This window comes from Apium graveolens, chromosome 4, assembly GCF_009905375.1.
Source record: "Apium graveolens cultivar Ventura chromosome 4, ASM990537v1, whole genome shotgun sequence".
NCBI classification, from domain to species: Eukaryota; Viridiplantae; Streptophyta; class Magnoliopsida; order Apiales; family Apiaceae; genus Apium; species Apium graveolens.
Window position 1 is genome coordinate 74,392,245 of NC_133650.1, and position 72,089 is coordinate 74,464,333.

The 72,089-nt window shown below is 34.7% G+C and overlaps 2 protein-coding genes and 2 non-coding genes across 4 annotated transcripts; 3 read left to right on the forward strand and 1 right to left on the reverse strand.

Annotated features, from left to right (window-relative positions):
• Positions 1 to 173: 173 nt before the first annotated feature.
• LOC141721975 (small nucleolar RNA R71) lies at positions 174 to 278 on the forward strand. Its single transcript, XR_012575015.1, has one exon. It is a non-coding gene; the product is annotated as a small nucleolar RNA R71 (small nucleolar RNA).
• A 16,140-nt stretch (positions 279 to 16,418) lies between these two features.
• On the forward strand, positions 16,419 to 16,523 carry LOC141722028 (small nucleolar RNA R71). The gene has a single exon (XR_012575064.1). It is a non-coding gene; the product is annotated as a small nucleolar RNA R71 (small nucleolar RNA).
• A 10,182-nt stretch (positions 16,524 to 26,705) lies between these two features.
• Positions 26,706 to 27,179, forward strand: LOC141718633 (mavicyanin-like). Its single transcript, XM_074521011.1, has 2 exons — positions 26,706 to 26,901; positions 26,980 to 27,179. Exons 1-2 carry the CDS (start codon positions 26,706 to 26,708, stop codon positions 27,177 to 27,179), a joined length of 396 nt encoding a protein of 131 aa, XP_074377112.1.
• A 4,317-nt stretch (positions 27,180 to 31,496) lies between these two features.
• LOC141718062 (DNA repair protein UVH3) lies at positions 31,497 to 42,122 on the reverse strand. Its single transcript, XM_074520414.1, has 16 exons — positions 41,932 to 42,122; positions 41,596 to 41,846; positions 41,327 to 41,493; positions 41,093 to 41,251; positions 40,883 to 41,012; positions 40,301 to 40,378; positions 40,151 to 40,204; positions 39,839 to 40,023; positions 37,920 to 39,648; positions 36,636 to 36,830; positions 36,346 to 36,431; positions 35,837 to 36,098; positions 35,616 to 35,752; positions 33,915 to 33,999; positions 33,145 to 33,696; positions 31,497 to 32,924 (listed from the first exon to the last, which is right to left on the reverse strand). Exons 1-16 carry the CDS (start codon positions 42,017 to 42,019, stop codon positions 31,869 to 31,871), a joined length of 5,214 nt encoding a protein of 1,737 aa, XP_074376515.1. The 5' UTR covers positions 42,020 to 42,122; the 3' UTR covers positions 31,497 to 31,868.
• Between the last annotated feature and the right edge of the window lie 29,967 nt (positions 42,123 to 72,089).

Consider the following 72,089-nt stretch of genomic DNA (forward strand, 5'->3'; position numbering starts at 1 on the left):
CCTTGAGGCATTCTCTGAGTTGGGTTCTGGTATTCATTAGCAGCCATCAGTTCAATCAATTCATAAGCTTCATTGTAGTTTTTGGCCCATAAGGCTCCTCCTGATGTTGCATCATGGGTCTAGAAGTAGCACCCAACCCATTGTAAAAGCAGTTAATGATCATCCAGTCAGGCATCCAATGATAAGGACAATTTCTAAGCATCTCTTTATAGCGATCCCAAGCCTCACACAAAGATTCTCATGTTTGCTGCGTAAATTGAGTAAGAGCATTTCTGATTGAAGCTACCTTCGCCATAGGGAAGAATTTAGTGAGAAACTTTTGAGCAAGATCCTCTCAATTATTAATAAGGCCTGGTGGTAGAGAATGTAACCAACACTTAGCCTTATCCCTTAGAGAGAATGGAAAAAGCCTCAACTTAATAGCATCTTCAGTAACTCCATTGAACTAGAAAGTGTCGCAGATCTCGATGAAATCCCTGATGTACATGTTGGGAATTTCTATAAGAGAACCCCCAAACTGAACTGAGTTTTATGTCATCTGAATCATGCTCGACTTGATTTTAAAGGTGTTAGCCATGATGGCTAGCCTGATAATGCTAGACTGAATATCATTGATCTTCGGCTTAGAATAGTCCATCAAAGCCTTAGGATTCACTACTTGATCTCCCATTATGACTAAAACTTCTTCTTTAGCTTTCTCCTCAACAAAAACTTCTTTAACCTTCTCTTCAAGAAGAACTTCTTCAACTACTTCCTCCTCTTTATCCAGTGTTCTCTTGCGGGACCGAGAACGCGTATGTATACACGCGTGCTAGAGTACCTGAAACACGACAAGGAAACAAGTAAGTAACAATGTCCAAGTCAATGAACTTTAATGACCACTGATGACAAACACATAAACTAAAAATTAACACCGAGTCCCCGGCAGCGGCGCCAAAAACTTGTTAGGATGAAAACACGCGCTAATATTCACGCAAGTATACGTGATCGCAAGTAATATAGAATTAATTCTAGTTCATTCCCACAGAGACTGGTTTAGGTTAATTTCAATCAATGCACTTATGCAACAATGGTATGGTTATTATTCAATGCTAAGACGAATAACAAATTGGTTTTGTTTATAACTAAGATTATTAACTAACATGCAATTAACTAAGAGAGTAAAAGGTTGATTTTCTTATATAACACAGACATGGGATTCTAACTTCATTAGTACTTCATTGAATAGCTTTTTTGTTCTTAACTTTAGCATGCAATGGTGATGACACTAATCAGATAACATGAAAATAGTAAACGCCAACTTTCATTGTACGAATACCCTACTACCAGTCATCCACAAAAAGGGATAGAAGCTGAATAGACACCAATTATATTGAGACCCTATATGTCTATAGAATTTGACAACATAACGGTTTAATGTGCAAGTTATCTATCATGATTACATAGGGAAAGTAAGATGGTTAAAATTACCTACGAATCATGCATATCAAATACATGAACCTATGCTAGCATGGCAAGTTCTAACCGTCTAAATTCATTGTCGCTTCATTAGAGATTAACACACTATCTTATAAGTTTGTGACGCTCATAAGACGAATAAGCACAAACAATACTAGGACATCATACAATCACCACACACTAAGGTATAAAACCATATTAACTACTGAAATCCATAAGTAAATCCGCTAGAACCCCACGATAATGATTAGCCCATAACCGAACTCATCATCACCGTGGGTTCCGATAAAAGCATGGTATAATAAACTATGTCTTTATAAAATGAATAATAAACAAAGTACGAAATCCAGATTATAGGTTCAAAAAAACAAGAAACGAGCATCCAAGATTACAACTTAGAACAAAGAATCACAAGAATAAACTAAATCTTCTTCGTCTTCATTGAATTGTACCATAGGTCTTCTCGCTGTCTTCTCCTTAAGCCCCGTTATTAAAAATGTCTTTAAGTTGTCATTATATAGCAGCCCAATTAATCCAAAAGCTCAGAAAAATAGTCTTCTAATTGAAACAGGAATCTGGAATCCTGACTTGGCGCGGCCACGCGCTTCACCAGCGCGGGTGCGCTGACATTCTGCTTCTCTGGCGCGGCGCGGCCGCGCGCACAGCGCGGCCGCGCCGTCCTTCTTGAAAAATAAAAATTGCTTTCTTATTTGCTGGTTCTTGATGGCTTTCCACGAGCAATCATCATAACACCTTCCTAACATCATTTTAGCATCAAAGCAATGCTAAATCACCTTGATCCCGTATATATGCCTGAAATGTAAAACACTACAAAAACACATCAAAAACACAAATAACTTGAGTACAAAACATCAATCCAAGTCCTTATAGAGCATTCTAAGTGGACATAAATGCCACTTAACACACCCCCAAACTTGAACCGATGTTTGTCCTTAAGCATAAACAGACTCAAAGAATAAGAATTAAAAATACATGAATGCAACTATATGAATGCAACTATATGAATGCAACGATCCCCTCAGAATAACTAAACCAACCAATGAGCAACATCTCAACAAATGCAGTTATTCACACAAAGATCAATCAAATCCCACAATTCAACTTACAAGCCAGAAATGTGTGTGTGTGCATTTGCTTAATAGATATACTATCGCAACTAGATCAATAATTATGACTCGCTACTCATCAAGGCAATCACAAGGTTATAGATAAAATAAAAACTAAACTCAAAATGACTTATAACACTTCAATTTTTATATCGGAGTTATTATATGGATTCATGCTTTTATTCACAACACATAAACAATCACAATATGCTCATTTGATCATGCAATGAGTGAGGTCCACAAAAGACTTATGCAATAATACCCATGTAGCGAGCGTTTGGTTAGTGGATCCCGGACAATGAAAGCTTAAGGTCACAAAGTCCCCTAAGAACTGAATAACTCGAGTATTAAAGAGCCCACTCGTGATCAATTATGCATAACACATATAATTTTTTTTTCTTTTTTTCTATTTTTTTTCTTTTTTCACATGATTTCTGAACGAGTGTGTTTCGCTCTATCTCGCTCAAACCTAGACTACTCATATAAAATGAGCCGGCTACTAGCCATTTGACACCTAGCCACAACAACTAGAAATAAAATCCACTTTTTTCCAATTTTTAAATATCCTTGTTATTTTATCATTAAGATAATATCCTCAATTCTAAATATAAACAAGTGATTAAACCTCGACAAACAAACAAACCATGACGATGATCTAGCACTCAAGCAACCTATAAGACTTAATGAAATTTTATTGCTTCTAGCATGAAAATCAACTCGATAGGACTTAACATCACTATACACGACATCACTACACTAGCATCAATATCACAAATCAGTCGGAAAAGTAAACTTAAGGGATCATGGTATAATACAAATGCATGAACTATATGCAACAAACTATCATGCAAAATAAAAAAAAACTACATGATAATATACAACTATATGAACTAAACTATCATGAATATGCAAACTATAGGGACACACATAAACATATGTTCCTTAACTATCACCCCCAAACTTAAAATATTCACTGTCCCCAATGAAGGTAATAGTAAGGAATCAGGCATACCTACTCGAAATCAGGGTCATCACTCTCCTGAGGTGGCGTGTCAGGAGTGTCAGGAGGGGGGTACACAGAATCCTTACCAAATATTGGCCACTGGATGTCAACTCATGCGGCTCTGAATATGAATGTCATGCATCGCATCCATCATCCTCATCAAGCACCTATATTGTGCTGAACCCAAAGCAGCACTACCCTCTACTTTCTGTTGATGCTGCTGTGACAGTGAAGGACTGGCCCCACCCAACTGAGCTCTCCATGTTGCTCTGCTGGCCTGAGTCATCCCACCAGCATATTCTTGAGGTGCTGGCCGTCCACCTGGAAAGTGGTCATATGAATAATCGAGCCCCTTCAGATCAGGCTTCCCACCATACCACTCCTGTATAACTGCTATCGCCGTACTTTCAATAGGGGCACTAGAAAGCTGCAGCTGCTCGTGGGCGGGCCAATAAACTCCAACCGCCTCATACAGTTTAGTCACAATCGATGCATATGGAATAGAACACGTAGTGCTGCCTCGCAGAAACCTCAAAATATCCTGATAAATCATAGACCCCAAGTCCACATAATCACCCTGGAGAATACCCCATAACAGCTTTGCCCAGTCCACCGTAACATCATGCACATGTGATGAAGGCATAATGTTAGCACAAATAAATAAATTCCATGCACGGGCATACTTGTTCATGCAGGAAGCCAGGAAAGTAGCATACTCATTCGTGCCCCTCTTGAACTTCCAGAGAGTCTCAGGAACACACAATGTAGCAACAATCAAATCCAAGTTAAAATCCTCTCCAGTCTTCGCATTCCAATCCTCCTGCTCAAGCTGTCTCTCGGGCTGATTTATCACCCAACGAATGGCCACCGCACTGTAATCCACAGTCAACACCCTCACCATAGTAAAACCATTCTTGTCCGCCTTCGCATTCGCGTAAAACTTGCGAACCACACTCATAGGCACCGCATCTGGTGCCTCATAAAAAGCAATCCAACCCATCACCACAATTATCTCCAGCAACTTACCATCCCTCCCCGATGGCAGAAAACTTCGCTCATTGGCTATGGGCTTCGAAAGCAGCCTCGTATACTCCGCCTCAGCCTCCGGAGTTGAAAACCTAGGTCCCATACCCCCCCACACTTGAAGAATCGGTGGTGGTGATGTTGCTAACTTGGGTTCGTTGTCTTTTGGGTGTCATTGCAAGTGAATAAGAGAGAATAAGAGATGTGTATAGGAGAAGTTTAGAGTTTTGAGACTTAAAAAAGTGATGGAAAGATCTGTATATAAGTGTGTGTGTGTGTGTGTGTGTGTGTGTGTGTGTGTGTGTGTGTATAGGAAGAGAATTAGGTTTAGAATAGAAGTTGGATTTGATTAAGGGAATAATGGGAGTAATGGGTTGTTTAAAACTGAATTGGAGAAGGAATATGGAAGGTGGGAGCAAGAAATTCAGGTGTGAATTGATTTTGTATTTGATTTTCGATTTTTCTGATTTTTTTAAGGTCCACTGAGCCAGCGCGGGCGTGCCGTGCTATTGTAGTTGGCATTAAATTTTTTTCTTTTTCTGATTTTTTTGTGGTTTTCTCCTTGTTTTCTTCTTCCTCTATCTACTAATGTACAACAAACTTGGGTTGCCTCCCAAGAAGCGCTTGGTTTATGTTGTTAGCTTGACTTAGAATCCCGAGATCAAGTGGACAATAAAACGGCACTAACCATCTCACGGTTTGCCAAATCCCCATAGTAATGCTTCAACCTCTTTCCATTAAGAGGTAAAAGGAATATGTCCTAAGTCCAATCATGAATTAGGATTTAGGAATAACTCTATATGTAATCTGTTTTGATTTTATTGATATTAATAAAACACTTGTTTTGTTTTTATTACGGGCTTTATCTATTTAAGTGTTTAAATAAGATATACCATAGTTTAGAGTAAAGCTTTTTATGGATTATGATGAGATCATAATAGTGAGACCTAAAAAGATGATAACTCTAAACTTAAATAGTTCCTGGTCATAGGATTACTAACTGGTAATTAATAATCCGTAAAGATCGGTATATACTATGCTTGCTTCATTATGAAGGATGTCTATTCTCATAGACATTTGTGTGGTGACACTATAGCTAGTATGTAGGTGCTTATTATAGAATAAGTTCACTGAACATGACTCGCACAGCTGAACAACTGATGGAGTTCACTCACGTGTCAGCAGTTGTTCACATAGTGATAGTTGTACAAGTATCCTTAGACTTGAGGTCATCATAGTCATCTTGTGTACACAGAACTATGCTTTAGTTTAGTTCTTAGTCTTCAGGGACAATTATTAGGGTTCTTCTGGGTATAGGAATTTGTACACGAAGATAGTGTATGATCAATAAAGGATCTACCCCTTCCAGTGAAGGAAGCGAATGTTCAAGGCTGATCCACTTATGCTAGTTCAGGAATCTCTGGCCAGAGTGAATGAAATTAGAAAGGAGTTTCTAATTTGCATAGAACTACGCATAGTAAATGGTAAGCAAGTGATTGAATTAGATAGGCTTGACACGAGATCCATGCCTTGTATTTAATCGGAACATTGTAGGGTAGAAGGAGTTTATTGTACGGTAACTATTCACTGAATAGGTTCTTGGTATTCTAAGCAGTGAATTCATATTATCCGGATAATCGCGATATGCTGAGAAGTATCCCTCACGATGTAGAATAAATGTGATTAATTAATTAATCATATTTAATAAATTAGAGAATTTATATAAATAATGATAAAATAGTTTTATTATTATTTATTTCTACTACCGGCTTAATATTGAACCTACAGGGTCACACCATAAAAAGAGAATGATTTAATGGTGGAGGAATTAATTAATAATGGCTAATAATTATTTATTTATAAAATAAATAATTAATTGGCAAATTTAATAATTGATTAAATGAGATTTAATTGATTATAAATTAATTAAGAAAAGTTCTTAATATTATTAATTAAAGGATTTATTTTTTGGAAATTAAATCAAGAGAGAGAATTATTTCTAAAGTGTTTAGAAAAAGGATTAATGATTAAAAGGTGTTTTAATTATTAATGAGAATAATAAATGGGATAATAATAATAATATTTATGGGAAAATTTCAGCTGAAAATTTTGCCTATAAATACACTATTATAGACCCTATTTTAATATTTTATTCACGGAATGCGTTACACCCTTTAATGGCTTAAAAGGGGTGTAACGCATCACCGGAATGCGTTACAGGGCTTGTAACGCGTTCCTGTAATGCGTTATAGCCCGTCTGTTGATTTTAAAATTGATTTTCTGGGAGTTTCGTAACTCCGTTTTGGGCGTGCAATATACCGTTGGATTCATTTTTCCGAGACGGATCTAATGGAGTGATCAATTTTAGTTTATATAAAAGTTTTGAACTTTTTATATTCCATGAAGTGTTTTAAAGCTGTTTTTGATTGTTTGAATTGATTTTAAATGCTTCATGTGATACATAGAGATGTATATTGCTTAGAACAATATGCTAGATGATGTAACATGCCTATCTTGATGATTATTCATGTTGATATATGTGATATATGCTTAGTTTATCATGCGATGATAGATTTAGGTGAACTTAAATGAACATAAGGCGTTTGTTAGACAACCTAGTATAGTGAAATTGTTTCATAACCTTAATAACAATATTATGAATACAATCATGAGATTCTTGTGTTTGTGAAACACGTAATTGAATATGAATTTTCGATATGAGAGAAAGGATGATTCTGTCAACAACAGATTTCTATCTGTAAGAAAGGGTTATTAAGTGACGCCTCTTTACAATGCTCCACCCGATCTGGGAATCATCTGATTATTGATTATTGATTTGAAATATTTAATTTAAAAGGAAGAATTTCTTTATAATATGATTATGATTGTAACGTAATATAATCCCTCTAAAATTAAATAATATCAAGTAGTAATTGGCCAATGATACAACGGGCTTGTGTCGGTCATAGCCTTCCAACATGATAGAAAAGTAGTTCTTATTTTTGAATCATTGTCGGTTCGTGCTACAGCCGAGGGCTTTGATTTCGAAATAAGAAATACTTGTCTATTACATAGAGATGTGTACATTGAATAAGAATCTAAAGGTCGGTACGTGCTACAGCCGTGGGCCTTTGGGGACTGATTCAACTGTACGGAATGTTGGGTTAGACTTGACTTAGAATATTGAGTTTGTCGTGCTACAGCCGAGACTCAATTATTCAAGAGGCTAAAGTTTGATTAGGGAATAACATGAGATGTAATTGACAAGAGTTGTCTGCCTATTGAACATTACATGGCGTTTCGTGCCACAACCGAGGTTGTGTGATGGAATGTAGGATCCCTATTCCCACTAGCATTATTAATGCTTAATTTTTCACGTAGAGGGTTGAATAAATTAGATAAACTAGTGGGATCCACTTATGAATAAAGACCCGATTCATATAGTGTTTTAAAATGAAATTGAATATTTGCTAAGTGTTGTTATGTGTTTATCATTTACAGATTTACAATATACATTATGTCTTCTGCACTATCACTCAGGAGCATACTAGATGCTCACAAATTGACTGGTCCTAATTATGCTGACTGGCTTCGAAACTTGAGAATTGTTCTCAGGATTGAGAAGCTGGAATACGTGATTGACTCACCTAAGCCTACTGAACCTGCTAGTGATGCACATAATGATGAACATGTTGTGTATCGTAGGTGGATAGATGATGCAAATGTTGCTCAATGCATCATGCTAGCTTCCATGAACATTGAGCTACAGAAGCAACATGAGCATATGGATGCTCACACTATCCTCGTGCATCTACAAGAGTTGTATGATGTGGCAGGGAGGACAGCTCGATATGAGATATCGAAGGAGCTGTTCGGTTGTAGAATGTCTGAGGGATCATCTGTGAATAACCATGTACTTAAGATGATCAATTTGATTGAACGTCTTGGACAACTTGGTTTTGCCATGGATGGGGAGCTGAGCCAAGACTTGGTCTTGCAATCACTTTCGAGTTCGTTCTCGCAGTTTGTTGTGAACTTTCACATGAATAAGTTGGATGTCAGCCTGCCTGAACTCCACAACATGTTGAAGACTGCGGAATTGAATTTTCCCCCTAAGAAGAGTTCTGTTCTTCTAATTGGTGAAGGTTCCAATCCTAAGAAAAGGAAGAGGAACCCTTCCAAGAAGAAGAAAGTAGGTGAGAAAATGCCGGTTCCACCAAAAGCTGAAGACCCCAAGAGCAAAGTTGTTTGCTTTCACTGTAACAAGGTGGGGCACTGGAAGAGGAACTGCAAGGTTTACCTTGCAGAATTGAAGAAGAAGAAGGGTAGTGAGACTACCGCTTCTGATTCAGGTATGTTCATGATAGAAGTGAATATGTCATTAAATCAAATTTATACTTGGGTATTAGATACCGTCTGTGGTTCTCATATCTGCAATTGTTGCAGGGACCAAGGAGAAGTAGGACTCTTGAAGAAGACGAGGTGATTCTACTGATGGGAAATGGAGCAAGAGTTGCTGCTGAAGATGTAGAATCATTTCATTTACATATGCCTACGGGCAAGACTATTGTTTGAAATAATTGTTATTTTGTTCCCTCGATTGTGAGGAATATTATTCCCATATTAGACTTGGCTGGATTTTCATTTATTATTGAGAATAATGAATGTTCTATTCTTAGAGATAATATTCTTTATGGACGTGGTACTTTAAATAATGGTCTGTATAAATGTGACATAATTTACTTCAGATTGAACAAACTAATAAAAGAAAAGGGATGATGAAAATCTCACTTCATAGTGGCACTGCAGTCTCCATTTAGTGGACATGGAGAGAGGGCTGCAGATTTGCTAGGAATGGTACACACAGATGTATGTGGACCAATGTCTACGCAAGCCATGGGTGGATTTTCATACTTCATTACTTTCATAGATGATAGATCTGGATTCGGATATGTGTTTGATGAAACACAAGTCTGAGGCCTTTGAAAAGTTCAAAGAATATAAGTATGAAGTGGAGAACAAACCAAACATAGTATTATAATTCTTCGATTAGATCGAGGTGGTGAATACTTTAATGGAGTGTTTCTAGATTATCTCAAAGTAAATGGTATAGTCTCCCAATGGACTCCTCCAGATTGGTATCTGAAAGGAGAAATCGAACTTTGTTAGACATAGTTCGGTCCATGATGAGCTATACGAATCTTCCAGTATTCCTATGGGGTTATGCATTGGAAACCTCAGCATATTTACTGAATAAGGTGCTTTCCAAATCTGTTCCTCAAACTCCGTATGAGATATGGAAAGAAAGGAAACCGAGTCTTAAACACGTTAAGATTTGGGGATGTCCAGCTTATGTCAAGTAAGTTGACCCAGATAAGCTGGAATATTGATCCGTAAAATGTAGTTTTGTGGGATATCCTAAAGAGACTTTAGGGTATTATTTTTACACCGATCATCGGGTGTTTGTATCCAGACATGCTACCTTCTTGGAAAAGAGTTTATCCTTGAAGGAAACAGTGGGAGCAAAATTTGAACTTGATGAAGTTCAAGAAGCACAAACTACTATGAATCAAGTGAAAACACCTGTTCTGATTGAACAACCTTTTGTGGAACAGCCCATTCATAGATCAGGGAGAGTGTCTCGCCAACCTGAGAGATAATATGGCCTTGTCATTGAGAATGACAATGAGTTGTCTATCATTGATAATGACGACCCTGTGACCTATAATGAGGCTATGAGAAGTGTTGACTCAGAGAAATGGCATAGTGCCATGAAATCCAGAATGGAATTTATGTATACGGTATACAAAAGATAGATTATAGCAGATGGCCAGGTGAAGACCTATAAGGCCAGGCTTTTAGGAAAAGGATTCAAACAAAGGCAATGGATTGACTTTGATGAAACCTTTTACCTATAGCCCTGTTATAATCAGTTCGGATTTTGCTTGCGATTGCTGCTTACTACGACTATGAGATCTGGCAAATAGCCAGATGGTTTTCTTTCCAAGAGAAATGGAAACCAAGTGTGTAAGATACTGCGAACCATACCTATATGGTTTAAAGCAAGCTTCTCGAAAGATGGAACATTCGTTTTGATGAGACAATCAAAGAGTTTGATTTTATCAAAAACGAAGATGAACCATGCGTCTACAAAAGGGTTAGTGGGAGCGCGGTAACATTTCTTGTATTGTATTGAATTAGAGTTGACACACATAACAACATAGCAGACCCACTCATAAAGCTACTTTCTGAAAGTCACTTTGATCGTCATAAAGACTAGATGGGTATTAGATACCAGAGTGATTGGCTTTAGTACAAGTAGGAGATTGAAAGGAATATGTCCTAAGTCCAATCATGAATTAGGATTTAGGAATAACTCTTTATGTAATATGTTTTGATTTCATTGATATTAATAAAAGACTTGTTTTGTTTTTATTACGGGCTTTATCTATTTAAGTGTTTAAATAAGATATACCATAGTTTAGAGTAAAGCTTTTTATGGATTATGATGAGATCATAATAGTGAGACCTAAAAAGATGATAACTCTAAACTTAAATAGTTCCTGGTCATAGGATTACTAACTGGTAATTAATAATCCGCAAAGATCGGTACATACTATGCTTGCTTCATTATGAAGGATGTCTGTTCTCATAGACATTTGTGTGGTGACACTATAGCTAGTATGTAGGTGCTTATTATAGAATAAGTTCACTGAACATGACTCGCACAGCTGAACAACTGATGGAGTTCACTCACGTGTCAGCAGTTGTTCACATAGTGATAGTTGTACAAGTATCCTTAGACTTGAGGTCATCATAGTCATCTTGTGTACACTGGACTATGCTTTGGTTTAATTCTTAGTCTTCAGGGACAATTATTAGGGCTCTTCTGGGTATAGGAATTTGTACACGAAGATAGTGTATGATCAATAAAGGATCTACCCCTTCCAGTGAAGGAAGCCAATGTTCAAGGCTGATCCACTTATGCTAGTTCAGGAATCTCTGGCCAGAGTGAATGAAATTAGAAAGGAGTTTCTAATTTGCATAGAACTACGCATAGTAAATGGTAAGCAAGTGATTGAATTAGATAGGCTTGACACGAGATCCATGCCTTGTATTTAATCAGAACATTGTAGGGTAGAAGGAGTTTATTGTACGGTAACTATTCACTGAATAGGTTCTTGGTATTCTAAGCAGTGAATTCATATTATCCGGATAGTCGCGATATGCTGAGAAGTATCCCTCATGATGTAGAATAAATGTGATTAATTAATTAATCATATTTATTAAATTAGAGAACTTATATAAATAATGATAAATTAGTTTTATTATTATTTATTTCTACTACCGGCTTAATATTGAACCTACAGGGTCACACCATAAAAAGAGAATGATTTAATGGTGGAGGAATTAATTAATAATGGCTAATGATTATTTATTTATAAAATAAATAATTAATTGGCAAATTTAATAATTGATTAAATGAGATTTAATTGATTATAAATTAATTAAGAAAAGTTCTTAATATTATTAATTAAAGGATTTTATTTTTGGAAATTAAATCAAGAGAGAGAATTATTTCTAAAGTGTTTAGAAAAAGGATTAATGATTAAAAGGTGTTTTAATTATTAATGAGAATAATAAATGGGATAATAATAATAATATTTATGGGAAAATTTCAGCTGAAAATTTTGCCTATAAATACACTATTATAGACCCTATTTTATTCTAACCCACATCGAACCCGAAAACCCAAAAAGTTTGAAAAACCCAATTCTCTCCACCTCCTTCCTCCTCCTTAACATCGTTTTCTTGGTGGATACCGGTGGAGTGCTTCATACTTGAGGAGCAACTGCTAAGGATCTCTGATCGTTGTCTCCGAATTATTTTAAAAGGTTAGATTCGATCCCTCGAATTTTTATTCATGATCTGTATGCTTTTATTTGGATTTTGTATGTGTAAAAGTGTTTTTCCATGCCCCCGCTGCGTTTAAAATCCAACAAGAGGCATCTCATCCCTCTTGGACATATTACCAACACGCTGGCATCGATCACACTTCAAAATAAACTGATGCGCATCCTTAAATAATGTAGGCCAGAAGAATCCTTCTTGAAGGATACGAGCTGCTGTCTTTTCTCCACCATAGTGGCCTTGATAAACAGTCGAATGACAATATCACAAGATCCCCCCCCCCCCGTTTCGTTGTACGGAATACATCTCCTGATGATTTGGTCAGCTCCTTGCCTAAACAAAATTGGCTCATCCCACATGTACCACTTCACCTCATGAAGAAACTTCTCCCTTTGAGCAGAAGACAAGTCTAGGGGTATAATGTTGCTCACAACGTAGTTCACAATGTCTGCGAACCACGATTCTTCCTCTTGCACCCCAAACAGCCGCTCATCGGGAAAAGACTCATTAATCAATGTCTTATCCTGTGAAGTTGCACTTGGATCTTCTAAATGAGAGAGATGATCAGCGACTTGATTCTCAGTAACCTTTCTGTCCTTGATCTATAACTCAAATTCCTGAAGTAAAAGAACCCATCGAATCAGTCTAGGCTTCGAGTCCTTCTTCGAGACAAGATAGCGAATTGCAGCGTGATCAGTGAAAACTCTCACCTTCATCCCATGCAAATAAGATCAAAACTTCTCAAAACCATAGACAATGGCTCTTTCTCAGTAGTATTATAGTTCAGTTGAGCACCATTGAGGGTCTTACTAGCATAGTAGACCACGTGAAATATTTTGTTCTTCATATGCCCAAGAACTGCTCCAACTGCATAGTCACTTGCATCACACATCATTTCAAAAGGTTCATCCCAATTAGGTGCAGTTATGACAGGTGTCGTGATCAAGCTCTTCTTTAAGCTCTCAAAAGTGGCTAGACACTCGTCATCAAACTTGAACGGGACATCTTTCTCTAGAAGATTGCACAAGGGTTTAGAGATTTTAGAGATGTCCTTGATGAAACGCCTATAGAAACCCGCATGCCCAAGAAAGCTGCGGACTCCTTTAACATAAATTGGTGAAGGAAGGTTTTCAATGACCCCCACCTTAGCTTTGTCTACCACAAGACCTTTACTAGAAACCTTGTGTCCAAGAATGATGCCTTGTTGCACCATGAAGTGATATTTCTCCCAGTTGAGAACCAGATTAGTTTCAACACACCTTTTAAGAACGGCACCAAGATATTGCAAGCACTCGTCAAAAGAATCACTGAATAAAGAGAAATCATCCATAAACACCTCCACATTTTGATCAATCATGTCATAGAAGATAGCCATCATGCATCTCTGAAATATGGTAGGTGCTCCACACAAACCAAAAGAAACCCTTCTGAAGGCGAAAGTCCCAAACGGACATGTGAAAACAGTATTTTCCTGATCTTCCGGAGCAATGCAAATCTTATTATAACCCTAATAGCCATTCAGAAGATAATAGTACCCATGCCCAGCCAATCTATCAAGCATCTGATTAATAAAAGGAAGAGGGAAGTGATCCTTCCTTGTGGCTTTGTTCGGCTTCCTGTAATCCATGCAAACTCGCCACCCCCATGACTGTTCGAGTAGGAATGAGCTCATTCTTCTCATTAGCAACGACGGTGATGCCTCTTTTCTTCGGTACATACTAAACTAGACTCGCCCAAGAACTGTTAGAAATGGGATAGATCATCCCTGTATCTAGCCACTTGAGAATTTCCTTCTTTACAACTTCTTTCATGATCGGATTCAGCCTCCTTTGTTGCTCAACTGTAGGCTTGCTACCTTCCTCTAGCAGAATTTTATACATATAATAAGAAGGGTTTATTCCCTTGATATCTACTATAGTCCATCTAATTGTCGATTTGAACTCTCTCAGAATTCTAAAAATCTTTTCATCATCACTACCTGAAAGGTCAGATGCAATAATAACAGGCAAAGTAGATGCATCACCTAAAAAAGCATACCTTAAGTGTTCAGGTAATGGTCTAAACTCAAGTGTAGGAGCTTCCTCAATAGATGGCTTGAGGCACTTTGGAGATTTGTTTAACTCCTCCAATCCAAGAGATTCAAAAGGCATATCCATCCTTCGCTTCCAAGGAGAAGCATTCAAATATTACAGTTGCTCATCACCTTCGTCATCTTCACTATCTGAATTCCCCAACAAGGCTTTTTCTAAGGCATCAGACCTTAGCATTTGATCAAGTTCTGAAGTAACCACAGAATCGACCAATTCCACTTTTAAGCACTCCTGATTACCAGTAGGGAATTTCATAGCATTGAAAACATTGAACATCACATCCTGATCCAGTACTCGCATAGTGAGTTCACCCTTCTGCACATCTATCAAGGTTTGGCCAGTAGCCAAGAATGGTCTTCCCAAAATTATGGGAATCTTCTTATCCTCCTCGAAATCAAGAATTACAAAATCAGCAGAAAAGATGAGTTTGTCCACCTTGACCAAGACATCCCCCACAATGCCTCGTAGATATGTAATAGAACGATCGGCCAACTGTAAGAACATATAAGTAGGCTTTGGATCAGGTAGGTCCAACTTCTTGAAGACAGACAAAGGCATCAGATTGATGCTAGCTCCCAAATCACATAAACACTTATCGAATGACAAGTTTCCAATAGTGCAAGGAATAGTGAAGCTTCCAAGATCTTTAAACTTCGAAGGCAACTTCTGTTGTAACACAGCACTACATTCCTCCGTGAGAGCTACAGTCTCTAAGTCATCAAGCTTCACTTTCCGAGAGAGAATACCTTTCATAAACTTCGCATAGCTAGGCATTTGTTCAAGAGCTTCAGCGAAAGGTATAGTGATATGAAGTTTCTTGAAAAATTCTAAGAACTTAGTAAATTACTTATCCAGCTTTTGCTTCTGCAGCCTCTTAGGAAAAGGAGGTGCAGTATAGACATGTATTTCCCCTGTATTACCCTTAGGAGGAGTGTTGACAACAGCTGTCTTCTTTGGTTCCACTTCTACTTCCTTCTGCACTTCTTCTTCAGCCACAACTTCAACCTCTGGAACTGGAGATTTTTCAGGATTTGTGACCTTCCCAGACCTCAATGTGATTGCCTTAACCTGCTCTTTAGCTTCCCTTTTTCCTGGTACTTCAGTGTCACTAGGGACTGTACCAGGTTGTCGATTCAGCAAGGCATTAACAATCTGCCCAATTTGATTCTCCAAGGTCTTGATAGAAACCGCTCGGCTCTTGCACATGAGCCTCAACTCCTCCAATTCAGATTTTTCATTAGATTGTGGTAGCTGCTGAAGTTGGAGTTGTTGTCTTGGTTCATATTGCGGTTGTTGAAAACCAGGAGGGTTGTATTGCTTTGCTGCATATGGCTGATAAGGTTGTTGCACCGCATTTTGAGTATTGCTCCAGCTGAAGTTAGGATGATTGCAGTTTTTAGGATGATAAGTGGCTGGAGCTGGTTGCTGCGATCTATGAAAATTGCCGACGAACTGAGTTGATTCACTAGAAATAGCACACTGCTCCGTCTCATGCACACCAGCACAAATCTCACAAACACTAGTGATCTGATTAACTCCAAAATTAGCCAAAGAATCCACCTTCATCATCAAAGCCTGAAGCTGAGCAGCTATAGCAGTAGATGTGTCCACTTCCAGAATTCCTGCTACTTTGCCTTGAGGCATTCTCTGAGTTGGGTTCTGGTATTCATTAGCAGCCATCAGTTCAATCAATTCATAAGCTTCATCATAGCTTTTGGCCCATAAGGCTCCTCTTGATGCTGCATCATGGGTCTAGAAGTAGCACCCAACCCATTGTAAAAGTAGTTAATGATAATCCAGTCAGGCATCCAATGATAAGGACACTTTATAAGCATCTCTTTGTAGCGATCCCAAACCTCACACAAAGATTCTCCCGTTTGCTGCACAAATTGAGTAAGAGCATTTCTGATTGCAGTTGTCTTCGCCATAGGGAAGAATTTAGTGAGAAACTTTTGAGCAAGATCCTCTCAAGTAGTAATAGAGCCTGGTGGTAGAGAATGTAACCAACACTTAGCCTTATCCCTTAGAGAGAATGGGAAAAGCCTCAGCTTAATAGTATCTTCAGTAACTCCATTGAACTTGAAAGTTTCGCAGATCTCGATGAAATCCCTGATGTACATGTTGGGATCTTCTATAGGAGAAACCCCAAACTGAACTGAGTTTTGTATCATCTAAATCGTGCTCAACTTGATTTCAAAGGTGTTAGCCGTGATGGCTGGCCTGATAATGCTAGACTGATTATCATTGATTTTTGGCTTAGAATAGTCCATTAAAGCCTTAGGATTCGCTACTTGATCTCCAATTATGACTAAAGTTTCTTCTTCAGCTTTCTCCTCAACAAATACTTTTTCAACCTTCTCTTCAACAAGAACTTCTTCAACTACTTCCTCCGCTTTATCCAGTGTTCTCTTGTGAGACCGAGAACGCGTATGTATACACGCTCACTAGAGCACCTGAAACACGACAAGGAAACAAGTAAGTAACAATGTCCAAGTCAATAAACTTTAACGACCACTAATGACAAATACATAAACTAAAAATTAACACCGAGTCCCCGACAGCGGCGCCAAAAACTTGTTAGGACGAAACACGCGCTAATATTCACGCAAGTATACGCGATCACAAGTAATGTAGAATTAATTCTAGTTCGTTCCCACAGAGACTGGTTTAGGTTAATTTCAATCAATGCACTTATGCAACAATGGTATGGTTATTATTCAATGCTAAGATGAATAACAAATTGGTTTTATTTATAACTAAGATTATTAACTAACATGCAATTAACTAAGAGAGTAAAAGGTTGATTTTCTTATATAACACGGACATGGGATTCTAACTTCATTACTACTTCATTCAATAGCCTTTTTGTTCTTAACCTTAGTATGCAATGGTGATGACACTAATCAGATAACACGAAACTAGTAAACGCCAACTTTCATTGTACAAATACCCTACTACCAGTCATCCACAAAATGAGATAGAAGCTGAATAGACACAAATTATATTGAGACCCTATATGTCTATATAATTTGACAACATAACGGTTTAATGTGCAAATTATCTATCGTGATTACATAGGGAAAGTAAGATGGTTAAAATTACCTACGAATCATGCATATCAAATACAAAAAACCTATGCTAGCATGGCAAGTTCTAAACCTCTAAATTCAATGTCGCTTCATTAGAGATTAACACGCTATCTTATAAGTTTGTGACGCTCATAAGACGAATAAGCACAACCAACACTAGGACATCATACAATCACCACACACTAAGGTATCAAACCATATTAACTACTGAAATCCATAAGTAAATTCGCTAGAACCCCACGATAACGATTAGCCCATAACTGAACTCATTATCACCGTGGGTTCCAATAAAAGCATGGTATTATAAACTAGGTCTTTATAAAACGAATAATAAACAAAGTATGAAATCGAGAGTATAGGTTCAAAAAAACAAGAAATGAGCATCCAAGATTACAACTTAGAACAAAGAATCACAAGAACAAACTAGATCTTCTTCGCCTTCGTTGAATTGTGCTATAGATCTTCTCGTTGTCTTCTCCTTAAGCCCCATTATTAAAAAAGGTCTTTAGGTTGTCATTATATAGCAGCCCAATTAATCCAAAAGCCCAGAAAAATAGTCTTCTAATTGAAACAGGAATCTGGAATCCCGACCTGGCGCGGCTGCGCGCTTCACCAGCGCGGACGCGCTGACATTCTGCTTCTCTGGCGCGGTCGCGCGCTAGCACAGCGCGGGCTCTCCGTCCTTCTGGAAAAATTGAAATTGCTTTCTTTATTTGCTGGTTCTTGATGGATTTCCACGAGCAATCTTCATGACACCTTCCTAACACCATTTTAGCATCAAAGCAATATAAATCACCTTGATCCCGTATATGTGCCTGAAATGCAAAACACTACAAAAACATATCAAAAGCACAAATAACTTGAGTACAAAACATCAATCCAAGCCTTTATAGAGCATTCTAAGGGGACATAAATGCCACTTAACAGCTCTTTTTTTCTTTTATCAGAGACTCTAGGTTTAGCTTTCTTCTCATCAGAATTCTCAGAGGTAGAACCAACTTCATAGACAGACTCCACTTTATTTTCATCAGTTCTAACAAACTTAACATGAGTAGTGTTATTAATAGCCTTATTGATATTCCAATCAGTAAATTTATTATAACCTGGACATTCTTTCCAATTTTCATCACTAATGAAACTATAAACTTTCTTTCCTGAAGTCATCCATGTTTTAAACACCTCTCTTTCATTCTCAAGAACTTTCTCTAGTCTGGCATACTTGATGTTTATCTGAGTTTCATTATGTTGGGCCTTCTTACATGCTTATTCATTCTCATGCATATATATTAACTCAGCTTCTAAAAAGTCATTTCTTTCTCTAAGCTTCTTATTATCAGCAGTTAAAGTGTCACATATAATAGTCTTATTTTTAAACGTAACATGAAAAGAGTATAAGAAAGTTTTCAGTTCAGATATGTTATCTGTTTCAACAGGGAATATAACAGAAGGTACCTTATCAGTTCCTGAAGCATCCTCTCCATGAGGTGCCATGAGTGCATAGCATTCATCATCATTGTCAGTTCCTGATGAGTCCATCCAGTCTTTGTTGGAGTTTGTTGTGACCAAAGCCTTTCCATTTGACTTGGGCCACTCAGAAGCCAGATGTCCCATTTTATTGCATTTGTAACAAGTCACCTTGGTCTTGTCAAACTTCCTTCCTTTTGTGTACTGTTCATCATTTTTTCTAAACTTGCCTTTGCCATCACTAGAGAATATTCTGTTGGAACCACCTCTTCTTTGTGGTTTTGCAAACCTCATCCTTCTAAAGCCTTTAACCAGCATTGCTGCCATTTCAACAACTTGCAGATCATCCATATCAATCTCAGAATCCTCATCATTATCTATGTCAGGATCTGATGAATTATCAGTATCTGACTCTTCAACCATGTTCCTTCTTCTTAACCTCTCACGTATCTTTTCCTTGTCTTTATGAGTCTCAGCATTAAGAGCCACAACCTTCATCCTCTGAACTTTTCTATTCTTTCTTTGCTAAATCTCCAAGTCATGAGTTTTCAGCATCCTATACACTTCATCCAGAGTAAGTGAATCAAGATCATATTAATGCCTGATTTTTTAGACTTGAGTATCCCAATATTCTGGAAGAGCTCTCAAAAACTTGGTGTTTAAGTCTTCTCTTTCATATTCTTTTCCAACCAATGATAGATCATTCAACAGTGTCAGAAATCTATCATAGATATCTATAATTGACTCATCAGTCTTGGCATCAGATTGCTCATATTCTTGCACAAGAACAACTCTTCTATTCTTTTTAATTGCCATTGTACATTGACAATGTGTCTCCAAGGCATCTCATATCTCATTTGTTGTCTTGCATGCAAACACTCTGTTTGACATAACATTGTCCAAACTATTGTGCGGAATATTCCTGACTTTTGCATCCTTCAGCATTGAAGCCTTTTCCTGATATGACCACTTTGATCTTTCTTTCCTGACATAGTGTTCAGAAGCATCTGCGGTCATAACCACAGTTTTCATAGGATATGGAGGTCTTGTTTTGATGGTATCAACATATTTATCATCAATGGATTCTAGAAACATCAACATCTTTACTCTCCATGTAGAGTAATCACCTTTCTTTAAGATGGTAATTTTCAAGCTTTCATACTTACTTCCAAACATCTTGATATTTACAAATTAACAGTTAATTTGACCGCTCTGATACCACTTATTGCCTAGTAAAGTAATTATTTAAGGGGGGTTGGATATAATTACTAAACAAATCGATGTATTATGAAAGTAAAGTAAAAACAGATAAATCAAATAACAATTTATATTGATCTTTAATAAACTGTTACAAAACTTTCTCAAGAATAATATTCTTAAGAGCTTCTAGGTTGTGTGAATACTCGAGTTAAGCACTTACCACATTGTGATAACTTATTATGTGTTTATATAAGACACAGCTACAATCAGTTACCATCAATCACAAGATATGTTATAGTATAATTTTATAACTTTCTATGCATATCAACTACGATCCTATAAATCAGCACCTTCTGATTTATCTCACAATTCTGACTTGTCATCCAGGTCATTCTCAATGGATAACCTGATCAACGGATATATACTTTAGCTTCAACGGATATACATATGTAGATATCAACGGATGACTAAATAGGTTGTCAACGGATGATAATGAAGCTTTCAATGGATAATCATATTCTAACAGTTGATCATATCCCGATTCCTCTGTCAGATCATGATCCCTTGATAAATCCCGATTCCTTGATATATCTCGATTCCTGACATAGACAGTTCCTAACATATTTGGAAGACCCAAGCCACCTCTTCTTCCAGCCATTCTAGCTTGTGAATTACCTCTATAGAATTTGTTAATGGTCTCAGAAGAATCTCTCTTTGGTGCTGGTGTCTTACTTCCCCACAGTAACTTTTTCTTCTCTTCAAAGGTCAATTATGGATTATCATCTTTTAAGCCATCTTCATCAGAGTTTGAGTGCCGTTCAGGAATAGTATAATCAGCTTTTATGCCTTGAGCAGTACTATCATCAATATAAGTAGTATCAGAGGTCGTGACTGGTTGGATTTCTGTTTCCTTAACTTAAGCAATGACATAGGTTAATCTTGTAACTTCATCAGCTTTTACTAGAATGTCTTCGATATGAGCTTTGTCAGGGGTTCAGATGTCACAATCGGAGGTTGAGTCTTCCAGTGCAAGATTTGATGTTTTACCAACTTTTTCCTTCCCCTTATACCTCTTTTCAGCATTTAAAATAGCTTGAGACCTTAGAACATGTCTTTCAGCATTTGCAGTTTGGTTGACTTCTTTCAAATAACGGGTCCCGTTCTACCTGACGGCCCGATAATCATAGCTTAAGCCCTTAGTAGACTCATCAAACTGGAACGTGACTTTGCCCGTTCCTTATTACTGTTTCACAGAAAATTCACATAAACCACAAAATTATATAACTTAATATTTTATACCCTCATAAATCCACATAGTCCACAATTATTTCTCAAAACTATATTATATTCATATAAATATATCGTGAAAATCTCAGTCGTTACAAAAGTGGTATTGCTTCGGTAAATTATAACATGCGTTGCTTTTGGAAAATTCATGGAACTACACAAGGAACTACTCATTGTCTTACCATTTCATATGGAAAAAGAAAGATAGCGAAAATTATACAAGAGTAGAGGGATAATAGAGCTCTGATCCAAAGCTTTTTAGAAATATGCATGTAGGTATTGTACAGTCATGGCAGGTGTTGCCCAGTACTTTTCATTTGCTTTCAGGCAGGGGATTAAAGCTTGGTTCCTTATCACAATTTTATTGTAGCATCTCTATAAAATGAACTTAAGAAAAAATAATTTGTTTCTTTCAATTATGCATAAGGAATCATGTTGCCTTATTTGAGTAGATAATTGTGGTATAACTTAAATTGAATTAACTTCTTCTTTTTTTGCCAAGAAATTTGAATTAACTTCTGAATAAACATATATACCTATGTTTTTTAATAACATATACACTTTTCATTTCTTAATTCCTTCCTTATTATTAACTTAAATTATACCAAAAACCAAAAATTCAATAGATAAACTAGCTCTATAACATGTGCGAGGCACGGGCATACTCTAATCTTGACTATTATAAAAAATTTGTATATAAGCTTGTGAAATTGAATATATTTTTGATAAATGGAATATATGTCATGTTATGAGTGGTTATTTGCGCATGCGTACAATGACTTTCGTTGTGAGTATGAATTTATTCGGTTTGTGTACTTTATAACCCATGCGATATTTTATAACCATGTGAGGCATAAATATTTTTTAAACTCGCGTATTTTAATAACTTATGTACATGTTACATCAATGAAATATATGTAAATTTGTATTAGATAGACGTTCTTCCAATTTTGTATCAGACAACTATAGATGGTGTTTGTAAAAAAAGTTCTTGAAAGTATTTTAAATTTTTGAATTCTACGATTGCCATCATTGAGCATGGATATTCATTATTTGACAATATCATGTTAATCGATTAAGAAAAAAATGAGTTTATTTTTACTAGTTACCTTCATTTCTTATGTTCGGTGTGCAATATCCATGATAGCGGCTAAGATCATGTTGATCGATTAAGAAGATATTAAGTTTATTTATATTGGCTTAATGCCTGAGGTTGGATACTCACGATATTGGATGTCTTAGCTAATTAAAATTTTATTAAAATTTTTAAGAAGTGGGTTCGTTTATTTCGAAACAAATGGTATATACATGCATCAAAGTATAAAATACAAATACTGTTTAAACACTACTTTAAAATTATATTTTAAAGGCATAATGACCGTACTTTAGATATAAATACATTTTTATTCTTTTTAACATATATGTATGTGCGTGCGTATATATATATATAATGTATTTGAATGTTAAATATGTGTAAATGAGTTTATACCATAGTTAATTTGACATAAGTATGTCTTGTGAATTTACTAATAATCTAAGTTATTAATATATTAATAATCGATAATAAAGTAATAATATATATAAAATTATTACTCCCTCCATCCCAAAATACAAGTCCCTTTGACTTTTTACGCGTATTTTAAGGTGGATAAAAGTCATAGCTCCGCATACTTTTTTCTAAAATTTCTTTTCTTGAATTAAAATTGAGCTTTTAGCACTTTGCACCCCTTACGTTTGGGTTTTTTTCGTTTTGGTCTCATACTTTAATCTATTACACTTTGCACCTAATTGTTTAAAAGTTGTTACAGTTCGCACCTTTTTAACGGAGTTCCGTTAAAAAAGTTGAAAACTCGTTAAAAAATAAGTTTTTTCACTCGAGGGGTGCAAAGTTTCAAAATTCTTTTAAAACACCAATTTAATTATATAAAATTGTTTCAATTTTTAAAAAAATGTGAAAGGTAAAATATTTCGGGTAAAAAAGATAATTAATTATTATTAAATATCATGCTATTACTTATTATTTTTTAAATAGAATGACCAAAAATCACGTGATATTAAATAAAAAAATATTTATTAGACCTAGTTTGCTCAATTAAATTAAACTTGATTAATCAAGCGTGAGCATACTGGCCTCAATGCAACCAACTTGCTTACTCACAAGACCATCACAGACTCAAATAAATTCCTAAATCTAAATAAACATCTAAAATCTATTCGATTCAGGACTGAGCTATTACAAACTCCCTACATAAACTTATAACGTTTTTTTTAGGCTGAATAGAGAGCCCATAAGTTCGGATCATTTTGTTTTAGTCACTATCGATAATATCAGCTAACTTTGTATCCCCACCTTTGAATCTCTGCCTATGGTAACATGGAGAATAAAGCTTTTAAAAGTCGCCTTTAATACCGTATGTAACAACCCAATCAAATCCCGAATCTTTTTCAAAATTCAGATAAAGTCTCATTTTCGAGTCCAAAATAAGTCGAAGACTATTGGTCTAGCATCCAACCTGAGTAATTCACAAGCCCACAATATCCCCGGTTAAGGGCCATGAGCCCAATATTAATTATTAAATTTTTAAGTATTAATCCATCCAAATATACAACTGATAATATATAAGTCATATCCAAGCTACATCCATTAAAGAGTGGCCTTCAAGTAACTTAAACTCATAAGATATAAGATTGTTACATTGTAAGGTTATAAAGCCCAATTAAAGATCGAGAATTGCTTACAAAATCTCCCAATTATAATATAAAACCTAGACTCTCAAAGTCTATATCAATAACATGACATGACCCTTCGTTGTGAAACCCTCAAATTCGGGTACTGATTTAGGGCTCACGACACATATATTAAACAATATAATTAATATAATAATTAACCCATAGACTCGTTCGAGTAACTCCCTTAAATAGTTAAGGGGTCTTTTCGGTTTGATTAATATTCCGAGAAAAAACTTTATTTCTTAAAAGGATTTAATCCTTTACCTCTCAATGACATATTGGAGGAAAAATCGAAATTATCGTGATTTTTATCCAAGGATCACTTAAGGTATGAAACAAGACTACAACTACCAACCAGAAATTTAAAATTACATAACCAACTTTATTATTATAACAAATTTGCATCAATCATATTTCATATTCGTACATTCTTTCATTTATATTCTATTTATAACTACTATTCGCAATTACCAATCAATCGATAATTCAATTAATAAATCCATTTCACACATGCTTAATCAATTAATCATTTAAACATATAAAACCCTTTTTTCATCACATATATTCTACATACCCCACTTAAGCTCTTTTCTTAATCATAATATCAATTTCACTTTTCGTTTATTCGGTCTTTACGGGTCATGTCCTATTTGACGGCTCGACTGACGCTTCAACTCAATTATTAACCATATTTCATATCTTCAATTTTATATTGACTCGTCAAACTGGAAGAATATATTTTTAAATATTTATTCGCTAATTCACATATTTTACATATAATCCACATAATTTATATTTTATAATTCACGAAAATCTCAGTCGTTCATTCGTTCTCATAACTATATTTTTGACTCTCTATACACTAGAGATACGTCTGCATCTTATGAAGGCAGAGTTAAAATTCGAAACTCTCAAAACCTATGCGTTATTACGCAATAATTTTTTTTATCCACAATAGAAGCAATTTTCGTTATCTCAATAATGTAAGGATGATAACTCAACAATAGCACGAGAGTTGCAACTATTGTTATAATCCACGAAAATATGTTTAAGAAAAAATATTTATTAATTATTTTTTTTTAACAAGAGTCAGTCAGAGGCGGACAATGAAAATATTTTTTTATTAATTATTTATTTTATCCGAAGTTTGTTACCTTTTAAATTTTTTAAAAATTTAAGTTCATTTATATAAAAAAATTCAGACTTTGCATTTTGCACCCCTTTAGGGGTGCAAAGTGAAAAAACTTGATTTTTAACGGTTTTCCAACCCTTTTAACGGAACTTCGTTAAAAGGGTACAAACTGCAACGACTTTTAAATCCGTTTAAAGGGTGCAAACTGCAACGACTTTTGAACTATTATGTGCAAATTGTAATAAATTAAAGTATGAGATCAAAATGAAAAAAATAATAAAGCGTAAGGGGTGTAAAGTGCTAAAAGCTCATTAAGATTTAATATGTATACTTTTATTCAGGAAAAAAATTAAAAAATAATTTGTGAAGTTATCATTTTTATTCACCTAAAAATATGCGTAAAAATCAAATCGACTTGTATTTTGGGAGAAAGTAATAATCAATGAGATTTAATTAATACACGAGTTTTTTCAACATTTTTCATTTTACTTTTTCATCCATTGAATCCCTACATTCCATCGGTACCCGAGACCATTGGGCGAGGTCAACTATGGTCCCACTGAAATAGAGTCTCACTGGGCAGGCCCCACTCACCATCAGCCTAAACTAACTAAATATTACTCATCCGTTCAAATGATTATGATACGTTTACAATTTGCACGTATTTCGATATTTTTATAAAATATAGTTTCGTAATATTTTTTTATTTATCTTTTTGAATAAAAGTTTAAACATAAAACTTTTATGTAGAAAAAAAATTAAAAAAATATCATGGAGTTATACTTTAAATTAGCATTGAAAAATGTGCCAAAAAGTGATGTAGATAATTTAATGGGACAGAGAAAGTAATAAATTATGATAAAAAAAAAGAGAAAAAAATGTTAAATAATATTTATTTGTTTTTTTATATTTTACCCATGAACACAAAATAAAAAGTTATATGTAGTCCGCAAGGATTGGCTGAGTTGATTAAAAAGACTATGTTTTTGGTAACAGGTTTGAATGCACGATAGCAGAATCAATGCATTGTTTAAAGTCAAATATATGAAACTAACTTGTTTAAAAGTCAAATGAACATTTATGAGGGGAGAGAGTAACAACAACAAAGGACAGACACCTCGTATTCATCATAAATATACCGAGAAAGTAAAAGTTAGGCTAACAAGAAAAAAAGAGGAGGAACATAGAAAAATGGAACTTGAAAGATTAAAGATGGCAGTGTTGTTAACAGTGATTATAGGGGGAATTCTGCATATACAAATTTCAGATGCACAGAAACAGAATAGGCATATAGTTGGTGACTCCGTTGACTGGACCATTCCACCGGATGATAATACCTACATCACTTGGGCTGCATCCCAAAAATTCGCGATTGGAGATACACTGGGTAACTTGAATATTTACATTAATATATCAATGATCCGTTACGTCTAAAAAGATGATTAATTCATTTTTGTTTTTGCAGTATTTAATTTTGAGTCGGAACTACACACAGTGGCAGAAGTGACAGAGGCGGCATATAACGAATGCAACTCACAAAATCCGATATCTGAATGGACCAAGGGTCCAGCCAGTGTTCCGCTCAAATCCTCGGGCAAACATTATTATCTATGTAGCGTACCAGGTCATTGTATGGCTGCCCAGAAATTGGCCATCAACGTCTAGTTCATCTTTTGTATTATTAAAAATAGTTTGTCATCCTCTAAAGTTTTTATGAATATTGAATAACAATTAAACCTTTGATATTTGGGAATATTTTGAATTTTGAGTCTTATCTTACCAATCTGTGCAAGTGCAAATAGCCGACTGCGTTTCACTTAATTACGCTCTTTCTAATGTGTGTTCAATTAAATTAACAAAATTTTCTAGAACAGTAAGTAGTCTCATCTTAATAAATTTAGGATCTCAATTAGTCAAATACGAAGAACTAGAAGATTTCACCTCTGTAATAGGGTGTTTTTTTATTTAATTTTTAAATATATAATTAAAATACTTAGCCATAAATTCATCCCTAAATATATATATATATAATGGGTCTTACTCCATTGAGAATTTTTTTTTGTGAGATATGAGATCTAATCTCAACCATAAAAATTTAAATCTATTTTTAATCTAGACCATTCATTTTAAATCTCATCATTTTCTCCAACCATCATCTCTTTCATCTTCTTCCTTCTACTTACCACCCACCATCACCTCCAACAACCAGAAACCACCATTTCTGGCCACCACCACCACCGACGACTACCACCACCTCCAGCGACCACCAGAAAATCACCACCGGCAATCATAAAATCATCACCATCAAATCAAAAATCACCACCGAAAAATTAGAAATCACCGTCGAAAAATAAAAAAATCACCGCAACCGACAACCGACAACCGATAAACAAAAAAATCACCTCCGGAATAAACAAATCACCACAATGGACCACTGCCTATACCCACCAGATCCACCAGCTCAATTTATCAACTCCGATCACCACCATTATAACAAAAATCACCATATTTAACTATAAACACCACAATCAAATCCACCATGTTATCATCACCACCAAAAACCATAAATCACTACCAGAAAATCATAAATCACCATATCAATCCACTATTTATATCCACCCGATCGGGCCACTAACTCTGTTTATCAACTCTGAGCGATGTCATCATATCAAAATTCATTAGATTTAAGTATGAATTACTAAATTAAAAACATAACCACCACAATAAAATCAACACAACTACATTCAGTTATCAATTCCGATAATAATACATTTTTGGTTACGAAGTCCTGCCATTACAAATCACCACCGTCTTAAGAAAATCACCGGATCTAAATATAAATAAATAAATACTATATAATGAAAATCACCTCCGACAATATAAAGACACCATCATTACACACAACCGTCACAATTTGGATAATAATGTTACTCCATTGATTGATTATGCGGCGAAGGTTGAAACCATGACAAAAATGACCAGTCGGAACGACGTTGAAAATTTGAACAAATAGCGAGCAAATCTGAGGTCATGTTTCTGTTGTCGATGAGATGGAGGTTGAAAGAGAAGAGGATATAGAGAGAAATAAAAGTAGGGAGGCAATCAAAACGGAGAGAGAGAGTGGTTGTTGATGGCGGGACTGAGCAGAGCTTAGCAACACATCGGCGGCGGGTAGGTGGTGAAGGGATGCAGGGACAGTGGGTGGGGGTGACTTGAAGAAAATAAAATTACTAAGATATTGTGTGGACAAGATTAATCGAAATTTAAAAATTATGTGGTTGAGATTAGACTCATATCTCATTTTAATTGGGATTCTCATTTGAGCAACTCCCTATATATAATTAGTGAGAAATTCATCTTAAACTTTCAAGAGGGTTTTCTAATACTAGTATGTTTCAATAAATTTATCCTAGTGTTGCAATCCGTAGGAGCAAAAGTAGAACATCAGCAAAAATGGCAAACCCGTGCTCAAAAAGTGAATTTATCTTTCAAAAACACGTCTTTTTACCAGGGAAAAAATAATATATCTGATTGTGCAAATCTGACACCATGTATACACCTTCAATTTGTAAAAGTCAAATCTACCCACCCTCGCTTCTTCCATGCGTCAGACGGTCTTAGAACATTTCCAATTAAAATATTTGGTTAAAATAATATAAAATAATAAGGTGAGTTGGAACAAAAAAAGTATTATTTCTCAATCTCTTCATCTGCATAAATTTACAAGATAATATATATAGTACACGAGATTATAGATATACATGGTCTAACTAACAGTGATTGATATACACGGGCTAACTAACAGCTGAGTATAAGGATTACAATTGAGAATAGAAAAGGACCATCTGTTGAACTATATAGATAAATGTCTATCTGATTTACATAAGAGTGGACTTGGTTCAATACCCTCCCTCAAGCTTAGCATAGAGAGCAGATGGTCAGCTTGTCTCGTAACGAGGAAAAGCGGGGTGATCCAAAACCTTTCGTGAAGATGTCAGCTATTTGATCTTTGAAAGAGATGAATCGAACTTGAAGTCGCTTTTGAGCCACACGTTCTCTAACAAAATGATAATCAATTTGTATATGTTTGGTGTGAGCGTGAAAGAGTGGTATGGCCGTAAGATAAGTGATTCCTAGGTTATCATACCATAAGGTGGGAGGTGAGATAGAGATGTCAAGCTCACCACAAAATAATTCTATCCATATAATTTCTGAAGTAGTAGTGGCTAGGTTGCCATACTCGGCTTCGGTATTAGACCTGGACACACTTTTTTTATTTTATGGCGCCCCAGGAGATTAAATTACCCCCAAGAAATATACAGTAGCCACTGGTTGACCGCCTATCATCATCAGGATAGCCAGCCCAATCGGCATCAAAAAATGCTTAAATATTGAGATTTGTGGGGCGGCGTAGTAACATGCCATAGTTTACAGTATGTTTGAGGTAACGTAAGATTCGTTTAACTGCTACAGAGATGTATGGCCGAGTAAAAGTAAGGTACTGGAGAGCACCAACCACGCTTCTATATTTGGTAGGATCATCAAACTTAGAACTACCGAACAAGGAAAGCTGAGTGTTGGCAGCAAGAGGAGTGTTTACAGGATTTGCATCCTCCAAATTTGTGCGAGCAAGAATGTCTTGAATGTATTTTTGTTGAGACAAAAATAAGCCGTGCTTATGCGGAATGACTTCAATACCCAAGAAATATTTTAAATTGTCCAGATCCTTGATTGCAAACTTATTACCCAACTTCAAAATTAAGTCATTGACACCTTGAGGGCTAGAGCCTATTACAAGTATATCGTCAACATACACCAGGACAAATATATTTCAGGTTGAGTCCAGCTAGATAAAAAGAGAAGAATTTGTTTTAGATATAATAAAACCCAGAGTAATAAGATATGCACCAAGACAGGAATACCATTCACGTGGGGACTGTTTCAGGCCGTATAGTCTTGTGAAGCTTGCATACATAGGAATGGTAGTTTGGATCAGTGAAGCCAGACAGTTGCTTCATGTACACCTCCGCATTCAGCACCCCATGCAATAAAGCATTTTGAACATCTAACACGCCATGCAAGAAAGCATTTTGAACATCTAATTGACGGACACCTTGAGTAACCACCTCATCTAAAATGTTAAGATTTTAGGCCATGTTTGTTTAATGGTATTAAGTAGGGGATAGAATTATAGTCCTTTAAATTTTTCAATCTCATGTTTGTTTTGTGAAAAATTAGTGAAGGGTTATCCAAGGATTATAATCCTTTAAATTATCCTATCCCATGTTTGTTTTGTTGGAGTAGAGGATAGGATTATAATCCCATCTAATGCTTGGTGGGAGGAGGTATTGTTTTATCCCCTCCTACAAGTCATTTTTAAAAGATTATAATCCCCTCATTGTTATCCCATATGAAACAAACATAGGATTGAAAATATTTCAATCTCAAGTACTATCCCACAAAACAAACATATGATAAAGTTTTAAAGGATTATATTTCAATCCTACACTTAATTCTTTCCAACAAACTTAGGATAGGATTATTTAATCCATAGGACTAATTTTGATGGGATTAGTTATCCCCGGATTATTATCTCAGGATTATAATCCCATGAAACAAACATGGCCTTAGAGTAAGACCCAATAGGATCATATATTTAGCACTCGCCCTCACTCAAAACTCAAAGCTCATTTATGGGTTAAAGAGTGAAATACCAATGCCCATCTTTCGGGCATTAATTATATTTAGTGTTCACAATAAATTGTGAAAATGTTGGGGTAGCTGAAAATCGAACTTTAGTCCTTCCGTCAGCCTAAACTCTGATACCAAGTTAGAACAAATAAAGTAGGTGTTTCTCAATCTCTTCATTTGCATAAACTTACAAGGGAATATATAATACACGAGATTATGGATATACATGGTCTAACTACAGTTATATACACGGGCTAACTAATAGCTGAGCATCAAGAATACAAATGAGAATAGATAACGAATATTTGTTGAACTACATAAATAAATGTCTATCTGATATACACAAGAGGGGACTTGGTCCGATGTGCTTGGCTATAATACTAAATTTGTGTTTACAAATCTGTTACAGTTCTGAAGAGATTCGACAAATTTAGCCAACATAACCTGATTAGTTATAATGTTAACTAAAGATTTTGCATGATTGGAGCTCCAAAAATTATACAAATTATGTAAAAATTATGTATAATTTGTACCACAGAATATTTTTCCTATGGACTTACTAAGGATGGTCTAAGTACCAACTTTGACGCATAAATTAGAAACAAATAATGTAACTGTTGCATCAAAGTACAAGATAATTAGACGTTAACAATGTTGACTCTGTTAACTCTTTCGCTTCCTTCTCAAGTTGGGCATAGCACTTAAAAATTGTCCGGATCTGGCTCCAGCATTGTCTCCTGCCACAATGTTATTAGATAGAGCTTGGTTCACATGCTGCTTATTGTCGGTGTTTGTGACATCAGAATTTCCTAAATTTAGCATATCATAAGGTTTATCCCTATGCCCTCCAGCTTGAATCTCGTCCACTGATCTCAAGTTTGAAACTGATTGAGAAGCATCATACCTAATATCACCATCAGTGTCTTCTATTAATACAGAAAAATTAGAAGGGTTGTCATTATTGTGAAGAAAAAGACTTGGACTGTCAGCACTTTTTCCCGTATCATTGTCGTGAACAATATTCCTTTTCAGATTGTTGTCATTGCATACATCCTCCTCGAAGCAAAATCCACCCCCTTTTTTAAGGTAATCTTTATCTGCATTAGAATGCGTTGGACTGTAGGCACTTTTTTCTGTGTCCTTGCCTACGTCCTCCTCAAAGCAAAATCCACCCCCTGTTATAAGGTAATCGTCATCAGCATTTGAATGTGAATGCGTTGGACTGTGGGAAGTTTTTCCTGTGTCCTTGTCAGCATCATCCTCCTCCATGCAAAATCCACCCCCTGTTAAAAGGTAATCTTCATCTGCATTAGAATGCGTTGGACTGTAAGCACTTTTTCCTGTTTCATTACCTACATCATCCTCCTTAAAGGAAAATCCACCGCCTTTTTTAAGGTAATCTTCATCTGCATTAGAATGTGTACAACCATTTTGATCCAATTTAACGTGATCTTTACAAATATTTACTTCAGCCTCATTCTGGCACAATCCACTTCCCGACTGAATGAAGTCAGAAGAGGTTTCCACAAGCATATGATCTGATTCATGATGCTTCAATTCGTTGTCACTGGCATGATAAGAAGTACCCATCACCCTTTTCGCAAGAAGCTCTTTCCCTCCTACATCAACAGAACTTCTGATATCTGGGCTGGCGTCGACCAATTCGTCATCGTCTAAATCATTCATAGCATACATCACAGCCTTCCGAGGACGTGTAGACTGTAAGAAACACATAACATAATTTATCAGTAACAAACAGCAAGGCTTTCATAAAGCAGGAATAAAACTAAATTCTTTTCATTTTTATTTGTCAGTCTGCAGGGCTCATACAAGATCAAGATGGGAAGGAAGTAGTAATTTTTGCTATACAACTGTACTAGACGAAATAAGAATTCCATTAATCTGTCAAATAAAGTTTCTGCTGTTGAAGAAAATTTACCCGGCGAACTTGACGTGACCTATCATTTTTGACATATGGTTCATCTAGCAGAGGATCTCTATCACTTTCATCACTGGAACTGACTTCAGCACATTTCAGAGTAGAGCTCACTTTCCTCCCTCGCTTTCCTGATAAATCTCTGCCCCGACCTCTGCCACGACCTGTGTTTCTCCCTCTGCCCCTTGACTTTGATCCTCCATTGGTGTTCTGCCTCCCAACTTCCTGCATCACTGATTCCGAGTTTCGCCCTTCATATGTACAGGGCTCTTTACGTATCCTCTTTTTCTTGGAGTCAGCAGTTGCTACTTCATTACATTTACTTTCATGCCCAGCATTTAGACCATTTGGAATGCTAACATCTTCTCCTGACCCAGCCTGGCCTGAGCTTGCTTTTCTTTTCTTTCTGCCTTTAGAATTTCCTTGCATGGTATCATCCATTAACCCTGAGGACTCGTCCCCCATTGTTAATTTGACAGCCTCTTTAATCCTTTTACTACGAATTTTCGCAAATCTCTCGTTGAAAGAGTAAAAAGCTTCCATTCTAAGTTGCGTCTTTTGTTGGTCATATCAGACAACAAAGAAAACAAGGCATCAGCTCCTCTTCAATCATTCATGTCACATTTGATTGGAATTTATTTATATATTTTAAATGATGCCCAGCGTCATATAAAGTGGTTACCATTTTCTTTATCAGAAGAGTACATATTATTTGTTCTGATGCACTTGATGAATAGAGGAGAACTGAATATATGCGTGTATTGAATTTTTACCTCGTGTTTATTGTACTCCTTCAAGACAGGTAAAAGCAAGTCATCAGCCTTCTGAGTAGGCCATCCAAACTTTTCCGAGCAAAGTCTGTTAACAAATAAAGCTCATTAAGATCGCCGACACTGTACAAATTCTTTGCGGATAAGCTCACTTTAGTCAATCAGGTTAAATCGAGTGTGCACAATTTTTTCCCCTTTGCACATCACCAAGTACAACCATGGTCATATATGCGCAATTTGTATTTATTAACTTCACTTCATTACACTTTTAGTTATACACATTTCAAACACGTCAAACACTAATGCTAATATTGTAGCGAGATACTTATATATATATATATAGGCAAATGATTAAATAAAAACTAAACTCAGAATAGATTCTAGAAACTAATCTAAGCCATTAGATCAATCTAATCTAATAACCCCCAAAAAGCACCACACCCAACTAATCTGCACCCTCTCACACACAATCCTAACTTTTTTCCTCTGTTTTTAATTTAATTTTTCCCGTCAAACGGTAAGTTTTTTTTAAATCTGACTTCACTGTATTTTTCTGCACTCTCAACGATCGATTTGCATACCATATTTGTTATATTTCGAAGTAATTTAAAAAAAAAATTGGTTTCTACTTTCTATTGTAAAATTGATTTATATTAGAGGAGCCCCCTACATATATATATAATACACACACACACAAGGTCAGGATTAAATTGGAACTAGAGTTTAGAAACATAGTAACAGTTGAAGGTAGTTTATCTCCACTTGTATTATAGAACAACATATTTGTGTTCTTTAAAAAAACATATTCGTGTAGAAAGACATTGTGCCAACATATATGCTGCACACAAATATTCCCCATCTTGTTTCGATTTAGTAAATTTTAGGAAATCTTTTGTTTTTAAAATTTATTTTCTTTTAAAATTTCTTCCATGTTTGGTTCTTTGTTCTTGCTTTAACTTCCTTACCTTCATTTTAATCTTCCCTTTCTCTTCAAGATCTTTGATACAGATTCTTTTCCGAGTAGGTATTTTAAGTTTTGGCATATTTAACACCATTTATATGGTGCTTGTAAGGACCAATTATGATGCGGAGCATAAAACAATTAATTTAGTTGTAAATTACTTTCTATTATTATATAGATACAAACGTTTTCAATTAGTAATTATATATTATAGTTAGGAATATTATAGAATATAAATATATATATATATATGGTAGTAAATAATTAATAGGTCTGTATCTTTTTTTAATGAATAGAATTGATTGATTTTGAAATTGAGAATTGTCTCGCCGCCCTTGTTATCGGTTGCGATCCTAACAAAATTCTCTTCTGCGGTTGAGAAACCCTAAGGTTAGTGATGCTTCTTCGGTTGGATCACCTTAGGCGTGGATTTTCTGCGGTTAATCCACACAATTATCTATCTTTTTATAATTTTTAACCCTTGTCCTGCATCAAATTATTAGGTTAATGTGTTTTGACTTCTAAATTCTCAATCTACAGTTTAACGTCCAATACATGTTTACCTAAATTAATCTATCATAATTTTTTGTGGTACCTTGGTCACCCATGCCGTGTCAAGATTTTAACTCTAATCCCTAACGGGTCTAAGCTCAGTGATAAGACCTAAGAGACCTAAGCTGTTAGGTAATGCCCAACAAATCATAGTCCCCACTAGAGTCAAGAATGATCTCAAATTCACTCACTTGCGAAGAACAAAAAGATCTGGCTTCCCCCATGAAAAGGTCTCTGTCGACTTATCCACTTTTGGGGAGTCATATGCTGACATTACTGCTTGGCTCGGGAAATTAGAAGGAATGTGCCAGTTCTTGCTCACTTTCCTCTGAACAACAAAAAATAATCAGAAAAGCATATAGTGAATCTTCCAATAATAAGTAATGGTCAGATATTATAGATCTGAAATTACATGCTTATTCATGAAGTGTTGCTTTATCTTGAGTAAGTCATCAACTGGTCCGGGAACTGCACCTTCTGAACTGCAATTTAAGGAACTTTTACTACAATCCTCAGCTTTTGATGTTGTTTCATCCAAATTAGATCTTGCTGGCAAAACAACTTTTCCAAGTATAGATGGATCTGGAGATTCAATCCACTCCCTGAACTGACAAAGTCCATCTTCTTCAGGAAATGCATTTATGACTTCAATAGCATTAACAATGCCAATCCCACTGCAGCAAATATAAGAAGAAAAAAATTAAGTGTATCCAATCGCCTCTCGCTAAAAGAGTCAAGGAATTACTTAAGTCAACTGGAGAAAATCAATTCTAATATTGTTGTCAACAAACACCACAAGAACAGCTCCTACACGAATAAGCCCAAAAATAATACTCTCCAACAGAACCGTTTAATTGAAAAACCCAGGGGTAGCAGAATCCAGTAACTCACTGATACAGCTAACCGTAGAATTTGTCTCACCTTACACCTTCAGTATAATCACTCCCAAGAAGCAGTGCCATACGAATTAATTTTTCTCGAGTTAAGCCAAACTCTTTTTCAATGTCCTGATAAAACAATTATTTAAAGACAAATGATTGACTCGGATATATTCAAGGTGATTAAAAAAATTAAGGATATGCAAAAGTTAAAAATCACATATATAAGAGGAAAAATATAGTCACACCAGACTGTGAACTTGTAATGATGCACTACAAAGATGCATTACAGATTAAAAAATAACATGAAGTAACGTCATCCAAGACACAAACCTTCATAAGATATGTCTCCACATATTTACGATCATCAAAAATATTTTTGAAAACACTTCGTGCTCCAAACAAGAACACGTCAGAGTCATCAGTTACCACACCATCAACAAGATTCTCAAGTTCCATAAATGCACACTGAGCTTCAGCCTCCATTGGTGCTATGATATATGGTAAGCCAAACATCTGAAGTAGCTCCTATCATCACATCAAAAGTATATAATAAGATTTTCAAACGCACTGAACTTGATCTAAACAGAACAAAGATGGCAAGCAGCTACAAAAAAAAAAGGCTCCGATAGAATTTAAGTTGTCAATAAATTAACTGCAATGCCATACTGAATTTCTTGCTAAGTCGGTTCTTTAGGGAAACATGACCTAAAATCTCCGACAGTTGACTTGGGAAACTATCTTGTTGTCTCAGGTGAGAGGTTTAAGTGAAACTTGACAACTTGGGGACCTTTACAGGTTTCTGCATGACTGGGTCTAACAGGGTAACAGGTCATAAATAATCATTATTCTTCAAGGAATTCAGTAACTGAAAAAGTATTTAAAAACCGTCATTATCAAATGTACCTCTAATTATGCCAAGAGCATTTAAGGCAAAGACTAAGCCACTCAACCAAGTAAGGAATCAACTTTTGTTGGTTAATATTAACAAAATAAACTGTCTCCCACAATCTTGTAGAGTTAGAACAGTTTATGCCAATGATAGGAATTGCTAAACAATCAACATGATCACTCAATCTTATTATGTACTGTAATTAATCATCAGCCTATTGACAATTGTGCCAGGCATATAAATCCATATTATGTATTTCATACTCTGGTACACAAAACACGACAATACATGAAACTGAAGTACATGACCATTGTCATAATATAAGAACTTCCAGTAAGATGGCTACTGCTATAAGATTTTTTATCTCCTTGTCACTTCTTATTTTTGCTGTCCAAATAATTGGAACATAAAAGAAATGAAGATCTCATTTTACGTTAATGAGAAAAGAGATGCAAAGAAATAAATCCCTTATATGGCAAAGAAGCTACTACCTCCACACCAACAAGACAAGGAACAGACACATTTCAACTATAGGTTGTAGAATTTTTAGTCCAAGTATAATTACCGAGTGACCAAGATAAATAAGAGTTAGGCAAAAGAACTTATAAACCATGTTGGATTTCAATGAGGTTATTCACTATTTTACTCTCTGTTACCATATTCCTGTTTGGATATACATAAACATAGAAATACTTTTAGCAAAGATTTAAAGTTTAAGAGCACACCTGACATTCTGTATACATTTCACTGGTTGGAGCTTCTGCGTTACGTTCAAGCTTTCTCCGTTCATCTCCTAGTAATACCCGCTCTTTACCCAGTCTTTGCATTTCCTCTTTCAACTTATCCCTTTGTTTTCCAACCTGCTCCTTAAATGAAGCCATCATTACAGAGTGCTCTGTAAAATTGTCTACATCCTTCACCACATCATCATTGTCTCCATCAGCCATGCTTTGTTCGGTGCAACTGCTAATAGTCTCCCCATCACGAAATTTGGTAAACTCTCCAATACCGGTAAAATTTTCCATTGCAGGAGTTTTCAGATTATACTGTTTAACATCGCTGATACTTGAAAACAAATCAGGTGATACTGAATCAGATGAAATGCCAGGGGTACAATTGTTTCCAGAATGCACCTGACCAATTTGACTTGAAGAGCGCAAACTTTTTGTTTCATCCAAGTAAGCTCCTTTCTCCTCATTAGGTGTACCTGATTTCACACACTTACGTTCAGCATAATACATACCGCTCCCACTGCCATTTTGTCCTTTATTTGGCTGAATATTATGGGTGCTGCCACCAGCTCTGTCATCTAATGGAACCGCTTCATGTGAGTCAACATCTGTACATAATTTGGACTGGATAGATGGAGTGCCATTTGCATTTGGGATATCAAACTCTCCGACATCTGTATGTTTTATATCTTCAGACGAGACATTAACGTATTTCTCGCATCCCAATTCCTCGAGACTCCTCTTTATGGCTTCCTGAAAATTGATTTCTTCTTCCATATCACCTTTGGACACAACTTCCTTGTATATAGGTTGGAATGAGAAAGTATGTTCAGGGATGTCGGAAGATCCATCCTCCCATTCCACATCAGTTCCAGCATCAGCTTGCATGTCTGTTTCCTTGTGATCAGATAGGCATGAGGAAGCATGCTTTTGACCATCCAAAAGTCCTTCCTCCCATTCCAAATTGATTTCATGACATTCACGATTATCCATAGTAGACGGATATGCTCCTACTTCTAATTCATGATGTATATTATTTTTGTCTAAGATGACACCTTCTTCCCATTCACAGTCTGAATCGGAAATGGAGCACTGTTTTTCTAAGAGTTCTTCATCAGAACAAAAACCCAAATCTGAATCTCCTGCAACTAGGCGAGTAAATAAATCATCATCATCGTCTCTGTTCTCACCGTTGACATCAAACGTAACCTCTAAAGGAGTCCTGGTATTTATGAACTCTTCACTTCTATTTTGGGCGGCTATATCATCGTCACCCTGATCTAGACTTTCTAGGGGCTTCATCTTACAAGACAATTCTTCAGACACACCAGCAAAACATGTATCTAAGGCTGTGCTCGAACTCTCTACCTCTGTCTCTTTCATTAGATCCAAATTTCTTTGCAAGTCACGGGTCATTCGCAATCCCATAGCTCTCACCCTACTGACCCTAACACGACCTCTCTCATCCACATATGTCTCGATATCTTTGTGAATCGTGTTATTAGATTGATCTGATGTCTCGTTTTCTTTGTCAATCGTGTTACTAGATTGATCTGCTGTCTCGATATCTTTGTGAATCGTGTTACTAGATTGATCTGCTACTGATCCAGATGCACTGGACTTCTTTGCGGGAACAGAACCACCTGGAGTACTTGAAGAAGGAGCAACCGGCATATGTTGTTGCTCACTGCTGTTTTGGTCTAGTCCAGCTGATGCTAGGACGCTTAACAAAATTGTTCATGTAATTGTGTAACGTGAGTCCTTTGACTTAGAAAAATGGAGAATTTGAAGGGGAAAAAAAAAGAGAGCTTCTGATAAAAATGTGAATGTACAGCATTATAGCATTTAGTATGAATCCCAAAAGGCTCCTTTTAATGAGAAGTATGGTGATTAGATATTGGTAAGTTACTTACTCTTTATCACCAGTGAAGGAAGAAGAATAAATAAACTGTCGGTTAGCTTCAGAAGCTATCCGTGATGTCTGTACACCACCTATTCCTTTCCCAGCTGCAGATTTACGCACTTCATCAATATCTCGTCTGAAAGCAACAGTTTTAAGATAAGACTGTATTTGCAGCTCTGAGAATCTTTCCGGAGCCTGTAAGAAATTAATGAGAAGCAAGTCAATTGATGATCAATTATGCAGAGCTTCCTCAAATTACAAAACTGGTCATTATATAATATCTGCTTCAAGTTCTACTTCAGTTCAAAATCATTGAGGCTACCTTCTTCACTTTCTGGTACTTTTGCCTGTTTTCAGCCATTAGTCTCTCTCTCATCTGCAAAAGCATGAGCACATTAAATAGTTCTGCTTAGATGATATGCCAATAATTGAAATCCGTCATCCCAAGTAATATCACAGAAAAAGCAGTAACCTGAGCAAGAAGATCAAGTTGCATGGAAGGTGGTAAAGCAGCTAAAACAGCAGGATCCATCTTCCCATCCATTGTTGGCTACACAGGCAGAAAACTGTGAGATACCTACTTACTCTTATCTTACATTGTGACATACAACATAATCCAGAGATCAAAACAATTACGTTTGGATCATAATCTGATTTAAATAGTCCAGTATAATTACCTAAATCTAACATGGCTGGATCATATGTATATAAAATCCCCGGCTAAGTCACACATAATCACACATAGTCGTGACCCGTCACATATACTACTAAGTGCGTTAAGAATAATATTTCAACAAGGATACAATATAAATTTCCAAGAGTAAATAGCAATGTTTTCTTAAAAGAAAAGAAACCATATTGAATATTTAGCAACAAAAAAAGGGAAAAGAACAGCAACTGCACATATCCATATTGCAGAGATACAAATACTTGATGGATTTCAAACAGATATCTTACACCACTGCATTGTGCTTCTTGCATGCAACTTGAAACACATTTTCAGAAGCAAGAAATAGTCCTAAGATGACTTATACAAACACATGAAACAACTTACAAGAATCATTTCCTCATCTGCATCGTCATCCTCTTCTTCGTGAGGTACAGCAGCAGCAGCAGCAGCAGCAGATGTCGAAGCATGGTGTATTTGACTCCCACCTTCCTCCGCCGCGAGAGAGGCAGCCAACCTTTATGACCAAAAGGACCAACTTTTCAAAAAATTTACATAGCAAGAAATATAACAGTTCAGACCAATTAAAGGGCTTACATTTCGTCAATTGCTTCTTGATTATAGCTTCCAGAAACCGGTTCCTTCCCTTCTGAAGCTATATCTGCGATTTTCCTTTTACCCTTTGCATCAGCAGCAGGTGTTGAAGCATGGTTCATTTGCCTCCTATCTTCCTCCGCAGCAGGGGAGGCAGCCAACCTTCATGAACAAAAATTTTAATCTCTTTACATTCTAAGAAAAACAAATCATATCCGACCTTAGAAAAGGTCTTACATTTCGTCAATTGCTTCTTGATTACTGCTTTTAGAAACAGGCTCCTTTTCTTGCGAGGCTGTTTGAGCTTTATTTTTAAATTTTCTTTTACCCTTTCCCTTTGCATTATTCTGTTGTCTCTGCTCCTCGAGATTTTCTGCCAGTTTTTGCAACCTATGTGTCTTCATCTATTAAGACGAAACAAAAACCCAATAAAAGCCGAGTTAAGTAGCATAAACAATTAAACAAGCAATGTCTGACAATGAGCCAAGTGAAGAAGAAAAACTGACATGATTAAGAAGCAATTTCTCAGCAGTTTTACGAATATTAGTCTGAGCATTATCGCGTAGTCTACGACGAGCAGCAACAGTTCTCCGCTTAAGCGCAGGGGCAGCGCCATCAAAAACGAAAACAGGCTTAACACGAAGAAACAAAAGCTTACAAATTCGCCGAAAAAAGCCTAAAATGTGAGCGTTTTTAACCATCTCTCCTTTTTCATCTCGCATCGCTTTCATAAATTGTATCATCCATATACTCGCATCTATTAAAACATAAACACAATTATTAATAATAAATAGATAATTTACAGGAAGAATTGTTATAATTAGGGTTAGGGATTGAAGTACCGATAGCGAGCTTTTTTCCGGCGAGAGTTTCGACGTTGACGCGACGGCCGACGGGGGATAATAGTTCCCAGAGATTGCGAACACCCATTGATCTGATGTGATGTGATGAGTTGGCTTTGGTTGATTTGGTTCCGCCAAGTTGTGTAATAATCTCTTGTTAGGTGGAGGGAAGTCGGTTGGTCAGGTGTCAAAGGGACTGTAACGACGCCGTATACTTTCTCGCAATAAACCCATTGATTTTCTTTAATTATTGTTATTTTATTCTTAATGTATTAATCCATATTTTTAAATGTTTTATAATTGTTATTTAAGAGTTTTAAAAATATATATATATATTATTTTTTGCATGTTATTGAAAAGTTATTAAGGGCAAATGAAGTAGCAAATTTGTTATTTAAATGAAAAGGTAATGTATCTTCATTCAAAAAGTTAATTGATTAGTTATTAATAAATATAATATTTTATATGAAGTTTGCCCTTGATATTTTTGGAAAAGGAGTTGTTAATTGAAAAAAAAAATAACGTATTTAAGTTAAAGATAGTAGTTCATTTATATACTAATTATGATGACAATAGGATTTACTTTTATTGATAAATATAACATTTTATTTTATTAGATATAATTGCATCTTCATATTTTTGAAAATAGAGTTATTTTAGTTAAAAAGAAATTAAAAGATAATGTTTTCGTTGAATAAGATCATTGATTTACATATTAATTAGTTAAAATATATTTAAAATATTTTGGTTCTAAAATTAATTAAATGAGGGCAAATAAGTAAAAATAACTTCAAAATTAAGTAAGGGTAAGTAAGAATATCTCCAAAAACTCTTCTTAATACATTCCTTATAAATATAATAAATATTTACGTTTAGGATATTAGAGCAAGTCCAACAATGTCTTAGTTGAAGCCTTAAATATAATATAAAATATTATGTACTAGTAACTTAGGATATATTTATCTTCATATAACTCCAACAATGTGTCTTATTCTCATTATATATTTAATATTTTATTCTTAAAATTTTACTTTCATTATTAAAGTAAAATATATAGTAGAGAGAGAAAGAGAGAGTGTACAATATTATATAATAAAATATAAAATAGGGCAATGAAAGAAGTGACTTAAAAATAAGGTACAAAGAGGTTGTGCTAATGATATAAGACATCAGTAGCACATTTTAATTTAGGACATCACGTGTTGGACTTGCTCTTATAAAGGTTGATAAATCCCCCAACAGATTTTATACATGCTCCTTATTATTATTGTAATATTAAAATTTGGAAAGAGAGAAAGAGAGGAAAGAGAAGATTAAAAATGGAGAAAATGAATATTTTAATGATAAAAATGAAATAAAATATGAGATATGGTTCCTTAGAGCATCTTCAATGCATTACACTATTTTGGTGTGAAATTTATACCAAAATGGTCTAAAAATTACATTATTTTTATATTCATCTCCAACCCACGTACACTAAATCTTAGACCATTTTGGTACTATATAGATTATTTTATGATTAGAGAACAAAATAAAGTATAAAAGTAATAAAGTTAGTAGGATACAGAAGAAAAGATTTTATTTCAGGTAAGGAGAACAAGGGTAATGTTGGCATTAACAAAAATTCTAAAAATTTGGTGTAATTTTTGGTACAACACCAAAATGATGGAAGATTTAGAGTTTGGGTTGGAGAAAAATTTTACGCTAAAATGGTGCTAAAGTGCAAATTTGAAGTTGGGTTGGAGATGGGTCTTAGAGTATCTCTGACCCATTACACTATTTTGGTGTTGTAAAAACTACATTTTTTTTAAATTTAATCTAACTCATTAACACTAAATTTTACAACATTTTTGTACTATATAAGTTATTTTATTACTAAAGTATAAAAGTAAAATTAAAAGTAATAAAATGGTTGGATACAAATGGAACAAATTTGTTTTTAGTAAATGATTAGAAGGGCAACGCGAGAATATATAAAAATTCTAAAATTTTAGTGTGACACCAAATTTGGTGTAACTTTTGGTGTGACACCAAAATGGTATAATTTTTAGAGTTGAATTAGAAATGAGTTTTACACAAAAATGGTGTAAAAGTATAATTTTAGGATTGGTTTTGACATGGTCTTAAAAATGAGGGAGAAGGGGAGCATGTCATATTTTTAAGGAATGAATAGCTAGTCTCTTTGAAGTAAGAGCAACTTCAACAGCTTAACTACTGGGAGTCTTAAACTACAATATAAGGAATAAGAGGAAAAAAACTACTCCAACAGCACTAAAATCTTGTTCCAATTCCTTATCTTTAGCTAATTTTTTTCATCTTGTAACTTTTATTTTATTATATATATTTCAATGAAGCACTTTCTCTTTCTTCACTTTTTGTAATAATGATACTTTTTTAATGATAAATTATTATATAAGGAATGTATATAGGCAATGTTGTTGGAGATGAGAATAGATAGTGATGTCTTAAGTTATTAGGATCCAATAATTTTGATATTAATAATTTGAATTATCTTTTGGTAATAATACACAATTATTGAAATTTTTTTGGATTGTATTTCCAAGTTTGGGTTTTAATTTATACTTACAAACTCTTCACTCAGACTTTAGGATAAATTGTGCATATCATATCTTAGAATAGTTTAGAATTTAAAACTTACATTTCGGTAATTTGATCTTAATATCAACAAAAAGTGTTATGTATAAATAAAAGATGTGTAAATATCGGTCATTTAAAGAGTTTATTAGAAATTTAGGATTTTTATTCGGAATTATATTCAATTATAAAATAAATTTCAATAAGATATAATATTTTCAAAGTTTTATTCAAATATTTATTAAAAATCACCGTAAAATTCAGGCTTTTATATGCACGGATCGGTCTGGGTCGGGTCGGGCCGGGCTTTTATCCGGATCGAGCTGAGCTTTTATCTCAATTGGGTTTAAATGTGGGTTTTTACCAGATTGGACCAGATTTTTATGAAAAATATGGGGTCCGTGAAGGTTCGCATGTCGGATTGAACTGAGTCGGGCTTTTACCATATTAATTTTTTTCGAATTTTTTTAGATTAGATCGGACGGGTTTTTCATATTCGAATTTTTTGTTCTATATGTAGGCGGACGAAGAGGGTACAACACCTAATTAATTTTTTGTATAACCATCTTTAATTTTCTTTCATCGAATTTTCTATTATATGCTTATAAACACACGATAAACGTGTAAAGTTAAAAATTTAATATTTTTTAATTGATTCCTTTTTTATAAAAGAATAAAGATCCTAAAGTTAATCATAGGATATTTTTCCTATGTTCATCACAAATACATGTAAAAAAGGAAATTTTAATCATTTATTATTAAATATTTACTTGTCATATATTTTACATATCTTTGAATTAGAAAAATAAGCAATTTGATAACAAATATAATACAGTCAAATCAATCATTACCTTAGGTAAAATATCTTAAGATTAACTTATTCTCTTTTTATAATAATAGTGGATGCATATATTTATAAATATAAATATGACGTGCACAAACTTTATTTTAATTTTAAACCGAAATAGCATAATAACCGTGCGAGTCACGAGTTATTTTTTAGAGTTTTTTTTATGTATCATGGATTTATAATATTTTTAGTTGTTTTATTATTTGTAAATATTGTACAATGTCTAATGTATATCAAATACAAGTTGATTGTTTATCAATGTGTATTATTTTCATGCAAGACATTACCAAATTAAACAACGTTTCTAATATAGCTCATTAATCATATATATATATATGCTTATGTTGTATACTTTGTATTTAATGATGAATAGATATAAACATGAGCTCATCTAAAACCTTAAGTTATTAGAGGAAGGCCCCAATAGGATCATATATTTAACACTCCCCCTCACTCGAAAGCCCATTTATGGGTCGAAGAGTGGAACACCCGCATCCATCTTTGGGGTAATAATTGCCTTTAGTGTCCACAATAAATTGTGAGAATATTGGGGGTGGCTGGGAATCGAACCTTAGTTCTCCCGTCAGCCTAAATTTTCATAAATAACATGTTATGACATTCATCACTCTATATCTCATGCGGAGTATTTTGAACCGCTTTAGTCGGAACTTGGTTAAGTATATATGCAGTCGTTTCTAGAGCATAACCATAGAAACTGAATGGAAGATCCGCTTGACTCATCATCGATCGCACTATGTCCAACAAGGTACGATTTTTCCTCTCAAAATCTCTATTTCATTGAGGTGTTCCAAAAGGAGTAAGTTATGATATACTATCACACTCCTTCAAGAAACTCTTGAAATTGAGGTTTAAATATTCTCCTCCATGATCTGATCGTAAAACTTTAATACTTTTCCCTTGTTTTCTTTTCTACTTCGGACTTATATTCTTTGAACATTACAAAAGAATCGGATTTGTTCTTCATAAGAACCACATATCCATATCTACTGAAATCATCATTAAATGTTATGAAGTAGTATAAGCCCCCAAGTGCCATCATACGCATTCGACCACATACATCATTATGTATAAGTCATAATCGTTCGGTGGCCCTTTCACCTGATCAGGTAAAAGAAGTTTTAGTCATTTTGCCAATGAGACAAAGTTCACATCTTCCGTATGATTTAAAATCAAACTTATCCAAGTATTCGTCTATATGTAACTCAGAAATGCGTTTCTCATTAATATGGCTCAATGACAATGCTAGAGGTAAGGTTTGATTTGAGTCAATTTAGAACATATAAATTGCTAACTAATTGTGCAACATTATAGGCCTTATCATTAAAATAGAATAAACAACTATTGTTTATTTAATTAAAATGAAAACTTTTCTTATCCTCACAAGAAATTGATTTAATGTATCCCCTAAAGGCAGGCACGTAATAACAATTTATTAAGTTCTCAATCTCGCCTATATGGGAAAAATTAGGTATCGAGTTCCTTCAACTAGAGCAACAAATTTTGCTCCAATCTAACCCTATACCTGAAGTTTGACCATTGCTAGTCTTCTTCTTTAGATCTTCCAAATAAACTCGACAATTTCACTTCCATTCATCCAGTTATTTCCACAGAAATGACAATCATCTCCTTTAGCAACACCATTATTAGGCTTCAAAAGCCCTTTGGGATTGGACTTTGGTTTGGAACTGAATAAGATCAAATCTTCACCTTGCATGTCCACTTTCCCTTCCCATTTGCATTCCATGTGTACATCATCGATATGGACGTAATTCATGCCTTATTTTCAGCAGTTCTAAACATGCTTAACAACTCAGTGAGTGTTCTGTCTATCTCATTCATTTTGTTCTTAACAAACTGAGAATATAAGTTGTTAAAAGATCGTTTGATCAAATCAAGTTGAGTCTCTAGACCATTCTTGAAACCCAAAATATCAAGGTACATATGCCTATCACCTTTAGAACATGTGGTCATTAATGCAAAAGTATGGTGCATTATTATTGTCAAATCTTTCTAACGAGCCTATCCTTCAAACATCTTTTGAAGGTGCTCAATCATAGCATAAGCATCATTATGCTCTTGTTGCTTCTAAAGCTCAGCACTCATAATTACAAGCATGAGACATGAAACATCAGTTGCATAATTAATTTGCTTCTGGTAAGCATTTTGTTCTGCACATGTTTCATTCTCAGCTAGAAGAAATAAGGAAGGGGTTTGAGTGACATCCTTGAACCCGAGGAAAATCCTCAAGTTCCCATGTCAATCGAGGAAATTATTTCATGTCAGCTTGTCCTTCTCAGGGACTATTACATAGAGAAGTTATTTGTGTTATTTGTCATTTGATATCTACAATATTAAAGTGCATAAAATGACTTAGTCTACAGATGATCATTAAATTATGTTCAAGTGATTATTCATATATATATTCACAATATATATCTCCCACTATTTTTATCAAATCAATAGCCCTAACTATTAATTCGAAAAAAAATATCTTCTATATCCTTTCTAGTGAGCCAAGATCCAAATTTCACCACGCGTTAGGTCAGCTTTGGCTTTTCTCCTAAAACATGATTATTTAGGTAGACAACATTTGTCAATTATATCAACTATATAACTCTTGGATAACTTGGTGGAACAACATTTGTTCATATTAATCAAATAAATCCCGCCAAACTCTATGCCTCTAAGTTCACAATTCTATTGTGATAACTTAGTTAAGTCAAACCCAATAGTCAAAAAGTATCAATATACTTCAACACATCTCCCACGATAGATAGGAGTACTTCGCTTTGGTGAACCCACTCCTGGTCGATCTAGGGGTTAACGTATTGGACTCATTGAAAGGCATCTGATCAACTTAATATTAACTTTGGGGTTTTGTTAATTTTAAAACGATCATGATCCCATCATAAAGAGATTCCCTATTTTTCCTTGAATAAAATACTTCAAATTAATATTCGTCAATGGTTTGATTTTCAGGAAGTGAGGGAGTCACAACGGTCTCGCTTAAAAGCCACAACCTTACAAGTTCAATGAACTCGCTTTTGACAAAATCGCCTCATGTCGAAAACAAAGAAAATTTGTATTTTATTCCGTGTTTCATAAACACGAGATTCTCATAATCATTTGTTTATTTTAAAATCTTGAATCGTTACAGATTTTATCTTGTTTAGCAAGCATGGCATGAGTGTCGTATCTAATACATACATCATTAATCTAATTAAGCATGCATCTTTATAAACTACTCTACACATACATTGATCATATACGCATATATATGTAAAGTGCAATAAATAAACGTGGTTGGTTATGACTTCATCCTATGTGATCTTTATCAAGCTAATGACAAAGATCTAGGTCAATCTAAGGTGGAAAATAAATACAGGCTAACTATTACATATCTTCTTTCTTGTATTGCTTACTTGGATGGCCTCCGTGTGGGATTACCCTTGATCTTCAAATCTTCATGTCTTCATGTACATTACAAGAATGAAATATGAAAACTAATTTTAATGAACTTACAAGAAGAACTCGAGTTACATTCGAGATTTATTAATTACAAGATTAAACGACATGTAAGCCGTATTTGAAAAACCAAAACCATTAACCTAAGGTCATAAGCCATAACCATCCACCATGCTCAATTAACACAAAATAACATGTTAAAACACATAATATGATCTTAACATATCATACCCATCATGATCTAATAAAAAAAACAAATATTGAAAAAATCAAAAAATTCGAAATTAAATATGATAACATTAAATCGCAGATTACAGGGCCTAAACGATGTCAAACGCCTTACATATCAGTCGATGATAGCTTTAGCTATCTGTTACGTTCAGACGTTTGATTCCATATGAAATAGGGTATTCGTTCGTCAAAATCGGACACCAGACACAGATTTCAGCAAATCCGCTGCATCCGATTCAGAATCGTATCAAATACGATTCTTATAATAAGAACAAATACAAAACATGTATATATGATTATATATACAGATTATATAATCATCATATGATTATACAACTCTCATGAATATCATATATTCAAAACATATATATACATACGCATATATAAACATAACAACATGTAAAACAAACAAAATCACATATATAACAGTCATGGAATATTGTATACATGTTATCATCATAAAACCAGTAAACACATAAATGAATTAAACACTTTTCGCAAGTACCTCTGATGCCATTGTTGGGTTTCGAGCACATAAACGCAACGGAAATAATAATTAAAAATGTAAAAAATTAGAATTTTCGAAACCCACCACAAGATCCTTGCGAAAAACATATATTTAATTTGTAGATTAGATTATTTACCTTAAGAAGCTTTACCAATTGGTTGACTAATGGAGATCCAAAGTTTGTTCAATCACTACGCATCCCGCTCTCGTGATCTACGCTCTATCGGTATCCACACGAATGCTTGAACTCAAGGATTGAATGTATACTAGCACAAACTCATTTCTTCTTGCTCTCTCCATCTTCTCCCTTGGTGGCTAGGATTTTAGTAAAAGTCTTTTTTTGCACCACAAAATCAGCCACACAAGAGATATTATATAGAGAGTAGAAAAATGAATTATAACTCTTAACTAATTAGGAGTTATTATTAATTCAAAATTCCTATTTGTATTATAATTAAGTCTCACTTAATTATTTAACAAATAAATTTCATAATTAATATTAGTAAAATCGAATATCAATATTTATCTAATTAATTAAGTCATACTTAATTAATATTATTAATAATTCGAATTACTTTAATATAATTTAAATCCAATTTAAATTAAATAATCCTTTAAACATTCTTAGTGTGTGACCCTATAGGTTATTATTACGTTGGCAACGAATTTTAAATCTAATTTACAATCGTAAACAATGAGCGGCATCTAGTAATACATCATTGCTACCCAAGTAATAATAATTGAATCGGTGATCGATTAAACTTTTTATGAATAATATATAATGTAATATAATCCATTTAACCATATATTATAGATTAAACTAGAGGCATGTAATGTGTCATCCTCATCATAGTTTAATCCAAGTTTCATTGATCAATGAGTACACTATCATATCAAATCAACATTTGAGCGTGGTCACACATTTCATAGTCTAGCTCACACAAGAGGCCAATAATATCAACCCTAAAATAGAAGGGTTAAATCCCATCTAGATCAATCATATTTCTCATACGATTCATAATATACCCAATGTCCACTTTTATCATTACCCAGTTAAGGATAACTTTTAATGGAATCAATGTATATTAATTCTCGTATAGAAATATAATGACTTCAGGTCTAAGAACCATTACATCATTATCACTGTGAGAATTACTTATGATACAACAGACATGTAGAATCTCACATTGGGTCTGTCCAGCACTATGTACATATACATCTGCCTATGTTTTTAACTTTAGTATCATCATACCTATGATCAATGAGATGTGATCATCAGTCAACAAACACACCAGTCTTAATGCATTATTATTGTCCCTTAATAATAATACTCGACTAGGGACCTTTAGGAATATTGATATTATTCTCATAATCTCATTTCTAAGTCACGTACTTAGAAATATAGAATTGCATATCATATTTCAAGGACATTTATTAATCTAACATTTATATCGCAGTAAATTAAGAATTAATAAATTATAAAAGGAATAATTGATAGAATATAAACATTAATAATCCTAATGTCTTAAACTAAAATATCATAGTGTTGTCTCTATGGCACAAACACTAACAATCTCCCACTTGCACTAGAGCCAATCACCCATGTATCTAATACTCATGAACTAGTATGACCATCGTGCTTCTGCTGCGACAAAGCCTTAGTCAGTGGGTCTGCAACACTATCATTACTATGCACTTTACATTTATATCTCCTTGATCATTAATCTCATTAATAAGGTGTTATCGCTTAAGGATATGCCTAAATAGTCTCCTTGGCTGTTATGAAAACATCAAAATATTCGGCTTCCATTGAATCATCAATGTTCTTGCTGTGAACTATTCAAGCTAACATCAATTATATTTAGACAAAACACAAACCAGGCATAGACACATAATTATCCTTGTCTATCCATAAATTAGGTTAAGAAACTAGTATCAGTGTAACCCTTTACAACTAGTTCCATATCTTCTCCTTATACCAAAAATAAATCTTTAGTCCTCTTTAAGTACTTAAGAATATTGTTGACAATTATCCGGTGACCCTCACCTGGATTAGACTGGTATATGTTCGTCATGCTCAAAGCATACGAAATATCAGGACAAGTACATATCACTGCATACATTATAGATCCAATTGCCGAAGTATATGGAGCTTTTCTAAGACGGCCCTTGTCATCTAATGATTTAGGGAAGTTATCCTATGAGATCACTATCCCAAGAGACATCGGGACATATCCACTCTTTGCCTCCTTCATCCTAAAATGATGCAATATTTTATCAATGTATGTACTTCGACTAGGTCGATTAATCTCTTCAATCTATCTCTATAGATCTTGATCCCTAATATATAGGTAGCATCACCTAAGTCTTTCATCGAGAAACTATTTCTCAACCAAGTCTTAACAGTCTGTAGAGAAGGTATGTCATTCCTTATTTGTTATATGTCATCTACATATAATACTGGGAATGTCATATGGCTCCCACTAACCTTCTTGTAAACATATGGTTCATCTTTATTTTAAATAAAACCAAACTCTTTGACCGTTTCATCAAAATGAATATTCATTCTCCTTGAGGCTTGCTTCAATCTATAAATAGATGGAAGCAACTTACAAACTATCTTAGCAAACTTTGGATCAACAAAACCCTCAGGTTGTATCATATATACATCATGTTCAAGGCTCTCATATAAGAAAGCAGTTTTGACATCCATTTGTCAAATCTCATAGTCAAAGTAAACAACCATTGCTAACAAAATCCTGATGGACTTGACCATAGTAACCGGTGAAAAAGTCTCACCATAGTCTATACCATGAATTTGTTTGAAACTTTTTGCGACTAGTCGCGTCTTATAGGTCTGTACTTTACCATCCATGTCATTTTTTTTCTTGAAAACCCACTTGCACCCTATAGGTTTTACCCCTTCGAGCGGATCAACTAAAGTCAGTATTTTATTTTGATACATGGATTCCATCTCGGATTTCATGGCCTATAGCCATCTCTTGGAGTCTGAACTGTTCATAGCATCTTGGTAGGCGAGAGGTGTTAGTGTATACTGAAAATATTTATTTGAAGTGTGTACATTTATTTCTGGCCAGTTTATTTGAGAATCATTTGAATGTTTACATGTTGTCTAATATTATATATTGTGAACAATCTAGTATCAAATGAGATACAGAATATTAGATTGTTAAATACGGTTATATAATATAATAAGGTTCACAACACAGGTGGTGTTGGACAATCCACTGGTATGGCTGTAGTATTATTTAGATTAGTTTATATTGACTAATAAATAATACTAGTATACTTTGTGTATATTGAACAAGATCAAATTTAGAATTGTTCCCTTAATACTGATTAAGAAGGAGAACTAAGATTCTATGTTATTATTAATGCTTAGGTTCTTAATCCGGAAATAGTAATTGACACGTGTATACTATTTACATGCTTTGATTTATATATGAAATAATTCTTTTGAATTATATCATTATATTTTGGGTGATGGAATTATATACATGGTGGATATTATTTATTGAAGGAATCCATGTCCTGATAATATTCGGGTTAATGATGTCCCCTTGAAAGCTCAAAAAGATTTAATTATGTGAAACCCTGCAGGTGGAATTTATTCTGGCATAATTAAATAAAGGTTGAGTGGATGATCAAGGATAAAAGATATTAATTAAATAAATTATCAGTAATTTATTTAATTAATGGACATATGATATTTTAAATATGGGGAATTTAATAAGCAAATAATATTGGAACCGAATTAATTAAATTACGGTATTAGGAAAGGTAGTGCAAATATTAATTTTTTAGTGGATTGAATTAATATTTAATTACATTGGGCTAGGTTCAAGATATAATTAGAAGGCCCAACCTAATTATCCATGGTCTCTATTATAGCCTATATATATATTCTTATTCTCTTCTTGCTTGGATTCGTGTGAAAACATATTGTAGCCACCAAGGAGCAAGAAGAGAGGATAACTTGAGAAGACGGAGGCCACACTTCGCTCAAGGAAATTTGGGAATACAATAGAAGAGCGTGGAATCAACCATTAACAAGGTAATCCTCTTTTCGTAATCTTTATCGTAAAACGTAGTAATACCCTAAGTCAGTGGTTCCCAACAATTGGTATCAGAGCCTGGTAATGGGTTCTACGTTTTATGATATAATGTCCATGTCGTAATTATATATGCGTGTATATAGTGTTTTGCTTGTATTGGTTTTGATGCAGATTGTTAATCCACTATTATGGCCATGTATATTTTAATTATGTGTTTGGATCCCACGTGGTTTAATCGTGGTTAATTTTTGTTTTGGTTTCCACGTGGTTTAATCGTGGTTGTAATTTACACGAGGGGTTTGATCGTGTTAGAATAGATTTTACAAAATTAGTTTTGTATTAGATCTATTTTTTTTGTAATTGTTCCGGGTATTTTGTAATAGTTATGTGCGATCGGAAATCAATTCCGGTAGTTTTTTGTTCCGTTGTGCGATTACAAGGGGCTGCTGGGGCTGCTGCGGCAGCTGGGACTGCTGGGGCTGCTGCGGCAGCTGGGACTGCTGGGGCTGCTGGGGTTGCTGGGGCTGCTGGGGGCGTCGGGGCGCGCTTGGGGCATATTTTTTTTGAGAGCTGGATTTTTTTTTCAAGGGCCATAACAGTGGAAAATTTATTTTAATTTTTTCCATTAAATTTTAATTATTGCTTTAATTTATTGATTATGTGTGTCGTTAATTATGTGTGTAATTCTTTTAAAATTGCATGTTTAACTTAATTAGGACGACATGGACATAAAATTTATTTATTGCTTTAATTAAATGTTATATGTTGCTAAAATTATGTGTGTATTTTGAATGCATGATTAGACATAATTATAACAACATAGGGCCCCATTTAATTTTAAAATTCCTCAATTTTAATAAAAAAAATTCTAAGTGGGAGAGGGAATTAATATGAAATTAAATCCCATGGTCTCCATTATTGGTTGTAGGTAATTTAACATAAAGACGAATATAAATTATATATACGTCACCCATCGTGGCATGTAATTTGTGGTGTCTAGAATGTTATAGAAATTACTAGAACAAACTTCTTAAATTAATAAATTTTGAAAGGAATAAATACGGATTTTCTTTATTTCTGATTTGGGGCGATTTTGTCAAAAACGGGTTCATCGAACTTGTAAGGCTGTGGGTTTTAAGCGAGACCGATGTGCCTCCTCCACTACCTGGAAATTAAACCATTGATGAATATTGAATTGAAGTATTCTATTCAAGGCAAAATTATGAATATTGGAAGGTATACACGCCACCCATCGTGGCGTAACAAGTTCCATAGATTTCGAATAATTTAAGATTTGATGATGGTATACACTTAGCTATGAAAAATAATATAGTCCACCCCAACGTGGCATATTGTTTAGTAATAGGACCGAAGTAACATTTAAACAAAATTAGGTGGTATACATGTCACACATCGTGGCGTACCAGAAGCTTATGGTGTTTAGATGTTAGTGCATTAAATTTTAATAATTTAGATCTTAATAATTAATGCACCCTTATTTATGTGATGTTTTTATGCATGATTCTCAGGATAAAATGGGCTTTAATCCACTATTCACCATACTTAAGGATAACAAACTTACCGGACCTAACTATATTGAATAGAAACGAAATTTGGACATTGTGTTGACTGCTGAGGAGTACAAGTTTTGCACTTATGAACCCAAGCCTGAACAGCCTGCTGCTGATGCTCCTGAAGATGAGAAAGAGTATTATAAACGGTGGATTAAGGCTGATGAGATGTCGCGATGTTACATTCTGGCAGCAATGTTGGGTGTTTTGTAGCATCAACACCAGTCTATGGCCACTGCTTCGGATATGCTCTTTAATCTCAAGGAACTTTTTGGAGATCAGAATAGGGTTGCTAGGCAAGTAGCCATGAAGGCTTTAATGAACACTCAGATGGCTGAAGGCACACCTATAAGGGATCATGTTCTCAAGATGATGTCGCATCTGAATGAGATAGAGATCCTTGGTGCTGAACTTGACGGGGAAACCCAGATTGACATTATCCTTATGAGCTTGTTCAAGAGTTTTGAGCAGTTCCGCTTGAATTACAACATGAACAAGAGGCAGTATAGTCTCGCGGAACTGCTAACAGAACTTCAGGCAGCTGAAGGATTATTTCGGCAGAGTGTTCAAGTGAATGTGGCTGAGAAAGGTTCTTCCTCTAAATCGAAAGGTATTAAGAAGAAGAAAAAGGCTCGGACACAGAAAGCTGTGAAGGCAGTGGGAGTTCAGGGTGGTGTGAAAAAGCCTAAGGGAAAGTGCTTCAGATGCAAACAGTCAGGTCACTGGAAACAGGATTGTCCTCTTCCTAAGAAGACAAACAATACTGGTATGTCTCTTTCTCTAGTTACAGAAACATTTATAGCGGCTATATCTACGAGCACTTGGTGTGTAGATACAGGAGCCACTGATCATGTTTGTAATTCTATGCAGGGGTTCCAACTATCCAGAATGCTTAGAGATGGTGAGATATACGTGTTCATGGGAGATGCTACGAAAGTAGCAGTAGTTGCAGTAGGAGTTATTCATTTATTTTTTGGTTCTGATAGGATTTTGGTTTTGAACAATTGTCTTTATGTACCTTCTTTTAGAAGGAATTTAATTTCGGTTTCTAAACTTACTTTGGATGGTTATAATGTTTGTTTGGATCGTAATGTTTCTATTATGATGAATAAATGAATTATATGTTCTGGTACATTGCAAGACAATTTGTATATAATTAATCCTAGTCAACCTGCACTGCAACTGCAATTTAGGGAATTGAACAACACATCTTCTAACTCTACTAAAAGAAAGGAACCTTCTAGTTTGAACCAAACATATCTTTGGCACTTGAGATTAGGTCATATTAACTTGAGGAGGATTCAAAGACTGGTAGTAGACGGGCCTTTAAGCTCATTGGCAGTGGAGCCATTTCCAGTTTGTGAATCCTGCTTGGAAGGTAAAATGACTAATAGGCCTTTCAAGGCAAAGGGGAATAGAGCCAAACAAGTATTAAAATTGGTTCACTCTGATTTATGTGGACCCATGAATATCCAAGCAAGAGGTGGTTATGAATATTTCGTCACTTTCATTGATGATTATTCTAGATATGGGTACGTTTATTTGTTGCACCGTAAGTCTGAGTGCTTTGATAAGTTCAAAGAGTACAAAGCTAAAACGGAGAAGCGACTTAATAAAAGTATCAAGTCACTACGATCATATCGTGGTAGCTAATACTTGCTTGGAGAATTTAGGGAGTATTTATCAGAAAATGGGATAGAATCCCAGTTAACTGCACCAGGCACACCCCAGCAGAATGGTGTAGCAGAGAGAAGGAACCGGACTCTTTTAGAGAGTGTTAGATCGATGATGAGTTATTCGGATTTACCCAAGTCATTTTGGGGACATGCCTTAGAGACAACAGCTTATCTTCTGAACTTAGTAACTTCTAAGTCAGTTCCTAAAACCCCCTTAGAATTGTGGACCGGGGATAAACCGAGTCTAAGACATATTCGAATATGGGGTTGTCCAGCACATGTGCTGAACAAGAACGCGACTAAGTTAGAATCTCGTACAGAAGTAAGGTTATTTGTAGGCTACCCCATGGGAACGAAAGGATATTTATTTTATAGTCCGAAGAATCGGGATGTCATTGTTAGCACCAATGCAAGATTCTTAGAGGAGGAATATATAATGAATCACAAACCCATGAGTAGTGTCATTTTAGAGGAACTAGTGGGAGGGACAAATAATACCCATGAAGCTGTAGTACAAGTAGAACAACCACAACATAATGTACATCCTGTCACTAATACCGCACCAGTGCCTCGTCGTAGTGGGAGGGTTGTTCAACAGCCTGATAGATTCATGTTTTTGGGTGAGTTTTCAGACTTGGTCTCTGGTGAACATGATGATGATCCCCGTACATACGAAGAGGCAGCACAAGACAAAGATGCAGATCTTTGGCAAAAGGCGATGGAATCTGAGATAGAATCAATGTATTCTAATCAGGTCTGGGAGCTCGTGGAACCACCCAAAGGTATAAAACCTATTGGATGTAAGTGGATCTACAAGAAAAAGAGGGGATTAGATAAAAAGGTGAAAGCCTGGAAAGCAAGACTTGTTGCGAAAGGGTATACTCAGAAAGAAGGTATCGATTATGAGGAAACCTTTTCACCGGTAGTCATGCTTAAGTCAATCCGTATTCTTTTATCTATAGTAGCTCATCTCGATTATGAGATTTGGCAAATGGATGTCAAGACAGCTTTTCTTAATGGAAGTCTTGAAGAAACCATCTATATGCAACAACCAAAAGGATTCATTAAGGAAGGCCAAGAGCATCTGGTATGTAAGCTTAAGAGGTCTATTTATGGACTTAAACAAGCTTCTAGAGACTGGAATATTCGTTTTGATCAGGCAGTCCAGTCATATGGATTTGATCAAAGTCCAAGCAAATCGTGCGTGTATAAGAGAAGTGAAGGTAATGCAGTGGTTTTTCTAGTACTATATGTAGATGATATTTTACTCATTGGAAATAATGTTGAGATGTTGTCATCAGTAAAGGCATGGTTGTTTAAACAATTTGACATGAAGGACTTAGGTGAAGCAGCATACATCCTTGGGATCAAAGTTATAAGGGATCGCAAGAAAAGGATGTTGGCTTTATCTCAAGAGCCCTACATTGATGAAGTATTAGCTCGTTTTAACATGCAGAACTCCAAGAAAGGTTTTCTACCTTTTAAGCATGGAGTTGCTCTATCTAAGAAGCAGTGTCCTTCGACACCTAAGGATATAGAGAGCATGAAAGCAGTTCCTTATGCTTCAGCATGTGGAAGCTTAATGTATGCTATGTTATGTACGAGGCCTGACATCTGCTTTGCTGTAGGAATGGTTAGTAGATATCAGTCGAACCCAGGTCAGGAACATTGGAGTGCAGTAAAAACTATACTCAAGTACCTGAGAAGGACTAAGGAGTATATGTTAATTTACAAGGCCTCAGATCTGTTTCCTTTGGGATATACTGATTCAGATTTCCAATCAGATAGGGATAAGAGGAAATCAACCTCGGGATATGTTTTTACTTTGGGAGGTGGAGCCGTTATATGGAGGAGTGTAAAGCGGAAATGCATTGCAGACTCCACCATGGAGGCCGAGTACGTGGCGGCCTCTGAGGCTGCCAAGGAGGCTGTATGGTTCAGGAACTTCCTTTTGGACTTAGATGTGGTACCTAATTTTCCTAGGAGCTTGACGGTGTATTGTGATACACTGGTGCTGTGGCAAATTCAAAGGAACCGCAAGACCACAAAGCAGCTAAATATATTGAACGTAAGTATCATCTCATACGAGGAATTGTAAAGCGAGGGGATATAGTTGTGGCTCACATATCATCAGAAGACAACCGAGCAGATCCTTTCACAAAGAGCTTGTCAACCAAGGTTTTTGACAAGCATGTGGAAGCGATATGAGTCAGATGGATGGACATATAGATTTTTATGTAATAGTGGATTAAATAAACACTGATGTACACATAGAATATTTTGAGTATAAGTGGGAGATTGTTAATGTATACTGAAAATATTTATTTGAAGTATGTACATTTATTTCTGTCCAGTTTATTTGAGAATCATTTGAATGTTTACATGTTGTCTAATACTATATATTGTGAACAATCTAGTATCAAATGGGATACAGAATATTAGATTGTTAAATACGGTTATATAATATAATAAGGTTCACAGCACAGGTGGTGTTGGACAATCCACTGGTATGGCTGTAGTATTATTTAGATTAGTTTATATTGACTAATAAATAATACTAGTATACTTTGTGTATATTGAACAGGATCAAATTTAGAATTGTTCCCTTAATACTGATTAAGAAGGAGAACTAAGATTCTATGTTATTATTAATGCTTAGGTTCTTAATCCGGAAATAGTAATTGACACGTGTATATTATTTACATGCTTTGATTTATATATGAAATAATTCTTTTGAATTATATCATTATATTTTGGGTGATGGAATTATATACATGGTGGATATTATTTATTGAAGGAATCCATGTCCTGATAATATTCGGGTTAATGATGTCCCCTTGAAAGCTCAAAAAGATTTAATTATGTGAAACCCTGCAGGTGGAATTTATTCTGGCATAATTAAATAAAGGTTGAATGGATGATCAAGGATAAAAGATATTAATTAAATAAATTATCAGTAATTTATTTAATTAATGGACATATGATATTTTAAACATGGGGAATTTAATAAGCAAATAATATTGGAACCGAATTAATTAAATTACGGTATTAGGAAGGTAGTGCAACTATTAATTCTTTAGTGGATTGAATTAATATTTAATTACATTGGGCTAGGCTCAAGATGTAATTAGAAGGCCCAACCTAATTATCCATGGTCCCTATTGTAGCCTATATATATTCTTATTCTCTTCTTGCTTGGATTCGTGTGAAAACATATTGTAGCCACCAAGGAGCAAGAAGAGAGGATAACTTGAGAAGACGGAGGTCACACTTCGCTCAAGGGAATTTGGGAATACAATAGAAGAGCGTGGAATCAACCATTAACAAGGTAATCCTCTTTTCATAATCTTTATCGTAAAACGTAGTAACATCCTAAGTCCGTGGTTCCCAACAAGAGGCTTATCATTATTCGTAAGCATCACATCACCATCTTGAGTCAAAATAAATCCATAGTTTCTTCCGGACTCATGGTGAATCCTACTAGATTTATGAATAACATGTGTTTCCTAAACATGATTACTTTCAACATTTTGATGTACATCCTGATCTTATTCCAGCTCTGGTTCAATGTTATCATGTGGTTCTCGATCTTCATCGAGATGTATTATCCTCCCACTGATTTTCTTAGAAAGTAGTTCTCCCTAAAAAAATACAGCGGCCCGAGCTACAAGCACTTTATTCTCAAAAGGATTATAAAACTATACCCTAGTCTCACTTGGATATCCCACAAAATAGCATCTATCTAATTTTGCTCCAAGCTTGTTAGAGGCTAAACGTTTTACAAACGCTTCACGTCCCCAAATTTTCATAAATGACATGCTATGACATTCATCACTCTATATCTCATACGGAGTATTTTGAACCGCTTTAGTCGGAACTTGGTTAAGTGTATATTCAGCCGTTTCTAGAGCATAACGCTAGAAACTGAATGGAAGATCCGCTTGACTCATCATCGATCGTACTATGTCCAACAAGGTATGATTTTTCCTCTCAGAATCTCTATTCCATTGAGGTGTTCCAGAAGGAGTAAGTTATGATACACTATCATACTCCTTCAAGAAACTCTTGAAATTGAGGTTTAAGTATTCTCCTCCACGGTTCGATCGTAAAACTTTTATACTTTTCCCTTATTTTCTTTTCTTCTTCGGCCTTATATTCTTTCAACATTTCAAAAGAATCGGATTTGTTCTTCAAAAGAACCACATATTCATATCTACTGAAATCATCATTAAATGTTATGAAGTAGTATAATCCCTCAAGTGCCATCATAGGCATTCGACCACATACATCATTATGTATAAGTCATAATCGTTCGGTGGCCCTTTCACCTGATCAGGTAAAAGAAACTTTAGTCATTTTGCCAATGAGACAAAGTTCGCATCTTCCGTATGATTCAAAATCCAACTTATCCAAGTATTCATCTATATGTAACTCAGAAATGCGTTTCTCATTAATATGGCTTAACGACAATGCTAGAGGTAATGTTTGATTTGAGTCAACTTAGAACATATAAATTGTTAACTAATTGTGCAACATTATATGCCTTATCATTAAAATAGAATAAATAACTATTATTTATTTAATTAAAATGAAAACCTTTCTTGTCCTGACAAGAAATTGATTTAATGTATCCCCTAAAGGCAGACACGTAATAAAAATTTATCAAGTTCTCAATCTCGCCTATATGGGCAAAATTAGGTATCGAGTTCCTTCAACTAGAGCAACAACTTTTCCTCCAATCTAACCCTATACCTAAAGCTTGACCATTGCTAGTCTTCTTCTTTAGATCTTCCAAATAGCTCGACAATTTAACTTTCATTCATCCAGTTATTTCCACATAAATGACAATCATCTCCTTTAGCAACACCACTATTAGGCTTCAAAAGCCCTTTGGGATTGGACTTTGGTTTGACACTGAATAAGATCAAATCTTCACCTTGCCTGTCCACTTTCCTTTCCCATTTGCATTCCATGTGTACATCATCGATATGGACGTAATTCATGTGTACACCATGTTATTTTCAGCAGTTATAAACATGCTTAACAACTCAATGAGTGTTCTATCTATCTCATTCCTTTTGTTCTTAACAAACTGAGAATAGAAGTTGTTCAAAGATCGTTTGATCAAATCAAGCTGAGTCTCTAGACCATTCTTGAAACCCAAAATATCAAGGTACATATGCCTATCACCTTTAGAACATGTGGTCCAATCGGATATGATTCTCCCATTAATGCAAAAGTATGGTGCATTATTATTGTCAAATATTTCTAACGAGCCTATCCTTCAAACATCTTTTGAAGGTGCTCAATCATATCATAAGCATCATTATGCCTCGTTGCTTATAAAGCTCAGCACTCATAATTACAAGCATGAGACATGAAACATCAGTTGCATAATTAATTTGCTTCTGGTAAGCATTTTGTTCTACACATGTTTCGTTCTCAGCTAGAAGAAATAAGAGAGGGGTTTGAGTGACATCCTTGAACCCGAGGACAATCCTCAAGTTCTCATGTCAATCGAGGAAATTATTTCATGTCAGCTTGTCCTTCTCAAGGACTATTACATAGAGAAGTTATTTGTGTTATTTGTCATTTGATATATACAATATTAAAGTACATAAAATGACTTAGTCTACAGATGATCAATAAATTATGTTCAAGTGATTATTCATATATATATATTCATAATATATATCTCCCACTATTTTTATCAAATCAATAGCTCTAACTACTAATTCGGGAAAAAAATATCTTATATATCCTTTCTAGTGAGCCAAGAACCATATTTCACCACGCGTTAGGTCAGCTTTGGCTTTTCTCCTAAAACATGATTATTTAGGTAGACAACATTTGTCAATTATATCAACTATATAACTCTTGGATAGCTTGGTGGAACAACATTTGTTCATATTTATCTAATAAATCTTGCCAAACTCTATGCCTCTAAGTTTATAATTCTATTGTGATAACTTAGTTAAGTCAAACCCAATAGTCAAAAATATCAATATACTTCAACACATCTCCCACGATAGATAGGAGTACTTCGCTTTGGCGAACCCACTCCTAGTCGATCTAGGGGTTAACGTATTGGACTCATTGGAAGACATCTGATCAACTTAATATTAACTTCAGGGTTTTGTTAATTTTTTAAAACGATCATGATCATCATAAAGAGATTCTCTATTTTTCCTTGAATAAAATACTTCAAATCAATATTCGTCAATGGTTTGATTTCCAGGCAGTGAGGGAGTCACAACAGTCTCGCTTAAAACCCACAACCTTACAAGTTCAATGAACTCGCTTTTGACAAAATCGCCCCATGTCAGAAATAAAGAAAATTTGTATTTTATTCCATGTTACATAAACACGAGAATCTCATAATCGTTTGTTCATTTTAAAATCTTGAATTGTTACAGATTTTATCTTGTTTAGAAAGCATGGCATGGGTGTCGTATCTAATACATATATCCTTAATCTAATTAAGCATGAATCTTTATAAACTACCCTACACATCATTCATCATATGTGCATATATATGTAAAGTGAAATAAATAAACGTGGTTGGTTATGACTTCATCCTATGTGATCTTTATCAAGCTAATGACAAAGATCTAGGTCAATCTAAGGTGGAAAATAAATACAGGCTAACTATTACATGTCTTCTTTCTTGTATTGCTTCCTTAGATGGCCTCCGTGTGGGATTACCCTTGATCTTCAAATCTTCATGTCTTCATGTACATTACAAGAATGAAAGATGAAAATTAATCTAATGAACTTACAATAAGAACTCGAGTTAAATTTGATATTTATTAATTACAAGATTAAATGACATGCAAGCCGTATTTGAAAAACAAAAACCATTAACATAAGGTCATAAGCCATAACCATCCACCATGCTCAATTAACATAAAATAATATGTTAAAACACATAATCCGATCTTAACATATCAAACCCATCATGATCTAATCATAAAAACCAAATATTGAAAAATCAGAAAATTTGAAATTAAATCTGATAACATTAAATCACATATTACAGGGCCTAAATGATGTCAAATGCCTTACAGATCAGTCGATGATAGCGTTATCAATCTGTTACGTTCAGACGCTCGATTTCATATGAAATAGCGTATTCGTTTGTCAAAATCAGACACCAGAAACATATTTCAGCAAATCCGCTGCATCCGATTCAGAATCGTATCAAATACGATTCTTATAATAAGAACAAATACAAAACATGTATATATCAGTATATATACAGATTATATAATCATCATATGATTATACAACTCTCATGAATATCATATATTCAAAACATATATATACATACGCATATATAAACATAACAACATGTAAAACATACAAAATCACATACATAACAGTCATGGAATATTGTATACATGTTATCATCATAAAACCAGTAAACACATAAATGAATTAAACACTTTTTGCAAGTAGCTCTGATGCCATTGTTGGGTTTCGAGCACATTAACGCAACGGAAACAGTAATTAAAAATGTAAAAAAATAGAATTTTTGAAACCCACCGCAAGATCCATGCAAAAAATATATATTTAATTTGTAGATTAGATTATTTACCTTAAGAAGCTTTACCATTTGGTTGACTAATGGAGATCCAAAGTTTGTTCAATCACTACGCATCCCGCTCTCGCGATCTACGCTCTATCGGTAGCCACACGAATGCTTGAACTCAAGGATGGAATGTGTACTAGCACAAACTCGTTTCTTCTTGCTCTCTCCATCTTCTCCCTTGGTGGCTAGGGTTTTAGTAAAAGTCTTTTTTTGCACCACAAAATCAGCCACACAAGAGATATTATATAGAGAGTAGAAAAATGAATTATAACTCTTAACTAATTAGGAGTTATTATTAATTCGAAATTCCTATTTGTATTATAATTAAGTCCCACTTAATTATTTAACAAATAAATTTTATAATTAATATTAGTAAATTCGAATATCAATATTTATCTAATTAATTAAGTCATACTTAATTAATATTATAAATAATTCGAATTACTTTAATATAATTTAAATCCAATTTAAATTAAATAATCCTTCAAACATTCTTAGTGTGTGACCCTATAGGTTATTATTATGTTGGCAATGAATTTTAAATCTAATTTAAAATCGTAAACAATGAGCGGCATCTAGTAATACATCATTGCTACCCAAGTAATAATAATTTAATCGGTGATCGAGTAAACCTTTTGTGAATAATGTACAATGTAATATAATCCCTTTAACCATATATTATAGATTAAACTAGAGGCATGTAATGTGTCATCCTCATCATAGTTTAATCCAAGTTTCTTTGATCAATGAGTAGACTATCATATCAAATCAACATTTGAGCGGGGCCACACATTTCATAGTCTAGCTCACACAAGCGGCCAATAATATCACTCCTAAAATAGGAGGGTTAAATCCCATCTAGATTATTCATATTTCTCATACGATTCATAATATATCCAATGTCCACTTTTATCATTACCCAGTCAAGGATAACTTTTAATAGAATCAATGTATATTAATTCTTATATAGAAATATAATGACTTCAGGTCTAAGGACCATTACATCATTATCACTATGAGAATTACTTATGACACAACATACATGTAGAATCTCACATTGGGTTTGTCCAGCACCATGTATATATACATCTGCCTGTGTTTTTAATTTTAGTACCATCATACCTATGATCAATGAAATGTGATCATCAGTCAACAAACACACCAGTCTTAATGCATTATTATTGTCCCTTAATAATAATATTCGACTAGGGACCTTTAGAAATATTGATATTATTCTCATACTCTCATTTCTAAGTCACGTACTTAGAGATATATAACTGCATTTCATATTCCAAGGATATTTATTAATCTAACATTTATATCGCAGTAAATTAAAAACTAATAAATTATAAAAGGAATAATCGATAGAACATAAATATTAATAATCCTAATGTCTTAAACTAAAACATCATAGTGTTGTCTCTAGGGCACAAACACTAACACCCATAACATTATGAGTTTTGAATGCTTCCTCACTTTTAGGAGTGAATATCCCCTCCTCAATTATTATTGTATTATATTTTCTTACCCGTCTATTAACTAAATGACTTTAATGAGTAAAAAGATAGATATAAAATGAGTTTAAGGAGAATTATTGGAGAAATTGTTTGATTTTGGATTCTAAATAATTAGGAGCGCTCATTTGTTTATATTGTTTGTAGTGAAAATGCAAGGAGGTTGCTGGAGTTGCTCTTAGTTGTTTTCTTATTTATAAATATTGTACAATGTCTAACGTATATCAAATATAAATTGATTATTTATGTTAGGTAATGAATTACAACAGAGGGGGGTGAATGTGTTTTTGTGTTTTTATGTTTTTTGTGAAATATTTATATGGCTGTGAACAAAGTAAATTAAATATTGCAGTGAAATGTCTTAATAATAAAATTACACAAGCAATAACAATTAACACAGATCTTTCAAAACTCACTTAATTTTATATAAAAATTAAGAATGTTTTGCTACAAAATTTCTAGGTTCTTTTTTGATAAATAGCTTAGCTTCTTCCTTGCGAGAATACAAGATTTTTTTATCTAAATCATTACAACTAACAAAGGACCAGTGTTAACTTAGATGATAGTTAACTTGTGGCGCCCCAAAACCCGGGGTCAGGAGTCTCGGAGGCCACGCCATCTAAACTCACACAACTCACACTACAATATATAAATACTCACACTTCACGACCCCACACTTATCACACACACACACACACTTACAGGTTATTGTCTTGGAAACGAACCATCATAACTAGAGTAATTGTCAACCATCAAGTGATATTTATTACAACCCAAAAGTAATTAATCTTACCTGGGAGTGACCTTTAGGTAAGGCTAGTCCGCCGGCCAAATATACGTTTCTTGTTTATTACCTTACATAAGTCATACTTATAAATAAGCCGAACTATAAACAACTGAAAACTAATCCAGCTTATTCTGACTACCTGTGGTACATCACCAAACAATCTACGGAACAACTGGCCATTTCCTACCCGTTTCCTGGCTGTGGTTCTCATGGCAGGCATCTTGATTCACTGTTGTGTTGTGTCAATTTAAGAAAACAAGTGTGAGCTATAATGCCCAGCATAATAATGTACAGTATGAAAATGACTGTATGATAACATCATATATGATATTTATGCTTTATTCGAAAATAGTTTTCCTTGGTGATACACACCTTTTTATGAAAACAATTCTTTAAGGGATTTTAATAACCTGCCAATACCTTAATAGTAATCCCAGCACCTAGGCTTGGGTTACGGTATTGCATCACAATTCCAATTAGAAGAATTAGGACATTCGTTAGAGCTACCGCATATGATGATCAGTCATACTGCAATAAAAGTAACCTTTTTCTACTAGTAGAGGGACGACACCCTCACATCTCGGTTATCACCCTTGCTGCATATGGGCTATGTGTCCTCATTTCGGGTATACACACACTTCGCAGGTCCATAAGTACATATTGTACCGTCTCCTACGGTACCAGTAGTCTATCCAATATACGAAGTACTTGGATCCTACCCCTCCCTTGTCCTTTAGGAAGTCCTATCATATCTCGAGAACTCGAACCACATCGAAGTTCCTTCAAGCGTTTTTCTTGTTGATAGGCATAGCTTTACTGTATATATAAATATGTACTTTCGAAAGTTTCGGAGGAAGTACTAAGGATGTGAGTTGACCGTTGTCAACAGATAATTAAATAAGGGGGAAAAGTTTCTCATTGAAACTATATTCAAAATATTAAATAAGTCGGGATAATGTTCTCCGATAATAAACCCTTTAATAAATAATTAAATGATAATCGATAGATAATTAAACCTCGAATGAGTTTACTCTTTAAAAGAATATTTAAAATAATATTCCTCAACTAGTTTGTGTCTATATAATTAATAATCTATAATGATTAATCGAGTTTGAAATAAATAAATGTTGGAGTATACTACTCCCAGAATAAAGGAATAAGTATATAATATTTATTATTCGAACAATAAAATATAGTTGAGGGAATATGATCGTTGGGAAATCATTTTAATAAAAGTTGAGTCCCTTTAAAACGTACTACTATGGACTTATAATCGTCCTATAATATCACCGGAATGATTCCCGGGTTTATCTTAAATCCCGACCGACTCTCGGTCTTATATAATATGTCACGCTTAAAGCGGAATAAACATTTCACGATATATATTTATCGTACATCATCGCTATATTATGCGAAAATTAAACAATTACGTATCATGGCAAACATGGTATTTATGCAATGATAGTAAAATAATCCTTTCACAACACAATAGTAAAATAGAGTTGGGTTCGTAAACTTGCCTGGGTATCTCGAGGTGGAGGATGCTCTAGGTTCTGCTCGGAAATCTATAGCCATAACAAAATTCATTTCGTTAGGTCCCGTTCTAATTTACGGCGACTCGCACTCATGTGCTACTTATTATGCACCCTCTCAACTTATATTACCCTTATTTATTCCTTTAAGTCATATTCACATTATGGTCACTTCATTTTCTAAGTATCGTAGGTTCATTCTCATTATCGTCGTCGGCTCCGCTTATGGATTCTTACGGTTTCTACTCGCGCGGTTTCGGCTCCCACAGTTTTATAAATTTGAGAAATAATTATTTTCACTTGAAATTTTTATGGCAGTTAGGAAACTCAATATGTTACTCTCTGTAAAAATTTCATGATTTATGAACACTTTTAAATCGATCTTTTGTATTTTCAAAGTCCGTGATTTGTAGCAGTTTTTGTCGCGTAAATCACTTTTACCAAAATGGTCATAACTTTTGATTCGTAAATCAGAATCAAGCGATTCAAGCACCTAAACGATCCTTATAACATTTTCTATCCTAAACAAGGGTTATTTTTCAAGAAACTACAGTTTACAACTTCGGGACTTTCTGCAGAAACTTAAAGTTACGATTTGTTGATTTTAACGAAGTTACGTTTACGATCGGGATTTTGTTTACGCCCTAACTCTTAACACAACCACCAACAATCATCATATCATCATCAACGCACAAACTCCTCTCAAGAACATCATGTTCTTGAGGCAACAACAACCAACCTTAAATCTACTTAACTTAATCATCAAGATTTCACCAATAATACTCATTATACTAGGTTTACTACCACATACTAAATGGATCTTAAAAATGAATCTTAAATAAAGTTGGCCCAAAGATTTTTACCTTTCTTGAAAGCTTGAGATGTGTTCTTGAGGATGGTGGAGGCTTGAAAGTGCTTGGTATGATTTTTAAAACCTAAAACCACCATTGAAATCAAGAAACCAAAGAGAGGTTACTATTCATACTATTCACTAGTGAGTTTCTTGAATTTATTTTACCCATCAAACCTTGTTAGGTCCTAATATGTTTGTAGAAGGGGGGGTTGAATACAAACTATACCGTTTAATCGAATAAAATGCGGAATAAAAGAGTGAAACAAAATTCAAGTTAAATAAAACTATTATTAAACTTGAAAGGTGTTACAACAACGGTATAGTTTACAAGGGATTAATCTCAAATAAATTATTCCAAATCTAGAATAAATTCGACATGAACTTTTTCTATTTTTGAAATAAAAAGGATCAAATGCTAAAAGCAATTTGAGATTAAGTTCTAGGGATTTGATCCGCTAGATAGTTACACAAGAACAAGAGAAGGATTTCTAGTGGTTTAGATTTAACAATAAATACTAGAAATTAATGTCCTGAGAAATTGTAATAAGTTCTCTGATTTTGTTCTGTGTTCTTAGTTGGTTTGATATTCAATGCTTCTGTTAACAATCAGCTTCTGTTGTTTTATATTAAAACAACCCACTTGATTTAACTGGCAAGACAATCAGTTGAGCTCAGCAAGACAATCCCAACAGCTGGTAGAACTTTCGGTAGGACTATTGATTGTACTAGCAAGACAATCACCACAGCTGGTAAGACTTCCAGTAAGACAATTTAAATGAACTGGCATGACTTTCGGTATGACTATTGATTGTCATACCGATTGTCATACTAATACAAAAGATTGTCTTGCTGAATTAATTTTGAATTTCTGAAAATGCATAATATTAATTCAGAATTAATTAATCAATTAATCCAATTAATCAATAAATTAATCTTTGTAGATATAATTTATTTTCTTAATTAAATTATATGACTTAATTAATTAATAGAGAATTAATACTATTCTTGAACAACAACCACTCTTCTGACAATCTTCTGAAAATCATGAATCCATTTCACCACTTCAATGTTGATACTCGATGTACTGTCTGGTTCATGAATGACTAATTTCTGTGATGTTTCTTCATATCTTGATTTTCTTCAGATTAAATCCCTGTAATTAATTGATACCCTGACGAGATCTCTGTCATTTGATTAAATCCACAGTCTTGATTTATATCACCGAGGCTTGATCAATTTCTTGAGCTTCTTCCAGTGAATTAAGTCCTCAAGTCTGTAGATGAACAATGTTACTTAATCCTTTGATATATGTTACTTTGAGAGATCTCTCTGACGATAGAACCATTATTTACTTGTTACATCCTTATTTGAGTTGAGTTAAATCCTCGAATAAACAAATAGGCTATGACATATGCCTTTCAATCTCCCCCTATTTGTTTGTTAGATAATAACAACAAATACCTAGAGGATAACTCAACTAACAAATAAGAAAAAGATATAAACAGTAATGCAAAGTAAATAGCAGAAAAGTTCTGGATTATATTTAACATTTTCCAGATTCCAAAAGAAATTTACAAGTGAATACAAGATAGATGTTCCTCTAGACTGAACATATGACTATATTTGTCTATCTTGATTCATAAAGCTCTAAGCATATTACATTAAGTTTTGAGCTAATTGAATTCAGTTGTCTTCCCTTCCGAATTCACCTTCTTCCAAATCTTGAAGCAACTCCTTGTCAAAGACACGATCCTTTTCTGAAGTGAAGTTGGCTGGTCTGACTGGTTGAACTCCAACTGACTTTAGCTTATTCTTGAACTGATTGTACCTTTTAATATTCTTTTCACAATAAGCTTGAATCAGATCAGCAGCTTGAGTTTTCAACATGGATGAGTATCCGACAGTTCTTAAGTGATGTTCCATCCAGATAAGATTCTTAGCAGAGTAGTCTTTAAGAGATTGTGCATCGAGATGGCAGATTTGAAGACAGTCAGACTTAAAGAATCTTACCTGATGAGGATTGTTGACCACTTGAGGACTAGCCCTGCTGGCAAACTCTTTGAACCTTTCTCGAAGAACTTCATTCAATTCTGAGCTTCTTTTTACTTTGTTGAGTAGAATCCAAATCTCAGATAAAGAATGATTCTCAAACAAGTGAAGTGATACTTTGAAAGATCCTTCATTATGACAATATACAAAGATGCTCATTTCATTTAAAGATCTGTCAAAGGCAGCTGTGATCCTTGAGACTTCAATCTTGATAGCATTCATGTACACGTCATTGTTTGGATTAGAGATTTCCAGCTTGTCAAGAAGGTGTAGAAACTGCCTATTTTGTGCTCAACTGAGACATATCAAGTACTCTCCTAGCTTCATCCCATTTTTCACCAATCTTCAATTTGACATCTCTTTTCCTTTCTTTAGCTTTAATGTCATGAAGACGTTGCTTTTCAAGAGTTTCTGTTCGTTGAATGTCTTTCCTCATGTCAATGATCTGGGATATCTTTTTAAGTTCAGCTTCTTTTCTCTTCAACTCTGACTGCTGCTGTTGAAACTCTTTCTCAAAAATAGGATCCACTTGAGCTTCCTCCTCCCACTCTTCAAAATCACTTTCCTCCTTAGCTTCAAAGAAACCATCTTTATCTTCCAAAATTGGTTCAGTGGGAATGTAAAAAATATCAAAGTCATCATGTTCTCCACTATAGTAGACATCATCAGCCTTCCTTGTGTCTCCAGCAGAAGAATCTTTTTCTTTACCCTTTTCACTTCTCCCTTGCTTCTCCCCCTTAGTTGAGGAATCCTCTACAGATTTTTCTCTAGACCCTCCATGACCTCCATTACCTCCAGAGCCTGAGCCTCCACCAGACGGCCCTTCATAGAAGGTTCTT

What these genes read in the sequence shown, in the direction of transcription:
- LOC141718633 (XM_074521011.1), top strand. Translation starts at nt 26,706, where the DNA reads ATGGAACTTGAAAGATTAAAGATGGCAGTGTTGTTAACAGTGATTATA. An exon ending in CGCGATTGGAGATACACTGG is followed by an intron (nt 26,902 to 26,979) that starts GTAACTTGAATA and finishes TTGTTTTTGCAG; the next exon opens with TATTTAATTTTGAGTCGGAA.
- LOC141718062 (XM_074520414.1), bottom strand. Translation starts at nt 42,019, where the DNA reads ATGGGTGTTCGCAATCTCTGGGAACTATTATCCCCCGTCGGCCGTCGC. An exon ending in AGAAATTGCTTCTTAATCAT is followed by an intron (nt 41,494 to 41,595) that starts GTCAGTTTTTCT and finishes TCGTCTTAATAG; the next exon opens with ATGAAGACACATAGGTTGCA. An exon ending in AACTTGATCTTCTTGCTCAG is followed by an intron (nt 40,205 to 40,300) that starts GTTACTGCTTTT and finishes ATGCTTTTGCAG; the next exon opens with ATGAGAGAGAGACTAATGGC.